Source organism: Apteryx rowi, unplaced genomic scaffold (genome assembly GCF_003343035.1).
Source record: "Apteryx rowi isolate R43461 unplaced genomic scaffold, aptRow1 scaffold_183, whole genome shotgun sequence".
NCBI classification, from domain to species: Eukaryota; Metazoa; Chordata; class Aves; order Apterygiformes; family Apterygidae; genus Apteryx; species Apteryx rowi.
This window is the reverse complement of record NW_020448119.1, coordinates 808,980-870,892: the sequence shown is the minus strand read 5'-3', so window position 1 is coordinate 870,892 and position 61,913 is coordinate 808,980. Positions and strand designations below refer to the sequence as shown.

Here is a 61,913-nt window from a genome sequence, read left to right as displayed (position 1 = left end):
CGGGCCGCCTGCCGCGGCCCCGCCGGGGCGAGCGGGCAGAAGCGCCCCGCTTCGCCTGCGGCGCGCTGGGGCTGCGCTTCGGGGCTGCTCGCTTCAAGCTCTGCCGGCGCGTAGAGGCGGCGGTTGCGTCTCGGGGCCTCCGCGCCCGCTGGGGCGGCGGTCTCGTGATCGCCCCTGCTGCCCGCCCGCTCGCTCCTCTGTTCGCGGCGATGCCGCTCTTCAAGCTGCCCGAGCAGTGTCCGGCGGACGCGGTGTCGTGGGGAGAAAATGAGTAATTAAATAAATCCTAGGCTCTCCGGGTCGGTGACCTATTTAATCTGTTTTAAGGACAAAGCTATAACTTGAATAGTACTGCCAAATTTAAACGTGGATCACTTATGCTAGACTTGTGTAATAGAGAAGATGTGAGTATTGTTTATTTCTATGGTGAGGTTTTTATCCTTATCTCTTTAAAAGCACTTCTGCTGAAGTCGAAAAAAGCCAAAACAGCCCGTGAAGCGTATTTGCTTTAAAGGAGTTGTAATTCTGATCCTACAGCTTTTCTACCAAATAGTGGGAGAAGGGCCCTCCAGGAAACAAGACTTTCTCATTATTAACGTACAAGTAGCTTGGTAAAGTACTGGTTCTAGAAAGAAATGTTCTTTTGTGCTTGTTTCTTGTATGATCTTTGTCAGGGAGGAAGAACATCAGGTAGATTTAATGACCAAATAAAGGTACTATGACTTTTGTATGCTATAAATTGGGCATATCTGAAACCCTCTACCCAGGGTTTTTATATAAATTTTTTTTTTATAAATCCTAAATGATTCTTTGGTCTCCAAGCAATTCAAATGCAATTTAAGAAAAGCTGCCAGAGTCCTTTCAGGCATAGCAGACTACTTCATGAAGTTCTTATAAAAACTTGACTATTAAAAAAACCCCAAACCCAAACTCTTAATATTTCTAATGTAATTTCTGTGCTTGTGTGGCTTTTTTTTTTCTCTCCTGACTTTTTTCCCCCAATTATGTAGTGCTGTTCTTCTCTGGGAGATAGTCAGTGTCTGAAGAATGGTTTATTGCCTCTTTTAATGCAATTGCTTGCTCCTCTACCTTCTTATGAACAAGTAGGAAGTAATATCTAAGCAATAGTCTCATTTTTACTGCTTGATTCCTGGAGATCATCTCCCAAGAATGAAAGTTACTACTGAGCACTTCCACCAGAGGAGCGTTGAGAAACATGCATGTGCCACAACATAAACCCCTATTAGGAATTTGAAGCAAGTTTTCTGGTGCTCGATAAATGTAACTGAGGTGGGAAGTGTGGTCTTTGTTGATACTGATTAGACTCTTTTCTCCCCGCTCTTTGTAGAGGAATGGCTCCTTGTCGGTACCAAACAAGGGCATCTTCTTCTTTACAGGATCAAGAAAGACATAGGTAAGTTGATTTTAAGAGTGGCACAAAAGTTGGTGGTATTTTTATTTCATGCACTTTAGAGGTTGTAGTGACATTAACACAAATATGTTTAATTGCTGATTTTTCCTGCTTAGAGTTTAATGAATATTATGTGGGATCTTTAGTGGAAATGTGCATATCATTTATCAGATGTATAAGAACCATCTATCAGATATGTAAGAAAGATGGCAAGTAATATCAGCCTATTTTCTGTCTTTAAATATGGTTTTATTAGGTCTTTGTACAATAAGTTAGTGTAATTTTTATGACTGCAATACTTGTAGATATACTTGGACAAAAGCAGTGCATTGTCCTAGTTGTCAGAGGTCTGATACTTGTTATCTGTTAATGAAAGACTGGATTAATAGATCAGTTAAAAAAATAAATAAATAAAAAGGTTTATTCATTCCCATCACAGGATGGGCGAGGGGGAGCCCTCCCAGCTATCTATGGTATATATACTCTTCTCCTTGCCTCTTGGACAGTCAGTCATAAATGTTCTTAGTCTATTCTGGAGATCCCACAAAGAGCACTATTATATTTTTAGATTTAGTTATAAGTAGCTTTCACTAAACAGATCTCTATTTCACATTATCTGCTGTTATGTAAAAACCCATGTTATTAAACGCACTAATGTAGTACTATGTGGGATAGCAAAAGAAAAAAAATGTGTTCCCAAGTGTATCAGCTTTTGGAAAGATGTTTATTTGTAGCTACTTGGGTTTTTGAGACTGAATTCAACTTGCTTCTTTACGAAACTTGTAGGTCATCTATTCCAATCAGAACGTGCTAGACCTGAGTTATTAGTGTTTTATCTCACATGGTAAATTTCTCCCCCTTTTTTGCATCAGTGCCAGGAGAGGTTATGTCATCAGAAAGTGTCTGTAAGTGTTTATCCCTAAACCTCCTTTTAAACCCTTGTGGTGCAGTGTCTATTCCTTGTCTACTTTGCAGTGATGTGTTCCCTAGCAATTTAAGTTGCTGACATTTGATTGGTGTAGATAAAGTCTTTTGGGTACCTTTGTATCTCTGGGTTTCAAAATATTTAAATAATAAATGTTGTAATCTAAAATCCCAGCAAGGCAAAAATCTTAACTGTTGACGAGGTCCTCAGATGGGTACAAGAAGTATAATTTAAATCTTTGCCTGGCTAGGTAGAAGACCACCTGATGCGTTTAGCTATTAAGTAAAAGATAGCACAGAGATATTGGAGTCTGGATATTAGAGTTCTGGTGTTAAATGACCGATTTTCATTTCATAACTCTCTGTGTTCTATTTAGTGTAAGATTTATTCAGTCATAAATTTAAGGGTAACTTCAGTTTACATATTCTCTCAAATCTTTTTGGTAGGTTGCAATAGGTTTGAAGTGACACTAGAGAAATCCAACAAGAACTTCTCAAAAAAGATTCAACAGGTAGGAAATACCAGCTTCTTGACATGGAGGAAGTTTTATTGTGTTTTCAGCCGAGAAATCTTGAAATGTCAAATATACTTCTAGAATCTGTGCTAGGTTTAACACAAATCTCCAAAGCTATAGATTCTTCTGGGGGTGGCACAGCCTGGTGGGTTAGTCCACTCTCTCTTCCTATAGCAGCAAGAAGTTTGGTTTGGTTGCTAAAGCAGAATGCTAAGAATTGGGACTTTATGATTGATTTCTGGATTTTATGGAAGTACTTTAGTTTGCAGTAAACCTCTAGCTGCTCTGACTGAGAATATTTGTAAAAATGATGGTAGTACTCACACCCACAGGCGGTGATATATTGTTTGACTCTTGGTTATACAACGTGAATGTAACTCCTGTTAGCTGAAATTTAGAACTAAAGTAACTTGCTATTTTCAGGCAGTCTTGTTACTGTTTCATTTTTTTGTGAACTTTAGCTCATTTATTATATTCATACTCGGGAAAGCACTCAAAAAAGATTATGCAGCCTCTTTCAGCAACACCCTGCACATCCTTTAGCTGTACATTTGTACATATCCCTTATTCCAAGCTTTCTTACAAACTTATGTTGCAAACTCTGTGTGCTAGCTTACAAAATTTGGGTATTGGTGAATGAGGTTACAATAGCTGGAGGGAAGCAGTGTATAGATAGCTGCCTTGCTGTTTTCGTTATTTTAAGAGTATGTAAGTTGTGGGGGGGTTTTTTTGTTAGACTATAATCAAGCCTCAGTTAGAGATTTGGCTTGTGAATGTAGTCTGATAGAACTCTTTCTTTCAGATTCATGTTGTTTCCCAGTTTAAAATTCTGGTGAGTCTGTTAGGTAAGTGAAAAAAATGTTCTAATATTTAGTGAACTCTTCTCGGTACAGTTACCTGGCTGAATGTAACAGCCCTTCCACACACCTGCATGGTGGTCTAGTTGTTGAAAAGTTATTGTCTAGGATTTAGGCATTTTGACTTTGCAGAGGAAGCATTATGCAGCATAGAGTGAGAGCAGCTTTGCTTGTCATAAACCAGCTTGGAGAACAAAGTATTAACACTATTGTGATTAAAAACTCACATATAGTTTATATGTGTGTGGGTATTTATGTATATACACACACTTACCCCCCCCAAACACCTGTGTGTGTGTTTGTGTGGGTGTGCACTGTATGATAGAGGATAAAACTTCTATTGTCGGAACTTGTTTGATGTGTGAAACCTGCTGTTGATGCATTACACCAATGTCGGCTTATATGTGGACGGCAATCTTTTACCATCTTGTGGAAGGTCTAAGTTTGCTTGACTCTGACTATATTTATTTAACCTTATGATCTTCCTATGTCTTTTTTTGCTTATGTTACTACTCCCTTCTTTATGATCTCCAAGTCCCAGCTCTTCAGACTCCAGCATGTGTAGATTGCTGCTGCCTGCATCCTCGTGCGTACAAAAACTTGACCACAGCACCCTCCGCTTGCAACTATTAACTTCCCACTAATTTCAGGAGCCAGTTCAAAATGGTCTTTGTTCATACAATCTTCCATTGTGAACTTGCTCTGCTCTGGTTTGCCTGCTGTCCCTTTCATTCCTACTTCCTCTGCTTGGTTAGCACCTGTTCTCAGTTCCTTCATGTAATTTTGCCAAAGCTGGTGTTAGTCTTCTCTTTGGTGTTTATCATCATGTATTCCTGTGTGTCAGCGCTCATTTTTTAGTTGTTGGAAAAAAATTCATTTTCCTTTCTTACATCTCTTAATTTCTCTTACAAGTTCTTTTTCTGTAAGCATAAACTGTGATAATTTGAATTAGCAATGAGCTCTACATGTGTTAAATATTGAACAATAATTGGAATTTTGTTTAAAACAGAGAATAACATTTATGTCCATGACCTGTTGACATTTCAACAAATCACTACAGTTTCCAAGGCAAAAGGTGCATCTCTCTTCACTTGTGATCTTCAGGTAAGAAGAGGAACACAATGGCATGGATACCCTTACTGCTTTGTAATAAGGATAAATTTTTTACGTTGCTGGGAAAAGTTGGTTTGTTAATTTAGTGTTATGTGCAAGCTACTTGGGCATTAGTACCTAGTTATGGATGTAGGAGCTTCAATTAAGGTAATAAACTTTAATATAGGCGTTTTAATTTTCTTCTTGTGCTCCGTAAGAGAGCTGCCTGTTAAGACTGTAGCCTTTCACCTTCTGATACAAAACTAAGGCATTTTTGTCCTGTGGTCTTTGTGAACTTTTATCCTGTGAACTTTGAAGGTCTCTTCTTTGAAGTGCTCTCTTCAATATAAAAGCAATTCTCTTTCCTTACATTGCCAGTGTATTAGTTCACCGTGATTCTCTTCTCCAAGCATCCCCATCACTGTGTTTATTACATCTTTGTTTTTGTTAAACTGTGTCAGCCCAGGGAATCTCTGGGCAACTATGGGTGATCCAGGCCACAGTTGCATAGGGTATAGCAATCCTCTTTTAATGTGCTGTGGTTTATAAAGTGACTCATTTCTATCCAAGTGAGTTTCTCAGCCTACCTATGTTATTCAGAAACCTTCTTCATGACCAGAAGAGATGGTTTAGTGTCTTTCCTCAGTACTTTGATATCTTCACCCCATGGGAGCTTAGTATTAAGTCTTTTTTAATAAGAATCTAGGCTTTCTAAGTTTTAAGACTAGTTATGTCTTTTAAAGCACACTTAAGTCCAGTCATTCCAAAATGCCTTATTGTTTGTTTATGGGCACTTGGATTTGCTGGTATTTCTTGCCAGGAAACTTTTCCAACAGGCCAGAATCTAAAACACAGCTATTAATGTTTTCATTCATCAGTATAACGCGTTCTTTGTGGTGTTTCATTTCCTTCCCTCTGCTATACTGCAAAGAGTTCAAGCTGTTTATCCTAGTCTTATGCGGAAAGCTCTCTGCCCAGCCCTGATTTTATCTTTGGTGTGTGTATATTTTTAGTGCTTTATAAACTCTTTTTTTTAATTTTCGTGGTGTCACAATCCCTGTCATCTAACCACAGTTGATTGTGAAGTACACCATCACCCTTCTCTCTTTGCTTCCTTATTTAGGAAAACCCCTTCTGGCATGGATGAATAAGGCTGCTCTTCAGCTGACAGCTTTGCTTCAGTCTGAAGATTCTTTTGGCCTTGTATCATCTTCTCGGCCTTCTGGTATTAATGTGTTTATGCCTGTGTGTTTTCACAGCATTCAGGTACAGGGGAAGAGGTGCTGAGAATGTGTGTGGCAGTACGGAAGAAGCTACAGCTTTATTTTTGGAAGGACAGAGAATTTCATGAACTACAGGTGAGTTGGACTGCTTCTATGGTCTAGTATACCTCACTCTGGACCACAGTTGCTCTTTATTCCTTGCTGTGGAGTCCCCATTACTCACTCAGAGGCATTGCTGGCTTTTAGTGCTGACTCCTGTTGGTTCTGCAGTGATTTAACAAAGCAACAGCAAATTAAGGTGAAAATGGATGATTGAAATAGCAAATAATGGCATTAATACAGTTTCATAAATTAAACCAAAAGCTATTCTATGTTCTAGTAACATTCCACTTGTAGTATGCTTGTAAGTCGGTGAAATGTGTTAACACAAACAGCCTCTATAAACATATGCTTAATGATAACACTATGGGAGTGGGTTGTCTTCTACCCAAAGGCTTCCAAGCATATCAGGATGTCAGAAGGTAGGTACTGACTACAAGCGCGGAGAACTGCGCTTCTGAATACCAGAATAATGATTTAAAAAAAATAAGAATAGTTTTTTACACATTTCTACTGGTTCATCTAAGCTGGTCTCTTAGGAAGTTATGCAGTTGATTCAGAGCACACCTTTCTCTTGTGAATGAATCTAGCCTTTAGTTCAATTCTGCCATTCATTGACCTGGAGAAGTTGGGTGGATATGCTGGGAAATATGGTGTCAAAACAGTGCTGCCTGTTACTCTGTGATGCCAGATCAGACTTCTCTCTGCTTTCTCCTGTAACAGCCATTTTTACTTGTTTTTCTGTTGTTTTTTCAGGGGGACTTCAGTGTACCTGATGTACCAAAGTCTATGGCCTGGTGTGAAAACTCCATCTGTGTTGGTTTCAAGAGGGACTATTATCTGATACGGGTAAGACTGAGGTTGGAGCAGGATGTGTAAGGAGACTTGGATCACAATAGATGCTATGTAGGCTGTTCTTATGCTCAAGGATTTAGTTGTGAGATGTGAAAAACAGTATCTTGTACTCTTGCTGTATGTGGTTTTGAAAAGGACAATTTTAAGCATCCTTTTAAACTGATTTTTTTGTCAGGAAGTGATTTTTCTCTTTATCACTGTTGAAACTGGTGTTTGAAACTATTGTAGAAAGAAAGACTTTGGAAAAGATATGTTTTGGTTCAGTAGCAGTCTGTGTAAGCTCAGTTTGCTTGTTACTTAATGTATTAAGAAAGGAGACATCTTTAAAAAGAAAAGACCAAGATTATCTTATTATTTGACAGACAGTGCAACTTAATCATTTTTTTTTCTTTTTTGGTCCCCTCGCAGAATTATCATGCTTTCAGTTAAAATTGTTTCATTTGGCAGCTATATTTGATATTTTTTCCTGCCTTTATAATTGGCTTTTGCCCATATTGTAAAATCCTAAGGTTACACAAAGAGGTGTTCAGACACTTTCACTGGTGTTGTTACTGTGCTGTGCATTTTAAATGCTTATATGAACTATGTGCTCAGCTACTGTCATAGTAATAGGTATACGCTACCTCAGGTACAGTAGGTAATATTAATGCTTTATTTCTGAAGGATGTATGAACAAGAGAAATGTGGATACCCAAAAACTTTCTTATTGTTAATCTTTAAAATTGCACTTGTCCTTTTAGCGATTAGTCTGAGTTGTGAACCCCTCTGCCATGCAGTGGGTTTTTTGACTTTCAGACATTTGGTCTTCTATGGTTCTGAAATACACATTATGTTGAACAATAGTGTTTTTTTTCCTTTATCCTTGTCCTAGGTGGATGGAAAAGGATCCATCAAAGAACTGTTTCCTACAGGCAAGCAGCTAGAACCATTGGTAGCCCCTGTAGCAGATGGAAAAGTTGCAGTTGGCCAAGATGATCTAACTGTAGTGCTAAATGAAGAAGGGACCTGTACCCAGAAATGTGCCTTGAACTGGACAGATATTCCTATAGCCATGGGTGAGAACGCACAGTAGTCTTTTCTTCAGCATGTCATATGACGATCACAATTGTATGTTACATTTCTGGTATTTAGAAACTAGCTGGGTTCCGAGTGTGACGATTCTTGGAGTATTCCAGGTTGTGCTTTCCAAGTGTGGAGAGTTGCATTTGTTTATTTCTATTTCTGTCACTCCTTTACTCCTGGTCTGCATGCCTCTCTCCTTTTCAGAAAGTAGGCATATTGCCTATCTTTATAAAGTGATAAGATTTGAAATATAAGGCAGTGTGTTAGAGCACCAGCTCTTCTGAGCAGCTGAATACTACAAAAATTTCATGTATTAAAAGATGAACAAAAAGCTTTGCGGTATTCTGTTAGCACATTGCTGTCAGTCTCGGGCATTGAGTTCCTTGATTAATAAGCAAAAAAAGAACACATTTGAAGGAAAAAAATTTTGAAGGATAACCCTTACTTTGAATTATGGCTCATTTCAAGGTATACTTGAGAAAGATTAACCTAAATTTTTGACCTGTTCCACAAACAGAACACCAGCCTCCCTACATTATTGCTGTTCTGCCAAGGTATGTGGAGATCCGCACTTTTGAACCTCGGTTGCTGGTACAGAGTATTGAGCTGCAGAGACCACGCTTCATCACCTCTGGAGGGTATTATGTAAAACTCATGATTACTTTTGTTGAGCTGTCTGGGTATGGTAGCACTTTGAAAAATTGTCTGTGAGAAAGGAACAGCTTTTCTGACTCCCTGGGCTTAAGAAGTAGCACTGAAGAAGTCCTTTGTCTTTTATGAGCAGAAGGGTAGGGTGTGGACCCGGAGGAGTAAATGACAGAGCTAAGGGTCCTTGGGCATTTTCAGTCACTGGAAATGTTTTCTTCTCCTTTCTGCTTTGCAGTATTGCTCAACTTCTCCTTGTAGCTGGTTGGTCAATATGTGTATTAACCAGCATTGTTTGTTTCAGATGGGGTATTGCTTCTTTCTCAGTGCTGGAAGGTGGTAGCTGACCTTTTGTCTTCTTTCCAGCACAAATATTATATATGTGGCAAGTAATCACTTTGTCTGGCGGCTTATTCCAGTCTCCATAGCAACGCAGATCCAACAACTTCTACAAGACAAGCAGTTTGAGTTGGCTTTGCAGTTGGCAGTGAGTATTTATCCTTTCAATTTGAGGTGGAATGCGCTTTTGCAGCAGTACAGAAGCACGCAAAAGGATGTCTGCCTACTGCTTGACTGTAGCTAGTCCAGAGAGTTTAACTTCCCTACTGTCAGCCTTGCACAAACTGACAAACTCTTTAGTGGGTTTTGACTCTTAAGTTTTTAGTTTTTTGTTGCCAGTTTTCCATATTGATCTATTGTGGTTTTAGGTTTTGGGATGTCCTCTCTTGTGCAAAGCGTTACCCCTCCCAGATATTTAATCAGTTGCCTTCTTGCATACTTGTAGTCAGTTGGACTTCCAAGTCTTCAGACAGCTTGTAAACAGTTTTACTTGGGGGTTGTATGTTTTTTGTTTTGTCAGATGACCAGGAGTGTTTGTAATAGTCTTCCATGTTATTCCTGAAACATAATCTTTTCTAAGATTATTTCTAAGATTCATAATCTGAATCAGTATGCTTAATTGTGTTGCTTGTACTGTTTTAGGATTTTAAGCTTCAGGATTTTTTCCCCCCAAATTTCCCTGGAATTTCACTAAGATGAATTCATTTCATTTTGCATTGCTAATATGAAAACACCTTAAAAGGCAAATCAGTAAAGATGTGCTGTTATGTAGTGAATATATAGATAATGGAAGGTAGCTTTTCAAACCTTTTGGGTTATGTCAGTAGTACAATGAACATAATATTTGAGAATCGACTTCTGACATGCTCGTTCTTGGCAGGTTATGCTTTTTGGAATATGACAAACTTCTGGATTTCTTAGTCTCCCCAAAAGACAATACTATTATTTCTCTAGAGTGTTTCATTCTCACTTATGAGGCCCAAGAGTGTTTCATGTTCATCAATTTGTGTTTGTGTAGGAAATGAAAGATGATTCAGACAGTGAGAAGCGACAACAAATTCATCACATTAAGAACCTCTTTGCCTTCAACCTCTTTTGCCAGAAGCGTTTTGATGAATCCATGCAAGTTTTTGCCAAGCTTGGTACAGGTAAATGCTTGGGCTGGCCTTGAGATACCTGGGTTAGGAGAGATGAAACAAAGTTCACAGGCTTTCTCTCTCTCTCTCTCTCTCTCCCTCCCTTTTAAGTTTTAAAATGCTGTTGCCTTTGGCAGACTGGCTCCCTGTGAATGAGAATAGCCTAGGCAGCTGTTTATTCTTTCTTTGTGAACCTGTTCATGGTACTTCACTTGAACTGACTGAAGTTAATTAGACTAAATCATGCATTTTCTCTTTGTGCAGAACACATTTCTGTTGTAGCCTATTCTGCAGTGTGGGTACCACGTACACAAACCCTTGACGTCTGAGGGTTTCAGCAGGGAACAAAAGCTTATGTGCAGCTTGGAATAAAAAATAAAGAACATCTGTAGATTTGTTAAGTCCTTGGACTCTGAGCAAAGCAAACTAAGGACCCTCAACCTGGTTTCCTGTTTGATGGACCAAGCTGCTGAAGCTAGGAAACTTATGTGGTTGTGGAAGTCAAAATAGACGCTGATGCTATTCCTCTGGTTCATAGCAGCTTATTGGACGACCACCAGAAGACTGGACTGTACCATAGAATAGTGCCTAATATTGACATGCTTTTATTGGTGACAATGCGTCATTTGTGCATTTGAAACTAGAACTATTAGTAATCTAAAATATGCAACCTACTTTTCTTGATGACACTTACTGTCATATTTACTTTTGAAAATTATGATGAAGAGAAGGACTGAGAGCTCAAAATACTTTGAATTTAAATTTGAGGATAGTAATTYTTGAATTTGCTTAAACTCCATGCAAATGAATGCTCATTTAGTTACAGGTGGCTGTTCAGTTCTGTCCTTGTCTTCTGTTTGAAAGCTCAGTAAATCTTCTCTTAAAACATTGCCTGTTCCTAGAAATCCTGTCCTACTGTCAGAGTTGCTAATGTTGGGACTCTGCAAAAAGAGCAATAAAAGGATTGTAATAATGGCTTGTCCTGCAGGTGTGACAGATGCACAGTTTGGAACTTGTTCTGCTTGGACTTTGAAACTGTCTTTCTCTTCCCTCTTCTGGCTTGTTTTACCTTTTTTTTCTGTGATAAGCAAGTTCTCTTATCTGGAACCTCACAGACATACAAGTTGACTACAAACAGCTCTGTTGAAAAGCTAACCTTGCTCAAAGGCTACATAAATTTAAGAGTTTGTAAAAGCAATGTCATGCACAGTTACTAATACTGGTTGTTTTTTTTTTGCTTAGATCCCACTCATGTGATGGGTCTGTACCCTGACCTCCTGCCCACAGATTACAGGAAACAGCTACAGTATCCCAACCCCCTGCCAGGGCTCTCTGGGGCAGAGCTGGAGAAGGCACATTTAGCTCTCATAGACTACCTAACTCAAGTGAGTGCTTCTACATCTGTTTTTAGAGCAGTGTTATTCAATTTTAACATACTCTGTTGGTTAATTTCACTGATGCACAGGAAGCAGTACACTTACTTCATCTCTGTCAGGCTAGCCTTAATAGCTTGTCTTCACAGTTGGAAACTCTATGGCAGCAGCTCCTGCAGGAGAACTAAAAGATGTGACATGTGCCAAAGAAATGGGGAGGACATCACGTGACAGTGAGGACTGGACAAAACTTACTCCTGGACCAAATCTGAATCTGAGTGCATTGTTTTATTTTTAGTAGCCCTCTGAAGAGGACTTGGGCTCTTATTCCTTTTGGTGACTGTTGTGGAAGGCACTCTATCTACGAGATAGTCCAAAAGCATGCATTAGAGAAAGCGGCACAGGATGTGGTGGGGTCCCATAACTTCTTGTCCTTTTTATTCTGTTACAACTGGCATCTGAGCTGTTTTGGTGTCCTTTTGACTTGACTAAAAGGAAGCTTGTGTCTGAAGTAGGGTTTGTTTTTGGGGTTTTTTTTGAGTGCACAGTAATTCAAAACTTAATTTATGTTTCAAATGTTTTAAATGTTCTGATTTCTTCAAAATATCTCTGTTCAGGTTAACCAAATTTTCTGCTACCTGTTTTCTCAAGGCTCTGGAAATCTTACAAAACTTATAAATCTGCAAAATAAATATGTATACCTGCATGTGGTTGGAAAGGTGATGTGTTCAGTATTTAGAAACAAACAAACAAAAATCTTGAAGAGTAAATTGGTAAAATAAGTTATTAAATTATTTTAATTTAGTCTTTTTTTCTTGGTGGATTGTATTTTCTGGGAATGGAATGGAGAAATCCATGGACTTTCTCTGTTAAAATTTCATTCAATGTCCTGCAGAAAAGAAGTCAGCTGGTAAAGAAGCTAAATGATTCTGACCATCAGTCCAGTACCTCACCCCTCATGGAAGGAACACCCACGATCAAATCCAAAAAGAAGTTGCTACAAATCATTGATACCACCCTGTTAAAGTGTTACCTCCACGTGAGTTTCTGCATGTCCTAGAGGCCTTTGCTTTATAACATGAACTTTATCAGAAGTTCAGGCTGAAAAACTTGAGGAGCAGGATAAGAAGCTACTTTAGAAGTTCTCATGAAACTGTTTCACTTTGGTCTAAAAATGATCTGTGAAACTTTGTGGTCTTAGCTAGTTTCCTCATTGGTCAGGAAGCAGTTTCACGGAACAAAGCAGGCATGTCCATTTTGGGTGGCTGCCTCTTGTCAAACCTTGCTGCCAAGGTTGTTTTCAAAGCTGGCCTCTATTCTGGAAGGGAATAGCTCTGTTGTTTTCTTCTGTCCCATCAAATAATGGAAGTGTACAGGACTTGCTCTAAGGTGTTAAATTGTCACTTCTTGTGCTATGAGACTTATACTTTTCTCTGGGTTTCAGTGAAAAGGGGGAGGGTCCCATGAGCTTAGATGCACATTAGACAAATGTTTGAATGCTCTCATTTTTGCTTGCAGACAAATGTAGCGCTGGTGGCACCATTGCTACGTCTGGAGAACAATCACTGCCATATTGAAGAGAGTGAGCATGTACTAAAGAAAGCACACAAATATAGTGAGCTGATAATACTGTATGAGAAGAAGGGCCTGCATGAGAAAGGTAGGTTTGGGGTTGGTGTGGGGAGAAGAGGAGGAATAGGCACATGCAGTCCTAGTCTGAGTTTTAACTTGTCTTGACTGAGCAGGCAGATTTCAGAAGGTGCTTTGTTTCTGGATCTTTCTCATGATTAAGTCTGTTTTTGTTCCTGTTACCTTTTTGGCTGTGTGTTTAAAACAAAACTTTTGTTCTCTGATGGCAGCAGAACAGGAAGAAATGTGCTTTTTTTGTGGTTCAAGAATTAACCTTTTTGTTTTTCTGAAAGCATTACAGGTACTAGTTGATCAGTCGAAGAAAGCCAACTCACCTTTGAAGGGTCATGAGAGGACAGTGCAATATCTGCAGCATTTGGGTAAGTGTGGAGTAGAGGCTGGTTAAAGCATTGTTCCTTTTCAAGATGTCTTTATTCTTCTGGGGCTTAGCAGTGTTGGCTTTTTTTGATTTGTTCAGTAACTGTCTGTAGACTGTTGGGCTAAAGGGTACCCTTGTCATCTAATATGGTTTCCTGCATAATGCAAGCCTTAAGCATTAGTTCAGGAGAGTCTTGTTCAAACTCGAGCATCTCTCCTTGGAAAACGCTCCTTATTTCTAATAAGAATTTCCATTGGTAGAGAATATACTATAGCATTTTATTTCATTCCAGTGATGATTTACCGTCACTGATGAAGGTCTAACTTTCAGGTTAGACTTTCCAGCTGAAATTTTAACTTCCAGTTGTTGAGCCTGGTGACTTTGCTGGAATGAAGAATGTTATATAAAATTTTCGTTTTCCGTGTATAGATAAATCTGGATTATGACATAACAGATTTAGTTGCTGTTTGCAGAATCACATCAGGAAACTGCTTGGCTGACTATTCATTGTGAACTCCCATGTCTTTGAGGGTTTGTTTTTTTGAGAATAGTCCCCTCCATTCAATAAAATATTTATTTCTAAATGCACAGTGCAATCACACTGCTAGTTTGGTAAACCGTGCACAGTAGTTTATGGGGGGAGTATCTTTGTTCATCTCCTAGTCTTATACTGTTGACAAAGCTTGATTTAATTTTTTTCTTTTTTAATTAATTTTTTTTTTTATTTTACTACTTTGAATTCCTGCTGGCTTCTGTTATCAACATGTTTCTTCAATGATAATTCATTACTTACACATGGCACAAACAGGGAAGATCTCAATGCCATTGTATCTCTTAGGCTTCTTATTCATTGTTGTCACTTGGTAATGTTCTTTGTGTCTTAGAGAAATCTAGACACAGTACTGCCTTACAAAACAAACTTCTGATTTTACTTAAAAACAAAACAAAAATAACCCTGTCACCTTGATTGATCTATGTTAGCTGTTCATTTGTCTTACCTGAGACTGGTGACACTTACAACCTATAATTATCCAAGTTGTCTGGAATGCTCTTCTGAAATCTTGGTATGTTGTTATGTTTCTTCAAATCTTCTGGAGTTTCTTGGTTATTCCAGGGCTTTCTGAAAAACAGCTTTGCTGTGTGTTTCTTGCTCAACTTCTTCAAAACTAATAACCTTTATTTGGGTCTGTTGACTTAAGGGTGATGAAATCTAGTTGACACAGCCAGCCCAACAACTTACTTGATGCTGAAATGGAATGTTTTACGCTACTGTCATTTACAGCCTGTTCTTCTCCCCTCCCCCCCCCCCAATAACTAGCAGATATGTAACACATCCTTTTTTCCTGTGTTGCCTGTTCCACCATGATTAGTTGATAAATGTCATTTCTGGGAGTTCCTTAATTAAGGTGATAAAAGCTTTTAATACTGCTAGGTTTTAACAATTTTTTACTCCTGCTCTCCCTTTGGTGAGGCTTCAGTAGTTCTCAATTTCTAATCTAAATCATAATTTATTTTTTTATTAATACAGAATGTCTTTTTAGTTGTTTTCATTTCTGTTCTAAGTGAAGTAATTCTTCTTTAGTCATCTCTTGTCTGTAGGTTTTTGGGTATGTAATGAAATGTTCTTAAGTAGTTCTCCAGTAATTAAATAAAGAGAATTTTCTCCAGGGCTGTAACTGTGGTCTCTTAAATCATCAAATATGCATTACTGCTTTGGATTTGACACTTGCTGTGCATTGACAAAGTAAACACTTCCTGTTTATTGCACCTAAGCAATTGCTAATTTTTAACTGTGTGATTGGCCATACCTGTCAAATTCAGTCTTTGTTCTTGTTTGTGTCGAACTTGCCACAGGGAGAATGGTGTATTTGACTGGGTGGTAAATAGTTTTCTGTATTACACTATTCCTTATCTGTTTCAAATAGTCTTATGTAGAACCTCTTCCTATTATATCTCACATTTGAACTAGGAATTTTTTGCTGAGAATGTTTAAAAGTTCAGTGTGTGCTTTAATTCTAGCAGCACAAAACACCCTTGTTGGTCACCTTCAGTGGAAATCCCCCTGCAGCTGAATGTCATGTGCTGAGGGAGCCTGTTGGTTTGTAATGCGGTGTGATGTGATGTTGGCCTTCTAGTATGCTGATCTATAAACTTTCATATAGTTACTTGATGAGTTCCTTCTTTTGTTCTGCCATCTTGAGGGTTTGAGTAGGTTATAGCTTTATGATTGGTGATTCAGTCATGATTTCAGCAAAGGCAACTAGAATTGATCAGTGCTTTAGAAAGGACCTATTTGGTCTCTCACTTGTTTATAAACGGTTAGATTTTTCTTTCTGTCCCTTGTTCTAAAGGGGACCTAACTCACATGAGTTGTCTTCTCCTTTATTTAAATATTCTCATTGAGTCTAGTACACTCTAGTTTAGTAGAAGATTGTTCCCCTGAAGTGGAAACTGTTCATACCATACAAGACAATTAAGGTTAAGACAATTGAGCTTGTTTTTTTATCGATTATCTAAATTCTGTGGCACTTGGTATTTGACTGAGTTAACGCTTATTCCTGTTTGAAATCATGTTTGCAAAGTAATGAAACTGAGGCTGTAGCCTGGAATGCATGATTTTTTTTTATTTTTTTTTCCAAAAAAAGTAAGTGAAGCTTCCTGTAAGTGAAGCTTTGCTGGTTCTGAAAGCATCTGCTTGTGCTGTGAGTAGGTAAATCTTTACAAATTTAACATTAACTGCTCCTTTTTGTTCCAGGCACAGAGAACTTGCATTTGGTATTCTCCTACTCCATCTGGGTGCTAAGAGATTTTCCAGAAGATGGGCTGAAGGTAAGTGTGGCTGGAACAGGTGCCTTGCTGTTGAGATTCTTAATTCAGTGTATGGAATGGGGAGAAACAGATAATAATCTGTAATATTCTATATAATCTGTAATTTTCAAAAAAAAAAATCTGTGAGAGTCCAGTTATTATTAAATTCAATGAAAGGTATAATTTGTATTGTCTGTATTCAGTACTGTGGTGTGCTTAGTGGTAGATGGAGGAAGACAGCCTTTCAATTTGTCTTCTGGTTTTCTGTTCATGGAATACATTAAATACTGTATCTACTGTCAAGACATACGAGGGTTCCTAGCTACCTATTGCAAGTTGATATTATTGATATCGCACTTTTTGCAGAAGAGGCTGATTGCATATTAATGACAAATGATAATTTGCCTTTCTTATTTTCCATTTCTTTGATTATAAAACTGACTACCTGTATTTGGGAGGGGGTGGACATTGTAAAAGAAAAGAAAAAATGTGTTGCCTAGGGCAACAGTGGGCCGGTTTGTTACTCCTTTTAGATGTGACATAGCTTCTAGGTGCCTAAATAAGCTGTTTGGATTTTTTCATACTTCATATACTTATTCTTTGGACTTATATGATGGTATGATGAGTTTCTGTGCCTCATAGAAAATATGCTATTTCACTTAGATTTAAAAAATTAATTGTTCCATAAATAAAATTTTGTTTGGCAGATATTTACAGAAGACCTCCCTGAAGTGGAAGCTTTGCCACGAGACAAAGTGCTTGGTTTCTTGATAGAAAACTTTAAGAGCTTGGCTATTCCTTATCTGGTAAGAACTCAATCTGTAATAGTGCATTACATTTGGTACAATGTGGTATGTGTAAGGCTTTGGTTCTCCTGGCATTGAAGCCTGATGTTGTTAAATAAATAAGAGGAAGCAGACTGAGACTCAAACATGAAATTCTAAAGTCAAGCTTGGTGAAAGGAAGAATGGAACTGTTGCTTGCTTGTAACAAATCACATTCCAGAGGAAGTATCTGTAACTGAACATAAACATGTATTTATAGGAACACATCATTCATGTCTGGGAAGAAACTGGTGCAGATTTTCACAACTGTCTCATCCAGCTGTACTGTGAGAAGGTGCAGGGCTTAATGAAAGAATATCTCAGTTCTTTCCCTGCAGGTATGCTCAGCCTTTTCTGGTGGGAAGACTAGGGGAATGGAACAGCACAGGGTAGGTTTTATGGCATAGTGCTGTAAGCCTTCACTGTTCGTATCCAGAAGATGATATCTCAAGCAATGAAGGAATTGAAACTACAAAAGTTATGGCTTTATAGGGAAGTCTAGTTTCTTGTCTTTCTAGAAATCTTGGGGGATCAAATGACACTTTATTCATGGTGGAATGGCAGCTACTGCTACCTGAATTCTGGGTATTAAGGGTAGGGAAGGGTCTTGAATAACTGTATCTGTTCTCTAGCCAGGCACTTAATAATGTGTTCTAGGGAGCTGTTGTAATTTAGCAGGTGCATCTGATTCTCAGCCCATACAACAGCTTTTGGTTCCTTCTCATAATGATCTATTTTTGTTATCTTCATCTGTGTAATACCCAAACTTAAGTTCCTTTTTCTTCCATATAGATAAAACACCAGTGCCTGCTGGGGAGGAAGGAGGAGACTTGGGAGAGTACAGGAAAAAGCTGCTGCTTTTTCTTGAGAAGTCTAGCTGTTATGAACCTGGTCGACTAATTAGTGACTTCCCCTTTGATGGTGAGTTCAGTTTCCATGGGCTAGCTGAAGCCTAATTGTTGCATTGTACAGCAAAAATTCCTAATTCATTACAGAATCGTGCTAACAAAAGACAGAAGATGAATAGATTTGAGATATGCCACTGGTGTGCACACTAAATCTGTTTTGACTGGCATGCCTGGGTCTTTCCCACTCTCTGCAGAATTCTTGTAACTGCTGGCCTAAGACCATGTGGTGTCTCCCATCACTCTTAAATGTTTGTCCTAACTTTCAGATGAGCCTAAATTGCTCAACAGATGTGAAATTTGTACTGTGACTAGTGTCAAACAGGCATCTAGTCACAGTGTAACTTAATTTATGCTCATACTGTAATTTGTAGTTCCTTCTGTTAGTCTGGAGCTTATGCTGTTATTTCTTTGTGTAGCTGTTGACTAATCCTTCATGTTGTCCCTAGGTCTCCTAGAAGAACGTGCTCTGCTCTTGGGTCATATGGGAAAGCATGAGCAAGCTCTCTTTATTTATGTTCATATTTTGAAGGACACCAAAATGGCTGAAAAGTAAGGGTCTCTCTATTTTTTCACAAGGCTTAGTTTGCTCACTGTCCTGTAGATAGGATGTGTAGTGAAATGTTGCTATGTTTAGAGCAAGAGCACTGTAAGCTTTTGTGATCCTCTGGGTTTCCACATTTCTTGATTTGGGCTCTTCCAGGTACATGTATTACAGATAATGATACAATCCCTTTGAGGCTGACCTTTCCATGATCTTCTGTCATTGTGCTTTAGTTTGGAGCAATTTGATTGTCACTAATATTCTTTGTTTCCACCCTGTCGCATAGGACTTTCCACTGGTCCTTAGCTTGAGAACTTGTGTGTGTTGTTTTGCTTGCCTTCTCTTTGAGAGGCATTCACTAGACCAGATATCAAGTTAAACTGCTTCAGTTAGCATGATCCTCTTTACTAAACACATGGCTCTTTGCTAGATGTATTGTGTCAGGGAACCTTCTGGGTGAATCTRAAAGTACTTGGGTGAGAATATAATTAACCAATACTGACAGGTGTATCTGAACAGTGTATCTGAACACTGTTCAACCTAGCTATTTTTGCAGATAGTTTCAGGAAATGCCTATTAGAGAACATTTAACCCTGGTATGCAGTGTACACTAGTGAACACCATTTTCTTGTGATTAGGGCATACTCTAAAGTAATTATAATTATGTATATATACATATATATTTTTGTGCTACGGTATGTTGATTGGAGACCAGCTCTTTCTCTGCAACTGAATTAAATTCAGTTTCTGTTCGAGCATTTTGTAAGTTGATTGGCAGTGGGAGACTTGCACAAAACCTCCCTTTTCTCAAAAACATTGTGATACAGAATGAACAGCATCATTTTGTTATGTGATCCTGTCTAACTGATCAGAATTGGATGTAAGGTCACCTAACTTGGTTGGCCTCAGCAATCTAAGCATTAACATGTTAATTTCTCTTGATTGAATCTCTGGGTTCCAAAACTTTCCCTGCAGTTCACTTGATTCTTCTCTGTTCTAGCTACTGCCATAAACATTATGACAGAAACAAAGATGGCAACAAAGATGTAAGTAGCTTTATCTTTGCAGTCCTCCTGATTTATGAGTACATATTAGTTGGACTGTTTGTGCCATGCTAGGGCGTTTAAAGTTTATGCTTTGTATAGATTTCTCAAAATTAGTGTAGGTGGACAGGAACCTATGTGTAAGCACTTGGAATTTAGGAATTAATAGCTTTCACTGATCTTTTTTTTTGGGGGGGGGGGGTTACTGTGTCACTGAAAGTGAGCATAAATTTTTGTAGCTAAAGTTCTGATGGTGTTCAAGAGAAGCTAAAATACTGTGGTGTTCTTATTCCATCTACATCCATAGAAAAACTAATGGTAAAAAACAGGGACGTGTTGGTTTCTAAAGATGATAAATGAGTTCAAATATGCATAGGAGGCGTGATTAAAAGGTACTGCTTTTATGGAAAAACTTTAGTGTAGAATGCAAGTCTTAAAAGACCTTGAACAGCTTTGGTATTTTTCTTTTTTGTTGTTTTAAGGTAAAAGCAGTTTAATTGAACAATTTAGAATTCTGAATGACAACCTACTAGTACCATCATCGTTTTCTACCAATACCATCAATTGTGGATGGATGTGATGGTTTCAGAATCTTTCCTTTATGTGAAACAGGTCTATCTGTCTCTGCTCCGGATGTATCTCTCCCCACCTAGTGTTCATTGCCTGGGGCCAATCAAGATGGAAGTGTTGGAGCCACAAGCCAATCTGCAGGCTGCTCTGCAGGTTTTGGAGCTACATCACAGCAAACTGGATACCACCAAGGTAAGGAGCACTTGTAAGAACTCAGTTTGTACTGTTGGTAGATACAAAGGGCATTGGAGTAGGCATGTGAACAGATTGTCACATTTAGCTTGATGTGACAATTTTTGTTCTCTATTCTTTTTTTCAATTTTTCCTGACCAAGTATGTTTTGCTCTAGGCAATAAACCTACTTCCAGCAAACACACAGATTAGTGAGATTCGAATCTTCCTAGAGAAAGTCCTTGAAGAAAACGCCCAGAAGAAAAGATTTAATCAAGTACTCAAGAATCTTCTCCATGCTGAGTTTCTGAGGGTAAGTACCCATCCCCTGTCACGTATTGAAACGGAATTTTAAAACTGATGGTCAACAGTTATATAACTTGTATCCTTTATACAGGATGTGCATCCTCTAGATGGTGCTGTAGTGCACCTGAAATTAGTAGATATGCACTAAGTAGACTGAAAATCCACTTTTCAGGAGATGGCAAGTGCATTTTAGTTTGGATAAGGCGTGTGCTTTTGCAGTGAATCTCTGGACTTGTGTTTCGGTGTGCATTGCAGCATAATCTCAGAGAGCATGGACTGTATTTATTTCAAATAAACTACACCAGATAATGCTGTTTGGTAGTTCAGTAGAACACGCCTTAATGGTTGAAGTGCCATAGTCTGTGGACCAGACTAGTCCAAAGTAAAACCCTGGAATACATATTGCGTCTTCAGTACCACGTGCTCTGCTTTGCAGACCTGCTTCTGTTGTGCTGTGCAACTTGCTAATGTAGATATAGCCAGTGAAAATTAAATGTTGAGACAGGTTTCAGTTTTACCAGACTAGAAAGGTAGCTGTGGTATGGCATTGCTTTTTGACCAATTTTTTTTTTTTTAATTCTCTTATAGGTCCAGGAGGAGCGGATCTTGCATCAGCAAGTGAAGTGCATTATTACAGAGGAGAAGGTGTGCACTGTATGTAAAAAGAAGATTGGTAACAGGTGAGAGCATATGCCTTAAGTCTGGGAAACAATCAAATATGAATCTGGTATACTTATGCAAATTAAGTGTTGCACAAATCGGGATGTATGTACTGACAGAGCAGCACTATGAAGGAGATGTTTGAGGAATGTTTGAATTAGAAATTATATCACTCAACTGGGTGGTTGGGAAAGCATCAAAGCTTCAGTCACTGAAGTTTATTTCAAGAGTTTCATCCTGCTTTCAACAAAACAAAATAAAACCCCTTCAGAAACTGTTAAGACTACTTGCTTCAAAGCTCTAGAAGGCAGAAAGTTGCTTCTAATCTTGTACTTGGAAAACTTTGTAAAAACACTGCCTAGTGGTCCTGCTTCTTTACATCATCTTTCTTAGTTCTAGTTAAGAATCGCAACCTGAGATTCATGTGTGATGGTTTTGTATATCTGATGGCCTTTTGGTTCTCTAGATGATTTACATTTTGTAGTCTAATAATCTTAGGACATCTAAAAGTAAACTGACTCGCTTGTTGTCTTGATGCCTATAACTTTTTTTTCTTCTGCCATCCCTAGTAAGTAACTACAGGCTTGAATAGTATGCAAATCTTTTATTTGCATTTTTTTCTTTCTCATTATTGAACTCCAATGAAATGTCACATAATTATTTTTTTCTTGTTGATATGAACCTTTCTGAGATCAGTAGCTTTCACAATGGTAGGGAATAGTTCTTTTTTCAATCTGTTTTAATGAACACAGGTCTGAATTACTGCTGTGCATATTCAAGTTTTTGCTGTTAGTGTATAGCATCAGAATTTGAATTTGTTTTGGATTGTCTAGGATTTTTCTAATGCTATGAAGTCCAGTAAGGCTTTGAAGGGCAACCATGTCAGTATGTCACAGTGTCTTTGAAGTTTATTACTAGCAACTTCCAAGTAAAATGTGCCCATAGAAATGAAAATACATGCACGCACGCATATGCATACATGCACATGCACACACTTACAAAAAGTGAATTATTTTGTCTGTTCTTTCAATAAAATATTCAGGCTGAAATTTAAACGGGAAAATGTTGCTTTTATTTAGGCATTTTTTTGGATTCTAACATTACTCAGATACTCTTGTTTAAAGAGGGTGAGCTGTTTATTTGCATTGAAAGTTGATTTTGTGTTCTGTTTTCTTTATAGTGCATTTGCCCGATACCCTAATGCAATAGTTGTGCATTATTTCTGCTCCAAAGAAGTCAACACGGTGGACACCTGACCTTGTTGCCAAGGTCAATAATTACAACATTCATATGAAATTCAGAAGTGAAGACTTAAGAAGCTGATGCCTCTGAGATTTTTGAGGCTTGTTGCTAGGTTGTCCTACACTGAGTAGAAGTCGCTTATATCTGTGGACTGATTATACTTACTGGCTGGCAATATTGACTTAGGAGGAAATGACTTTTTTTAAACCATATCATTATAGTGCTGGCAACTACATTGAATCTCTCAATACTCAGATGCAGATGAATGGAGACTGACCAGCAGTGAGCTTTTATTGCACTCCAGCCTTGCAAATGAGTTGTCAGACAACTGTAAGGTGTTCACCAGAAGTCAAGTTTTACTATAAACCTTTCCTTCTTTTAAGGTAAAAGTTTTGTGATTTGGCCTTGTATGTAAATAGTTCTAACATTCTTAAAAAAAGAAAAGCCCTTTAAAGTCTTTGCAGCTGTATCGGCATTACATGGAGATCACCAGGTGTTAGAGATGGAGAAGGCTACTGTGCCTATTTCTAGAATTAGTAAACTTAATTTTACCTTCATCCCAGTAAGGGGAATATCTAGATGCTGGCCAAAGGAACACTTTTATTGATGTTCAGTGTGTTATTACCTGATCTTCTGATAAACAGAAGTTCCACAGGAGGTAGCTAGGCAAACAGTAGGTTCCACTGGTAAGCATTAATTTTTTTCCCTCTTTACTTTAGTTTGACAGCTGTAAATAAAATTAACTTGCGTGCTGTTTGCACTGAATATGGTCACTCTTAGTATGAGTGGAAGCTTAAAGACTATTCTAAGAAGCAGCTTACATCTGTACTCATACTAAAAAGCAAAGAACCTGTAAGCAGCTTCCGAAGGGCCTGAAATAGCTGTTGCTTGAGCTTCTAGACAATATTTGAGATGTATGTGTATATAAAGTTCTTCAGTCTCTGGTTCACTTTCCATCATTGAAGTAAAATTCAGACTATTTCAATGTCTCTATTTTAAATGCTTTAGAACAACCCTGTTCTGCTCAGGCTGGTACTGTTCTTAAATTACACTTGGGCCAGAAGTCTTTAACTACAAAAACTGGATTGTAGCATACTCCTTATAGGCTGTAATATTTTTGTCTAATTTATTTTTTGAACAAACTGTAATCTATAGCAAATTGGTATTAGGGATATTAAAATGTTTAGCTGGTGCAAAAAGAATCTAACCAGCAGTAATGAAAGGCAGCAGTAGCAAATAGCCCAATAAACTGGATTTTGGACACCCAACATCCTCGCCTAGCAATACTTGCTCATAAATGTGTAATTATTAAGTAGTATGGAGCGCATGGCATGTAACTACCAGACACCACTTCTTAGATATCAAGTAAAGGAATAAAGCCTGTCTGTCTAAGGTGTAATGGGATCTCAGTAACTTCACAGGTTTACTTAGCCTTTGTTACATAGCACTTTTTAAGGAACAGGTCTGCTGTAGGCTGACAAGGGTCCACATTCACCTTTGTTACCAGCGGCAGATTCTGCAAATCTCAGATGTACAGTATGTTAGCTTTACCCCTTCAGTTAATATTTGCCCTGGATACTTGTGTGTGTTTTCCCTTTCCACATGTGTTTATATACATTGTTATATGCCATGCATTCTTATGGATTTTTTGGTCTAGTGTTTTGCTACTTCTGTGCTTGGATGTCTTGGGCAGTATTGCTACTGGTATCCTTCTGCAGAGGCTGGGTAGAGGGAATCTACGGTGTTACTGTTTTTAACCTTGTATTTCTTCTGTTTGAAGAAGAGAGCCTAAAAAACACTTGTATTCAATTTGCACATTCTGTATAGATCTTTATATACTAGTTTAGGTACAGAGGGAAAATGATTTGGGAGAGTTGTGTTTACAGATCATTGAAAGAAGGGTATTTATCAAGGCCCTATATTCTTTATATACAGATATAACAGTATTGCTCTGATTTTTACTTATCTTATGTTTAGTACTGTTAGTTGGATTTTTATTTATCTTCATTATCTGCTACCAGGAAAACTGTAGTCACATATGAGGATCTTCATTGTGCTCTTCTTTCACAGTTAAGATTGTGCCTTTGTTCACCTTCACTGCATACCTTTTGCAGAGATGTGGTTTGTCCTGTAACTTTTCTGTTTCTTATATATGTGGTTTGGATTTACTAACAATACAGCAGGTTTGTCTAAAGCAATATATTGTAATAAATATTGTGAACCAGTGTGTGTTTCAATGACTGTGCAGTTACACTACAGTACCTCAGAGAAGCTTGTGGTGTGTGTGTGTTCTTTTTTTTTTTAATATATTAATCCTCATATTTTCCTGGAAGTCAGAGACTTGATGCAGGGGTTTCCAGTATCCCCCCTGCTTTAATATATTAAATTCCAATGAGGCCGTGTCTTATGACAGCTGTTGTCACTTCTGAACTTTGTTTTTTAGAGCTACAAGTTTATAGTATGCTTGTGAAAGCTCCCAAAATCCTATTAACATTTTTGTATTGTTTCTTTGAATACTGCTTTTGAAAGTCTTGCACCATTAAATATGTATTTGCTAGACAACATTAAAATTACTGATCTCTCTCTTTTTCTTTCTTTTTTTTTTTTTTGAGGATGGCATAGTATTTCTGGAGTTGGGTTTTTTGTTCTGTTTTTTGGTTGGAGGTTTTTTGAGCTCTGTATGGTCAAATCAGGAAATATTTAGGTTTACAAGCTTACAACTGGGTGACTTGCAGGTCACAGAAGACTACACTAGGGTTGGAAATACAGATCTTCAGTTTTCCCATTTCTGTGGAATGGCAAGTAAAATCTGCCTGGAAGCAGAGTTTTTGTCTCCGTGTCAGACAATTGACTATACTGATACTTCTGGAGAAAACCAACCAACCAAAACTCCCTGAGCCTTGAGAGTATCCTTTGGAATCTTCATCTCCTCTAATTATGCAGATGCAAGTCGATGTGCCTCAGCTCTCTTTTCAGTGCTGTTAGTAGGAGCAAAACAGGTCTCCATTGCAATATCTATGCACATTGTTAAGTACTGTATAATATAGTTAGTGAGGTGTTGTTTGTTTATGCTCGTTAACAAAAATAATTAGATGAAAATTAGATACACATCTATCTTGACCTCTGTGGGGATATCAATCCAGGCAGAAATGAAGATACCAGATGTGAGGCCTCCTTCCTCACCTCATGTTTTGATGCCATTTTGTTTGCTTGTTTTCTTAGTCTGATAGAAAATGAGGAAAGCACGTAACAGCTTTTCAGATACTAAGGTGGCTGTCAGCAGTAGATAGCTTAAAACTAAGGACTCAGACACCAAGTCAATGTCTGTCAGAGAGCTTTCATTCTGTTTCACATCCTGGGCCTTATATCTTCTAGAGTCCTGTGAATGTGTGAACAGTTTGGTACTTGCCTGAAGAGAAAACGAATTAATTCAAAAATAAGCTCAGTTCCAAAATCTCATCTGTGGTACCTGGCAGGAGGCAGTCAGGAGCATTTCTGCTTAAGCATCAACATCTGAGGGTTATGAGCCTTGAGCCTGTATCTTCTTTTGGTGTAGTTTTTATGTTCTGCAGCAGCAGACCATGCTGCCCTAGGTCAGAGCCCTCTAGCTCTGAGGGCATATCATGGAGCCTTTGCTTGCCGCTATGCACTGTCTTTATCTCACCATGGCAAATGGCAATAAATGACTTCAGATTGGCCGTAGTGCCTGAAAACTGAACAGTTTGTGAAACCTTTGTGTTCTGAGATGCTGGTATGTCATGCTGGTGCAGGGTGTTTGCTTTGTACTTTGACCTCATAGTTCAAGAGGGTTGGTACAGCTGACTGGATTGCCTGCTCCTTCAGGTTTACCTCTTCCTTACCTTTAAGTGTGATAATACCTCTGATTGCTGACTGAGGATCCTAGGGAGGATCCCAGGAGGGATGCAGATAGGAGATTGGGATGTAAGGACTGTTACTTGAATATCTGTCTCTAATAGCCTGGACTCCTGGGATAGGCAGGAGTCTATCTTAACTTTAGGAAGCCTAACTTAATGTGCCTGAATGCCTGAAGATAGAGACTTCTCAGATGATCTACTTGTCTGTTCTATGATGAAGCTTTGACTAAGCCTAGTGAAGAGAAATATCAGTGTTACCTGAAGAATAATTGTATCCTGTAATTTTTTTTTCAATGAGCCTGTTGGCTTTAAGGGATTAGTTCAACAGTATTCTAGGATTTGTAAGAAATCTGAGGCTACTCCACTAGAAATGCTGAGAGGAAGCAGCATAAACTTTGGGATATTCTGGCTAGGTATAGTAATGGAGGTCTATTAGTCTGAGAGAGCTGATGGGCAATACCTTTTTCAGCTTCATGTACAAATTGCAGAGAGAAAGTAAGCCAAAAGATTGTGGTGTTTTTATTTGTAGTTGATACTGAAGTTGCTTGAGGTGCTTGTACAATGAGAGAACAAGATAGCAGGTACTTCTTAAATACAGACCAAAAGAAAAAAATCTTCAAAATTTTAGCTCTTCAGCTATGAGGAATATTCATTAGCAAGCCTCCAGATGAAGACAGTTGCTCAACTTGGAACAATTTTTTTTTCTTTAAATGGACAGCTTTCTCAATTGGTTGACTAACGGTACTAGGAAACCTGGATCTAGCTAATATCCCAGCAGTGAGTACCTTATTTATCTACTGTTCAGCTCCAGAGAAGAGCTTGAATGTGACAGTGGGGGAGCAATGTGGGCCAAGGCTAGGTTTGCCAGGCGCATAAGACGACTGTTTTCTCCAAATGGCACAAGAAAAAGCACATGTTGAGGGAGAGGAGAATTAAACTTTATTTTAGCAGTTTGTATACAAAGAACTTTGTTCAGAACCCTCTGAAATCCAAGCTTGAACTGGAACTGTTAGGTGTAATCTTAAAAAGCCTATGAAGTTATTGCTAGCTTATGACTTCATTGCAATGGATTGCTTTTCAAATTTTTATCAAGTTAAATGCCTCTTAATATATCCTGAGTTTCTGGGTTACTGTATGAACTGAGTTTTATTTCAGGAAAATTGGTTTGTAGAAGGAGACTTTTTTTAACCTGACTGTAAAACACAGATGATAACTGCTTTTCTATGATCCATTTGCAATGTTCTGTTGTTCACCTTTTCTTGTAGTAACTTTTTACATAAACATTTCTCTTTATTTGCTTCAGGAATCAGGAGAATAGAGGGATGAATCTTACTGATTTTAATGCTGAATTGCTTATGATAGTAATTCACATCGGGTGGATAACGAAATAGGATATTTTTATCTGAAAACTGAATTTCTGAGTTCTTTGCTATCCTCTGCTTCCAACAGAAGAGCCACTTAGAAGTAATGTACAATTGTTTTGCTCTGTTAGAAACTTGTTACTGAAAGTCCTTTGTCATTTCTCCAAAACACAGGGATCCCATCTCTGGTAGCTGAATTCTGTGTCATTCCTCCACTTCAAAGCTGCAAGAATTTGTTTATAAATTGCTAATTAGCTTTAATATGGATTCCATTCCAAAAGAGACTGAATTTTAGGGGAAGCATCCAATGGCGAGAGTTTTCTCTGAATATTTCCTGTCAATGTTGATGCTGATTCAACTCCTGCTATTTTTGCTACTTCTGAGAGCTGGTTTAGATGAGCTGCTAGATGCATGCTGTTTGACAGCATCAGCTGGACTGGTTTGAGTAGAACTGTCAGTGATAGACTGTTGTTACTCATAACCTGTTCCCAAAGGACTCCTAATGTTGCAAAGTACTGTCAAACTGCACACTAACACTGTTTACTTAATGCATGATCTGCTGACTATGAAGCGATTTTTAAGTACATGTTTTAAAGAGCTTTCAGTTTTCTTGAGAAAAGAAATACTGTCAATGTAAGATTCCTTTACTGAGATTCATTGGAAGAGGGCAGAGAACTTCAGGAGGAGGCAGGTAAGCCTGATCTAAACACGCTTGGGCACTCAAAAGATAAAATACAGGTTTTAAATACTGCTTGTAATAATCTGTTTAGAATGAATGTAATGTTAGTGTGAGCTAACATCATCAATGAGAATGATGTTAGCTCAGTGTATGCAGTTGTCTTAATTTTCCTATAAGTTACAATGGTTATCTATATTAGTTTAAATACAAAATAAACCATATCATTATAAATAAATCACACTTATGATTCTGTGAATTTGCTAATATAAATAAATCACACTTATGATTCTGTGAATTTGCTAATATAAATAAAACCTAATATGACTGTGTTCCACTTTCTGTGTAGTGGTGTGTGTAGAAATGGAAAGGAGTTGCTTTTTCAACTCAGTTTCCATCTTTGCCTTACTGTTTTAACAGAGAATGAACTTTATGTCAATTGCTGGCTGTTTTTAAAAATGGCATTATATTTGCTTTTCCCCTGCGCATTGACTGTAAGTATGAAAATCCAATAACTTTTACTGACCTGTTTGTGTTTTCCTAAGTGTCAGTTCCTACGTTTTTGTTGTTGTTTTCTTGAATTCTAATCTAGTGACTGACAGTAATGACAGGAAATGATTAATGAATGAGACTATGCTGAGAATGTGTCACATTCTTATGTCTGTCTGTGTTGGTGACATGCTATTGGACAGCTCTCATACGTTCTTTACCATTTTTCTAGTTGTTTCAACACGTTTTTTTTGGTCTGCTTGTTTAGTTTGTTCTTCAAAAAAAGCTGCAGACAACCCAATTGTCAGCAGCTGTTAACAAATTAATGACTTGCAGCAAACAATTTCCTTCTTAACTGTTTCTTCTAAAGCACAATAGACCCATAAAAATCTGCCCTATCCACTGTACAATTTTTCAAGAACATTTGGTGGAAAAATCAAGACTTCTACACAGAAATGAGAACAAAGGGGGATTTGGGCAGACTGTGCTAGCAGTGAGAGGTTAGAAGTGGTGCTGGGTCATTATTCCCTGAGGCATCTTAATACAGACTGGATCTGGTCTCTCTATTCAGGGCTCTCTGAAACTTACCCGAACAGCTACTGTCAATGACAAATTCGGCTTTGCCTCAGGCCTGCTTCTGTTCAGAAGTGTTCTTCTGTGGTACGCTGGAGCTCAGAAAGGGTGTGATATGGTCAAAGTCCTAATTCAGGTTGCTGGAGCCCTGGAAGAAAATCTGAACTCAGGGGTTTTGAGGTTGTGGCGTAATCACCGAGCAGCTCTTTCTCCTACCCAGGGCGTCCTTGCTCTGTACTGCTTGGCTGTCCTTACCTTTCACCAATATTTGCAAACCTGGCCAGTGAGGCTGTGAACGGGGCTGTTTGGCAAGCGCAGGCCACACCTCCGCTTCTCGCAGCTCAAGGCAGCCCGGCCCTGCGCAAAGCTTCAGCCGCAGCCTGGAATGAGCAGCCCGTCGTGACCRCCTGTCCGGGGGCTCTTTCAGTCCTCTCTACTCCTGTGTCGGGTTTTCTGCTGGCTGTTTTTCCCATGTTCCACGAGTTGCTGCGGGGCCGGGTGCCATGCAGGGTGCTGCCTCTTCTTGCCGCTGTGCTTTTCCAAAGGAAGGAGAGGAAGGAGACTGGCTTTTATCACCGGCGGGTAAGATGAATTGTAGCGCTTGCTTTGGGACAGCATTCCTTAGCCGCTCTGTTTGGCAGCACCTTCCTGTTACTGCACATGTGTAAAACCAGCCCTGTACCTTTGTGATAACTTATCAAAATGTTTCTCATGGTAGAAAAATTTTGGATAACAAAAATGCTAATGTAGATTCCAGGTTTTTATTTGAGTTGGAGCCTGTGTGAGAGAGAGTGCAGAGGAGGTCTGTTTCCTTAGGTTTTGGGGAACAGAATTAAACTAATAACTGAGTACTTTCTTGGGAGATGCCACCATAATGGCTTTTTTGTCAGTGGAAAAAAAATGGTGCTCGTGTATTCTTTCAGAATATCCTTGATTACCTTTCCTTTCCTTTTTGCTGTCTACCTTATCCCACAAGACTTTAAAGTATGGCAAAGATTAACTATGATTTAAACCCCTGTTTATAATGCAGTACAACCACAGTAGATAAGGTAGTTATAATGTCTTTGTCCTTCAACTGATTTGTAATCATTCTACTGTATAAGATGGTCTGGCCAATAACCTCGGTTTTGGATTGCGCTGAAGTGTTTGTGAAGGAGCCTTCACCTGGGAGATCTGATCTCACAGACCTCTGCCTGCCTGCCTCCCCTGCCCTATGTCTAGAACTTAAGATTGAGGTGACTGTTGAATGTCACAAGATGGCTTGCTGTTTGTATGCCACTGTGCCTTCCTGTTTGCTGGGATATCTTGTTGACTTTGGTTTATTTTTTATCTTTTATTTGGGAAGTCACAGCAGAAGAGAATATTGTTAGCCCACTGTGGTTTTCATTAAGCAGGAAGCAACTGGAATGTGATGTTTTCCCCTTGGGTGTTTTCTCCCTCACTTAAAAAAAAAAAAAAAAAAAAAAAAAAAAAAAAAAGCAAAAAACCCCCCAACAACGCTTTATTTAGAAAGCAAAGTGGTGCTGGCTTGTAGAAAGAAATTATGTATTGACTAATTAATAGCAGTAGAGCAAAGAGTGTGGGGAAGCAGATGATCCTCTTGACTTTGCTAGTGAATTCAATACGATTTAATTTTCCAAAGTTTAGCCTTAGTTTCACATGTGTAAAGGCAACAGAAACTGAGAGCCAAGCCAGTTGTCGCTGCTGTTGTGACCCTGAGCTGTTCACAGTACTTATGTATCACCTGACTGGTTGCAAGACTGGCCTGCAGACCATGGGGGTGCTGGGCAGGTTTCAAGTCTCCTTTCCTGACTGTGGGGAGGTTCCCAGGACAGGCAGGAGTTAGCTTTTTGGGTGTAAAAACAAGCTGTCGTGGCACTCTGGCTGAAATAGAGAGGAAGGGAATCATGGGCAGTATAGTTCATTTGGGAGCAGGAGCAAGTTGGGGGGAAATAAAGCTCTCTTCAATCTGACATTTCTTTCGCTGAGGTAGCCACTTTGCCTTACTACTCCCTCCCCCCATTGAGAACCTTTCTGTAATGAATTTGGTGCATTTGTGATGAGTCCTCTGCATCCACTGAGAGATGAGGGTGGATCCCAGCACTGACATCCCACTGTTTAAAGACAGATATTCTGGGTTATAGTAGAGAAAAGACTACAGGATCCTCTAACCTGCTATACAGTCCCTTGCTACTGCATCAACACCTTCAGCTTAGATGCAAGGTGCAGACAGTTGTTAGTGGGGCTGTGTGTGTAAGAACTCAGTCTCGTACACTCATTTAAGGATTTTAAGGCTTTTTTGCTTCAGATGCACTCTCCTGAGCTCTGGAGAAAGGGCATAAGAATCAGTAAACTGCAAAGTAGAAATTGGTTGCTTGCATCTGTCATGTGTACACCACAGACCACCAGCATATAGATAGAGCTGCTGTTCTACTAGGAATTTCCCATATGCGTTTCTTGCCTACCTTTCCCAGGTAGAGCACATCTGATATTCTCATGCTTCATTACTCTGCAAGTTCACCTTGTCATGTCTTACAACATTGCTATGCCTCAGCTAAAATATAACTAGAAAAGGCAGGAGGGAAGGCTCTGACATAATTGATAGCGCAGGCTTGGGAGCAAAGTGAAACATCTGTTGCATTACATGGTTCTTATGTTCACCACACCCAGATCATAATTTATACTCAGCTGTATAATGACTGGCTACAGATCACCTTTCGTTGGAGACTGTTGGAAAGGATTGTTTCCCACCTGCCGGCATGTGACTCCATGCTGAGGCATGGCGTGCGGCAAGAGGGATGTGCTGCCTGAAGGACAGAGCCTTCATGTCCTGTGCTTCCTCTGCTCACAGTGCCTGAATTTGAGGTGATTGCTTGGGGAAGGCTGACTTCATTAGCGAAGGATGCTTAGACAGTGGTGGGGGTATGATCGTATAGCTTCAGTTGTCGACAGCCTGGAGGGTTGCAGCACCCTTAGGCCATTGGTGCAAATAATCTTTGGAACTTGAATTTCCTTCTGTAGCCCATTTCAGGACTTGGGGAGGTAAAGGGGATGGGGACAGACTTTGCCTGAGAAACTAGTCTCAGTGATTGAAGAAAATAAAGGTGATAAGGAAAGATTTACAAAGGAAGAAAAATTAGCATCAGAGGAGCAGAGCTCAGGGTGAAATTAGGTACAAAAGCATGTTTTGCTCCCAGAAACAAACAGGAAGGGACATTTTCAACATGTTAATGTTGCAAATGAGCTCTTTAAGAGTAATGATAGTGTAACTTCAATTTGTCTGCACAGACTTAATGTGGCACCTGAGTGTGAGATCTCTTAATTAGCCTATGCATGTAATTTTTACCCAGAGGAATTCTTAACTTCATTCAGTGCTCAGGGTGGATGGCACTCACTTACTGTGAAGATGTGCAGTATAATATGTATGTCTTAGTTTTACTGTGCTGTTAAAACCTTGTTTTGCAAAGGCTAGTGAATGTCTTAATGTGTTAAGAAATGAAGAGAACTCCACAAGTATGTGACAGCTTTACCAATGTTGTGATCTGTCTTTATAATCCTGAAAATACATTTCCATTTATCAGGTAGGGACTGTTTGAGCAAAGTTCACTTTTTTTGTTGTTGCTGTTTTGTTTTTAAATCCTATTTAGTGGTATGTGGGGCCTGCTTTTTCATATAACATTTGGCACTATGCAGCATTCTGCATAAGTACAGATCCTATTGACTTCAATTGATTCTCAGTGAATATCTAGCATATCTGAAAATCAAATTTTGTGGTCTCGAGTCAACCTTGCAGAAAATGAGGAACATACAGTTAATGACCACTTATGAAAAGCATTTTTGAAAAGTGTTTTAAGAATCTAGCAGGTTTTTAGTTGGCCAGGACTGTGCCATAAATGATGGAGCAGAGGCAGGATCCCATTTGGTTCTAGTCTTACACAATATTCAGTCTCCAGTCTCTGCACTAAATACATTCTTCAAGCCGGTTTCTCTTGTGTCTTCCCCTGCCCTTCCCCTGCTGTCATGATCTTCTAGGATTCAGTCTTTTTTTTTCTTTTTTTTTTTTTTTTCCTCTGCATCAGGGCATTTAGATATTAATATTACCTTCCAAAAATACCATCCCAGAAGCTTTCAAGAACAAGGATTACATTTTGATCTATGCTGGTAAAACGGCACGCACAGTTACAGTGCTAATAACAGTAACAGTCCAGAAGGGATGTGAATTTAAGGATAAAATCTTTTCTTGCTCAAACAGCAATGCAGTATGTATTCCTACAAGAGAGTGGGCCTTTGATTTTTTTTTTTTTTTTTTCCTTCCCCCTCAGCTTTTAAACTGTGTGTACATCTTCAGATCATGCTACTAAGCTTCTTGGCACATCTGCTGTTGCGCGTATATGTGTCCTTGGCAGGTGCTCTTCAACTAACCAAGCCATGCTGAAAATTATTTGGAGTGACTTCAGTCTCTGTTTATCCCTCAGCAGCAGTGAGTTAATGAAGCAATTGAAAATTGATCTGTAATTAGAGGAAACACTAAATAATGGGCATTTTTTTTCTAAAGTCTGAAGAGTTAGCCTAAGACATCACTCATTGCTGTGCTGAAAGGGAATTAAGTTTCATTCTAGCCTCCCGTGCTCTTCCTCCAGGACATTGAAAGTACTGCTTTTATTCCAAAACTGGAAGTTATTTATAGGTTATTTTGGGCTGGTTGATCTGGTTCATTTCTCTGGACTGACACTAACATGGTTTTAGACAAAGTATTGCAGCTGAGTTGTGCTGAGTTTGTTCCTGTCTTTTCAGTGGGAGAAGCACCCTTACTACAACCTAACAGTGAAAGTTCTCCGAGCCAGAAACATCAAGGGTACAGATCTGTGTAAGTATTTAATCAAGGTGTTACAAAAACTGATATTTTGTTCAGTGAACACCTGCAACACAAGTACAGTAGTATTGTTACAGGAACTTCATAATCCTACRCACAGTATATTGCCTTTATTTATATCTACACAAAGGTTTCTCTTGTAAAGCATCATGTCTATTTTAAAGGCTTGACACGAGGCCAAGCCACAGATTAACTCTGTTACCTTTCAGAACAAGATCAGGTAAGTCCTGGAAACCTTTTACTTCCCTGCTCCTTTGCACGTCCTACTGTGACCCCCTCTGTGTTCCTTTGTCTGGATTCAGCGCTCTGGTCACAGTAACTTTCACCCTTGCTGCTGCTGAAACAGTCTTTCTGCAATTGGATGTAGCAACCTTCATTTCAATTCTAGCTTCTAAATGTTTATTTTCTCAATTAGTTATAGTCCTTTTTTCTCTTGTTTGCTATTTTGTTTACATCCTTGAGGCTTTTTAAAGAGGTAAGGTGGTTGAATGATTCCAAGAATAACTGTTCTTTATTCTTCATCTGTTTCTGATAGCATGGTGTATATTCCCTTCCTCTTTACACATCCATGATGAAAAAGCTGTTTGGGGCATTTGGCTTTTTAAAACTTATTTGAGATTTAAATTTTTCAGATTGAATACCATAAGGTAGTCTGCCTGCCTTAAATTTGTCTGCGGCATTCAGCATCAAACTATTTAAATCCCCTGCTGAAATGGTGAGAGCTAGACTCAAACTATAAAGAGAAGTCCTTTTTATGACCTATCTGTTCAACTGGAATGAAGAATGGCTCCCATACTTGCATTGTTAAAGGGGTCCTAACAGCAGGACATTTCTGGAGGAAGGAAAGAATCTCTTAGAATCAGTTGTTTGTGGGGGATAGCAACAGAGAAGACCCATCTCCCAGCCAAACTAGGTGAGAGTATGCAGTTATGTGAAAGAGGCTGAACTGTAGAATGTGGTCAGGTAACAGTTGTGGAGAGATCAAGAAATGGAATAGTGGTAAAGATGTTTAAGTTGGCTCCCTTTCTGTTAATAATACTGTATTAGATTCTTGGCACTGGAAGCAAAACTTTACAAATGAAAGAATTTAGGTAAAAGCTGTGTTTCTTGGGGTAAGTTCATGGCAAATTAACAGCAGAAAGTTCATAAGGGACCCTGTCAAAGGGACTGAATTGTGTGATGGCAAGGGAAGGATTTTGTTTTGGGCCTGATATCACCAGTAACCTTTTCTGAAAAGAGAAGTTCTTCCTTTTTGTACACTAGTCCCTTTTATGAAGGGCTTTATGCTTTGGATGAAACGGAAGAAAGAAATATCAATACGTAACAGTCAGTTTGCTGTTGTTTAAAGATATATTTGCTTCATTATTCTCCAAGCTTTTGTTCTCCAAGTTCAGCTTCAATTTTGAACATTTCTATGATGCAACAAGATCCAGGAAGTGAGGAGCTGATGGGAAAGAGCATGTTTAATTAGAGTAGTTCTGAGATCTATCTCTGTATTCTTTGCTGCAGTGTCCAAGGCAGACTGCTATGTGGAACTGAAACTGCCCACTGCGTCTCCAGTAGTATCACGAACTCAGGTTGTCGACAATTCGGATAACCCAGAATGGAATGAAACTTTCCAGTATCGAATCCATAGTGCTGTCAAGGTGAGGAGTCCATTTTGTGGAGCTGGTTGGGCTACATGTGCTTGTGTGTTGGTTTGCTCTTGATATTTCATTCAAAACCAAAGGATCTTTGTTACCCTCAACGACATTTTTTTTGTATCTAAGATGACTCACACAAAGCAGTGCCAGCAGTACCAAAAGCTCTGCCACACTTGTCCAATGATAACCACAACAGTTTGTAACTGCACACTCTTGCAAATCACAGCTAGAAGAATTTTCCATGAATGTCCTTGTGATGCAACTCAGGAAAGAGAAGAAGTTATGATGTTACTTGATAAAGTTTAAGAAATTTGCTTGACAATGGAAGCTACTATTTCAGGATTGCTTCTACTTCCACATTGTAGCTGTTGTCTTCTTGTAGTTGTACTTGCCCTAAGGTCCTACACAGTAGGTAGCATGAGCAGCTTAGTGAGAAAAGTAGGAACTAAGCAAATTCACATCCGCGTACCACTTAGCAAGATGTGACTGAATGAACTATCGGCTCCAATGATGGAGGAGAAAAGCAAAATACAAATTCCTAGGTTGAGAGACAGTACATGTGTCTGATGCTGTCTGAGCAGGATCTAATGAAGAAATGAAAGTTTTCAGATTGTCAGCATTTTTTCTCAGAGTGGACATTAGTGGCAGAGGTGAGGAAACTATAATTTAAAAGATTATTTTTAGCTTGGCACTGTTGTTTTAAATGACGATCTTTGCTTTGCAAAGAGGTGTTCATTAACAAGAAATTATTTCTCCCCACTGGAGTACCTTTCCATAATGATTTGGTGACAAAGGTGAAGTATTAACTGACTTGTTAGCAATTTTCTTACAATTTGTCCAAAATTTTGGAGCATACAAATCTTTTTTCTTCCCCTGCAGGCTCATGAGGCCTCAGTTTGGCTCCAGCTAGGAGGCTACATCAGCACAAGTCTAAGTTCAGTCTTGTCTCCTTGCGAGCTGGCTGCTGCAGGGCTGTTGAGTGCACTGTGTAGCTCCTGTCTATTTCCATTAGTTTCTGCTGGGCTTACCTGTGTGCAGAGGTGATGCTGAGCAGGAAGCGAGGCGTCGTGTCACATCCCACCCTGACTCATGCCGCTCTGGCCCAAATTGCTCTTCCTTCCTCAGGTGAATCTGTTCGTGGCTGAGCTGATGGAGGGTGTCCCATGCACATCAGCTGGGGCGGCTCTCTCGTTGGGGAGCTCAGAAAAATTTTTAGCTAAACGTTGCTTAGAGGCTTTGTGCTTAATTATACTGTAAGTCCTGCTGGAAGTAGTAAACCCTCTTTGGAGACAGGAAAGGGGAGAGGTAATAATTAATGTATAAGACTCCTATTGCTTACAACTATCAAGATTTTCTTTCATCACTATCTCTTACACGATGCTGTTTGTTTTCTGTTTGGTTTTAGAACATTCTGGAATTGACCCTTTATGACAAGGACGTCCTAGTTAGTGATGAGCTCACTTCCGTGGTCTTCGATGTAGGGGGTATGAAGCCAGGTCAGCCTCTGCTGCGCACCTTCAAGTTGAACCCTGAGGTTGGTCCAGGTCTCTTTCCCAAGTCAGCTCTGAGGAGCTGTAGCTCATCGTTACAGAAATCGGACAGCGCTTATAGTGAATCTCTTGCAATTGCAGTGATCTGGTGTCTCTTTGCAGCCACTTTAAAATTAGCCATATACGAGGAAGCTATTATTAGATGTTGTTCCTTAGTCCATTTGCTTGGGTCTTGTATAGCTAAGGTTGAATGGTGTTCAGGATCATATAGGCTGCCACTTCTGCAGGGGCAGTATAGTTGCTGAATGTCTGAATACCTCTTGCATGTGATCCTCTGTGTGGGATCCCATATCACTAGGAATTCAGACTTTTTATCTGCTTGGACTTCAGTGTAAACAGGAGACTGGAAAACTCTGATCTGGAATCATAAATTCTTCCTAACTAGGATAAGAGACTCTCACTTTGGATGTAGGAGTACTTATGTCGTTTAAGGCAAGGACATAAGTATCTGTTGATTGTCCTGACTAGCTTGTAGAAGCCAGAAGGGGAAAATGTTGCAACAGACAATGACGGCATATATGTGCTTACTGTCATCTGAGATTTTTCTAAAATCTCTAGTGATTTTGTGTTCCACAGTTTTTTGGATGCCCAGCTAAAGGAAACTTGGGATGACTGGTCTCTTTCAGAAGATGCTGAAACACCTTTAGAGGGGATTGGTTTTTTTGGCAGGCAAGAAGGGCGTAAACAAGGCTTAAAATGAAAGGCATTTGCAGTTAGCAGTCACTCTGGGGATTGTGGGTTTACTTGCTTATTTGATCATATCAGTTTGCAACAAAGGAGTCTATTGCTGCAAAGGTTACCTCTGTGTTTAAGTCAAAAGCCTAAGAGTAGCTTATCTTCTCTGAGCTACTATGTTCAGTCACATTTAAACTCTGATTTGTGTGGGTGACACTAGCATATATCAGCTACTCTTAGTCCCTGTGCGCCTGCTCATGGCCTTGCAGCAAGATAGCATGTTTTACCTAGCTAAAGTCATATCATGAGTCTGATCATCTAAGCCTGCCTCAGACACCCTGCTCCTGTAGGCCTGGATTAAAGGCGAACCAATGATGTGCTTTCTTGAGAAAGCTGTGCTGTTGGTGGGGTCAGAAGCAGACTAACTGGTATGCGATTAGAAGGGAGGTGTTAGTTACGCAGTGCTATAGGCAATTTAAATGGTTTGTGAGCATGGGAAGAGGCTTAGTGGTTTCTTCTTCCCACTAACTCTGTCCCTTTTCTGGAATGCTAAATGTGGCCCTTGATCAGTTACTGTGGAACTGGAACTGCAACTTCAGTAAGGAGAATTGCCCAAGTTAGCCTCTACTGAGTTATTTTAAAAGCTGTGTTATGTCTAGTACCAAGCATTTACTGTGAGCTATGGCTGGGGGAGAAGGATGGATTAAAGTCTGTATATGACAGAATAAAGGCTGCAATGAGCTAAGAGTGTAATCTGCTGAAATAACAAATGTGAGGAAGCATATAGCCTGCTGTAGAAGCTGCTCTCAGGTGGCACTGCAGTAGTGCTAGAGCCAGAAGAGTTTTTTTTTTCATTAGTGTAGTGATGGATCTGAGAGCCAACTCTTGCTTGTGTGTGCTTGTCGCCTTGAACACAGATGTGTCTGGTCAGATAAGAGATGACTGGGGTGATAGGAATGTTTAAGGAACAAAAAACCATGGCATAAATCTCAACCTTCAAATTTAACTGGATTTTTTGTAAAAGCAACAAAAGTCTTTATGATAAGTTTTTAATTGAAAAAAAGCTTAATATGTTGGAAGAACTTGTCATAATCATATTCGAGGTCAAAGATGACTTGTGTCCAACTTCTGTTTTTAAAGGCTAATGAAGAGCTGGATGTAGAGTTTTACTTGGAAAAATGGTGAGTGGTAATGAAGAGTTCGATGAACTTGTGCTCTGTGGATATGTTGTCTTAGCTACATTTTCTGTGCAGTGATAGTCTTGTCCATAAAAAAAGAAAAGGCTAATGCCTTACATCTTTCTGTGCCTTTTCTGAGTTGATTCACCAAAGGCTGATCGCAAATGTCCTTATAGCTAAAATCACTAAAATTTTGGAGTTCCTGAAAAAACACAGTTTTGCTTGTCTTTATGGGAATGACAGCACTGCAAAGGAGTGACTTTGACATTTTGGGATGAGCTGATTAGTTAGCGAAGGAAAACTTCCATAGTTAACCTTGCAGTGCAGCCACCTGAATACTTTTATGTATATGATAATCTGTCTAATCTCAGCTTTCCTCTAGAATATCAAAATAACTGAGATGGGGAGAATTTACAGCACATGCTTATAGTTGCAGAGAAATTTTTCCTTCAGTAGTGAATTTTTCACACTTTTCTGTGAAGGGAAATATACTTAGTGTCAGAGTCTAGCTTGCATAGATTTGCTCTCACACTGAGGACCTTCCTCTCCCACTTGTTATTCAGGCAGTTAGTTTGTAAAGTAGGATGAGGCAAATTAAAACCAAAACTGATTTGTATTAAATCTCTTCCTTTAACAGCTTGGATGCCCCTACCAAGGTACTGACCAACGGAGTCCTTGTGGTGAGTGCATGGGAATCAGATAATATATTGGAATTTACTCCTCAAGGCAGGTTTTTTAGTAACAAGGGGGCAGGAATCATTTAGGATTAATCTCCTAAATCCAGACATCTTGTTTCCTCTCTGACATCTAACTATTCTTGTATTTGATGGTTTAGAAGTTTCCTCAGTCTATGCAATTTGATGCCAATTCATAGGAAGGGTAACTTTTTTTAGTGGAGCATAAAGTGGCTGTTTAAAAGGATGCAGAAATTGTCTTTAGAAGGCTACTGAGTCCTGTGGAGTAGCCTGAGTTCTTTCACCTAGATGCTGGTCAGGTATTATCTACCTTCTTTTCTTAAAATCTGTTATTTCCAGGCTTTTCAGAGTGCCATTAGTAATGAGATTCAGTCTGCTTGGGAGTAGGTGATAACACTTGAGTCCTAAAGCAGGAGGCTGCTTCCTGAGTGATTTATCTATTGTTTTGGGAAAATATCAAGCTAAAAAATTGGTGCATTATATGTTAAAAGTACAGGTGCTGTTACCTGTCTTCCTTTCCAAAGGAGAGGGACTGCATTATTTCAGAACACTGTGGGGTTTTTTTGTTTTGTGAATGAAGGGTTTTTTGTTTTTGTTTTTTTTTTTTTGATTGATGTTTTCTAGTAAGGAAAGAGGGAAGGCGGGAAAAATTCCATCATTGTTGAAATATAGAGTTTAAACATTTTTCAGGAAAAATTGGTATTTTCATTTCGGTTAAATGCTTGCTATCCTAAAAATGTCAACATCTAAATGTCATGGCTTCATTTGTAACCTTTTTAAAGAATTAGAAAATACTCAGAATTAAAATGAAATGAAATCTTAAAAACTATCTTCCTCGGAACTGCACTTCTGCCTTCCACATTGTTCTTGTATGGAACAATTGTTCACGGTTTTGCTAGCTTAACTTCAAATCAAAGGGTTTGTGACAAGAACTAGTAACTGTTGGAGGCCTGATAAGTGGAAAAAAAAATCTGTGCTGATGTTCTAAATTTAAGTGTTGGAGCTTGCAACAGCACAGTTCTGCAGACTATTTCACAGGAGAGAGCCTCTTGTGTCATATTTCCCTCAGCAAATCAGTCTTATATTCAAGTAGTGGAGGAGTTTCATATCTTTGAGAGCAATTATGGCCAATTAAATCTCTCATCTCCTGCCCCAGAAGGAAGCTGATGACTGGTGTGAGAGACTAAACTGCATGAGGACATGGACAATTCAGGACAGGAAGTCATGGTAGAATTTATGAAGTGCTAGCTTGGATCTGAACAGGTTGTGAATAGGTGCACATGCAGTCATTAAAACAAAACCTTGCCAGAAAAAAACGAAGTGCTGAGACCTGTGAAGAACAGGTTGCAAAAAAATTAGTGTCTGGAATAGGAGGGTGCTTTTGAGTGTGAAACAAGAACAAATAATCCTTTCCTACTGAAACAAAACTTTCTGTTTATTTGAAAGAACACTTTTGTCAGTGAGTGAGGATTTTTTTTTTTTTTTTTTCCTGGCAGATTGCATTAGTAAACCTGATTCTACTATAGTAGATGGATTAAGTTTCAACAAAGAAGTGAACTCAAACCTCATAACCAGAGCTGGTTTCTTCTTTTCATAGGTTCATCCTTGCTTGTCTCTGCAGGGCACTGTCAACAGAGAGGAAAAATCAAAAGAGAAGCAGCAAGGTAGGGCTGCCCGCAGAATTTAAGGCAGGTCTGCTTTTCAGCATGTCTGTCCTTTGGGAGAGAGGGGAGACTCGATCCTCTGGTTATACAGTGCATTTTTATTTACTATCCACTAAACTGACTCTTTAATTTAACACAGCATTAAAAATTAAAGCCAAATAATATTGGGTCACTTCTACTGGGCACCACATGAGAGACTTCATAGAATCCCATGGTAGTTCGGGTTGGAAGGGACCTCTGAAGATCATCGGATCCAGTGCCTGGCTCGAGCAGGGTCAGCTAGAGCAGCTTGCTCAGAGCTGTCTCCAGTCAGGTTTTAAATATCTCTAATGATGGAGTCTCTACAACCTCTCTGGGCAACTTGTTCCAGTTCTCAACCACCCTCACAGTGAAGTGTTTTCTTATGTTCAAGTGGAATTTCCTGCTTTTCAGTTTGTGCCCATTGCCTCTCATCCTGTCGCTGGGCACCACCAAGAAGAGTATGGCCTTGTCCTCTTTAACACCCTCCCATTATATATTTGTAAATGTGGGAGCTTGGGAGTCTTTGCTTGTGTCTCAGCTATATTTCTAACCATAGTATCTGGTTTTCAACATTTATTTAAATATTTCCTGTGATCTAAACTTCTTAATCTAATGTCCACATTGTCACACAGGGAGCTGTGAGGTCAAGCTGTCTGTTCCAGGGGCGTATGAGAAACAGTTGTGTATTCCTTGGAGACCTGACAGTGAGCAGGATTATGGAACCTCATTTGTCTTTCATGTGGACAAAGAAATGCATCCAGAACTGCAAGTGGAGCTGGAGCAAACTATATCTGTCCTACAGGTTAGCAGCTATGCTGGCAGCTACTGAGTTGACAGTTCACTTCTGAATAAATCCACCCTGAAGCCAGTGCCTTTGGTCCATAAAAATGTCCTTAAACATAAATTGAGCAGACTTAAGTTCATCATAAGAACTCCAAGGACTTTTTCAAATGTCAGGGACATCAGTTTTTGGTATGTTATTCAAGTAGGTATGGATATCAAAAGCTTGCATTGGAAGCAGGTTTCTTGTTGAATACTGTAGGTATGTGGTGCTGAAGCAACTATCTGTTATTAAAGTTACTCATCACTTTCCAGATACTCCTTTTCAATTATACTTAATGCTGCCATGTTGTAACTTCTCAGGTCAAAATTTTCTAGGCTATAAGCCTGTTTCAAGCTGGTTTATTATTTTCTGGTTATGCATTAGGAATTTTTGTGCAAAGAGTGAAGTTTTTCTCTGTTACTGCTTAAAAATTTTTTTTTCTTATTTTAAAAATTGAATAAAAACATGGCAGACTTTTCTTTCCATCTTTTACATTGGGTAAGGAGGTGAACTTGGGTTAGACTTGTTCCTTCCCCAACCCTTTAAAATCTGTTCAGACTTGGGGATAAAAAATACCTGAATTTGCACATGCTCACTACATGGAGGTGTTGTCACTTTTAGCTGTTGGAATAGTCTATAACAAATCTTTTATATTAGACATTGGTAGAACACATACCTTAACGATAGGTTTATTTAGTGTTGTCCATCGCCTCAGTTTCTACTGGTACCTGTGTTGCATGGGTATCCCCTCAGAATGACTGAATATTTGCTGTGATGGCTTCTCCCAGTATGGCCAAACACCAAAAAAGAGAGCAAGGAAACTATTCGGTGCTGTCATTCATCCCCACAGGCAGTCAGGCAGCATGAAGGAAGATGCTGGTCTTGACTACAGTGGAGGTGACTATGGATAAGAGGGCACAAAAAGGAATATGGAATAGTAGCTTTGGAGTGGGATTGATTGGGCAGAGAGCATGAGCTGAAGAGCAGAAACCTGGACTTAAGTAAGCAAAAATTCAGAGATGGGCAAGTGAAAACAGTGCAGAAGTCAACTACAGAGACACGCTCAGGTGGCAAACCTTAGCCAAATAGATGCTTGGTAGCAAGGAAAGCAAATTGCTTCAAGAGCTGGTATAGAGCCCGAGGGTCTTCAGTCTGACCTTTGTTTTCTGGTCTGAGGGAGGAGAGAGACAGTGAAGTAGTAATGTTGCTTCCCTTGTGCCTAAATATTTGTTATTGCGCTGTCAGGGAGAGCATAATGGGCTTAGAGGAGTGTTTGGTCTGATCCTGCTGTTTTTGCCAGCAGGCAGCTGGCATATCTATGAGTAGTTCCTGGTTCTTATCCCTCTTCAGTGCTTGCTCTGAGAAAGGTGACAAGCTCTTGTTTATTTAAGGTGCTGCCTCCTCCCAAGGGGTGAGGTCTATGGTGGGTGTAAAGGCTCTGGCCCTGCTAGTGAGCTGTGCGGGTTTGAGTGTTTCCCTCTGACAAGAGTTTTTTAATATGCCTTTTTAACCTAGAAATTTGCATGCAGCACTATTTTAAGAGAATTTACTAGCCCAATGTGGCTACAAGATTTCCTGATGATAAACTTTCATTTGCTCTGCTTGTAAATATGATGGTGGGTTTTTTTTGATTTATTTTCATGCTCATATTTGTCCGTAGGGCTGTTATCTCATTTCCTACTTTGTGGATATTTAGCACTGTGCCTTACTGGTATCTTTTCCAAATCCTGCTCTGAAGACAGAATATTAGTTTCCTTGTGGGCTCTTTGACACACATCACTACAACTATTTTGGGAGGAACACTTCATATTGGGATACAAAAATTTTTGTGTGTGGCAGACACACGTGCACACATATGCACACAAATATATAAGTATAAATATATACATACATTTGTGTGTGTATATGTATAAAACCCAGCTGTTTGAGCTTTGATAAAGCGATGGAAATAATCGCAGCAAAGATCTAGCAAGCAGAGAGCAGGAATGGGGTGCAAGATCTCTGAAAGTCTTAGACTGTTTTTGGAAAAGGTTTAGTTATAATGATCATCATGATGTGACTTTTTTAATCATATGACAGAAAACTGAGATGACATTTTACATTTTTATTAGGATGGTGTGAACCTTGATATTGAAAAACATGCTACAGTTCTGGGACTGGGGACTGTACCGGTTAATTCCCTTCCTATTGGACAAAAAGTTGACAGAATTATTTCTCTGGGAGAGGTAACGTCAACATTCTGCATATGTTTTAACATGCTTGGGATAATTATTTTCCCTCCACTGCCTGTAGGCATTTGGAAAGTTAAGCTGTATATCATTTTTAGGAGTGCTGTCTTCTTGGAGATCTAGAATGAAACACTGAAATTATTCGGTGCAGTTCTTTAAAAATATTGTTTTAATGGTTGGGTCTTGAAAAATAAGTATAATATTTACCACTTTCCAAAGCAAATGGTCAGGAAGTGAAAGAAAAATATCAAAGAAGGGGAGAAGCAAGAAACTTGCAGAAATAAATATTTTCACCTTGCTTTTTGGGTGCATATTTATTCACTGTTTTGGCTCTTGAAAATATGTCTGAAATAGATGGAAAGGAAGGGCATTCCACAGATGTAGTTTTGTGGGTGAGTGCTATTTTGTTTAGTATGTGGTGACAATGTTGATGATGTAGCTTCTGATTAGGAGTTTCACCTGTCAAGTTACTGTTGATTACAAGATTTGTTCTTTCTTTTCCCAGGGACGAAGTTTGGATATGAGTTTGAAAGCTGAAGAGACGTGAGTGAGAAGCTCTAAGACCTCTAAAAATGAGGAAAGACCTTTACTCTTGTAGTGAAGGAGCTGTATGACTATCCCCGGTGTTCTAGGGAGCTCCATTGTCTCAGTCCCTGTCTTCTGGGATTGATCTAAAAACAAAATCTCCTTGGATATTTTTCTTGTGATTTTTACTTTGAAGATAACACTTATTGGATTGGTGTCAATCCTACTGAAATCTGAACAAACTTTCTGTGTTCCAAATACCTAAACCTAAGAAATGGGTAGCTGCTGCTGATGACATTAAGTGGCTTTATAGATGCAAATAGTTCCCACAATATGCGTAGCGCTGTGCTAAAAAGTAAGAAAGGGCAGCTCAGTGTGAAGAGTTTGAATTATGAAATGGAGGAGGGTGAAAGAAGGGAATGCAAAGAACAGAATAGCACAGAAAAGCAAGCAGTTGGCTAATGAGCTGATAGGGTCACTGTATATATAGTGATTAACTGAAGATCCTGCTCCACTTCCACAAATCTGTAGCAAGTTTGTTTATCTGCTGTCCCCCTGCCCTTTAAATATGGAAACTCCTGTTTTAAAGTTACTCTCCCCTCACTTCTCCCCACTTCTCCCATCCTGTTTAACACAGTGATCTCAATTGCTCCTCATACAGTCCTCTTTCTTCACTTACTGAGAATCTTTTTCTCCTTTCTGGAAAATTCCTGAAGCTTAACTTGAATGACTGACACAAACTTGCATTTAGATATTAAAGAAGAGACGATAGGGAGGTATTTCATTTTTAATTCCAAATGCTGTTGTTACTCATTGCTAGTGTATGTCTAACAGTTTGATCCAGTGATTAAGTTCAGTGTGTGGAATGTGTGTTCACAGCAACTGCTTTTCCCTGGAAGTTACAAATCCTTCAGAAATCTGTAATTTTTTTTCCCCTTTTAATTTCTATTTCAGTACTTGGGATCTTGATATACGCCTGGGTTTTGATCTCTGTAAAGAGGAGAGAGAATTTTTAGACAGAAGGAAGAAAATAGTTTCTGAGGCACTGAAGAAGGCACTTAACTTAAAAGAATCCCCTGGGAAAGATGAGGTATTGAGCACAGTACTTTAGAGAGACTTGCAAAATCCTTTGGTTGTTAATTAGTTAAACATTTTAGATTTCTTTGCATGTAACCAAAAGAACTTTTCTTAGGCGTGAAACATACTCAGCATGGCCTGAGAGAGAAGCCTGCAGCATATTGGTTCTGGAGTGTCAAGTCTTATTATATTTCTTAAATTTTGAGCATCTTGGATTTTTTGGAACAAAAAATTGAAAATTCAGGATGTATGTTTGTACTTTCCTTAGCTGAGCTCCTGTATCTGGGGCTTTGAATCATGAAGGTGAAGTTGCTTTCAAAATGGTTTAATTGAAGCTCATTCCACAGGAACAGCATCCTAGTTGCTTATCTGAGGACATTGCATTGTACTTAGGTAGCCTGATACCTTGCCCTGTGATCTTTAGGTGCTGTTGTTTTGAGAATGGTTACTTTTTTTTCTTTTTTGGTTCAAATCAGTGTACTGTATGCCACACAATTAAATGTGCATGATAACACATGTAACAATTTCAGTAAGGACCTTTCCTGTGATATTGCTGCTGTATTATAATAAGCAACATATTTCAGTGAAAACATAGTGAAATGAGTGCTGCTTAGGATCAAACCTGAGATTATGTGGAATGGGGATAGAAATAGGTATTTTACCTCTTATTTATATAAGAATGAGTCTTAAAGAGGATTAGTTCTGTAATTTCTTGGCAAATTAGAAGTCCTCGATTGTGATTCCTGTGTTTACTGCCTGCAGGTTCCAGTCATGGCAGTACTGGGGTCTGGAGGTGGGATGAGAGCACTGACATCGTTCTACGGCAGTCTAGCAGGGCTTCAGCAGCTGGGCCTTTTGGATGCTGCAATATATCTGTGTGGCGTTTCTGGCTCTACTTGGTAAGCTGCATACAATGTTGATTCCAGAAACTTATAAGTGAATACACTAGTGTTGATACAAAAATATGGTCAAAACTGCATTTGTGCCATCTATAGACAGACAGTGAAGTTAAGTGTTTTACCAGTTCTCACCTGAGAGTTCTGATGAGGATCCTAGCGTCTAAAAGACATTGATTACCACTTCTTACCCATACAGCTGTTGGCTAAGTTTATGGATCTGGTGCTTTTGCAAGCCTGGCAATTGAATTCCTGGAACTTATTACATGAATAAAGCTGCTGTGTGCTCCCTCAGAACTGACTTCAAACACATTCCCCATTTCCTTGCTGTTTCCAGGGAGATAACCAAGGTGATGCAAGTCACTGGAAACAAGTTTGTGCAGACACTTGTGTCACTGCCTTCCAAAATGTTGCATGCAGCTGAATGGAGGAATAGCACCAGCTTGCCCCTTGGGTAGGCTGGAGCAATGTGCTGAAATGCCAGACATGGCCGGAACATTTCAGCAGCTCAGTTTTCAGAGTGCGTGGTTGAAATCATCCTTCGTATAGAAATACATCGTTTTTGTGAAGTGATGTCACTGAGGAGCTGTGCAACCTGACAGTGTAATCCTCACTTCTGGAGCTTTGCCTGTTAATCTAACTCCTATGTATGTAGCATTCTTCTGCTAACCTCATGATCTGGCCATCCCTTTTGATTCAAAGCCACACTTTCAAACAAATTTAGTCAGCTGTTTATCAGGACAGCAAGCCTCCAAACTAGTGCTTCTCATTTAAGTAGACCTTTGTTCTGATGGAGGCTGTAGCCTCCATCACTATGTGCAGTAGCATCCTTGTTATCTGCTTGCCTTTCATGGTTATTGTGACCTAGAGTTAACTAATATTTATGAATCAGTTCATATGAGGTATCATATGATGTTTGGAGCATCCTTGAAAGGTAGGCTTGCAACCAAGATGAGGCTGTCTTATAGGTCTCAGGCTTTCCCCCATATTTTAGAATTCAGAGATCCATTGTTATAGTCCCTGTTTTCTCTGCAGTGTTTTGTCTTGGAGCCAGACTTCTCAAGGTTTTAGTTCAGTGCTGCAGAAGCTAACAGTATCTAGCTAGAATTCGGTGCTTACACAGATGTTATTACTGACGGTCTTAATGTAATATTTTCAGGTGTCTATCTACATTGTATCAAGACCCTGACTGGTCACAGAAGGACCTTCAAGATGCAATCAGCAGAGCTCAAGATACTGTGTCCAGCGGCAAAGGAGGGGCGTTTTCTCCTGAACGACTGAAATACTATTTCCAGGAGCTGAATGCAATGGAGAGTAGTGGACGGAAAGTTTCCTTCACAGATTTGTGGGGCCTGATTGTGGAGTATTTCCTACAACAGAAGGTAAAGGAGTTCACATTTGGATGAGTGCTGCTGTTTGTCTTCCAGGTGGGAGCTCTGCATACCCACATGTTGTGTGTCAAGAAATTAAACAATCTCCAGCTTTGTGAACTGTTCTAGAATAGGAGGTGTTACTGAATATGTAATGAGTTCTCACCTCTTTTGGCCTCAGGTTTCCCAACACCCTTCTTTAGGAAAGCATTTTGAAGTCTTCTAGAAAAGTGCTGTTTGGGGAAAAAAAAAAAATCTAAGTGTTTATTTTGAATGACTGTTGTTAAAAATGAATAACTTTTGTGTTGGGCGGGTTAAGCCTGAGAAAATGAAGATGTTGGTTTTGTAAAACTGTATTGCTGTTATGCTAGTTGAAATCAGTAATTACAGTTAGAGAAGTAACTAGCTAGTTAATAACATCTGACACTCTAAATATACAACTGCAGAAATATTCCAGCAGAACCTAACCATCTGCATGGACAGAGGGAGGAAAGGGGACTTTGAATTAGCAGCATTGTTACAGTCAGAGATGCTAAGAAGAGCTTCAGAATATCGGAGTATAGGGACCCCATTTGTCTGACTTAGTGTGCTTTTCCTTCTTCACTGTAACCAGGAAGACCCATCAAAGCTGTCTGATCAGCAAGAAGCAGTGAAATGGGCCCAGAACCCCTATCCCATCTATGCAGCTGTCAATGTGAGACCCAATATTAGTAGTGGTGACTTTGCAGGTATGAACATGGCAGGCTTATTTTTGTTTGTTTAAAATGCATTAAATTCCATTCACCTATGCAGTTCCTGTCCCCTTTTGTTGAAACACGCTACTCAATTAACAGGTAGCTGACAACAGGAAAGTTGGCTCAAGCGGCAGTTGGTTAGCACAAAAGCAATCGGATACAGATTGGAGTGTTAGTATCTTGATCTGCAAAAGCTTTCATCATGGCTGTAAGACTGAGGCATGAGTTTTAACTCAGCCACTCCACATGCTTTGCTTGAAAGTGTCTGAAACTTTCAGGTGCTGAGAGGGAAGATCCCTATAATAAATCTTTGTGTGAGTCAGAGGATTAAAGTGCTTGGTCATTAGTTGACCTGCTTTAAACAGTTAGGATCTTACTTTTGTAGTCTCAGATATTTGATTTGTGTAGGATTCAGGTAAAATGATGCATTGGTAACCTTGCAGCAAGTGTCATCAAAATTGTGCTATGTAACAGTCTGGGTTCTTGCTGGTTGTACAACTGCGGTACAAAATGAAGGCCCCTGTTCCAAGACACTTGAAATCTTAAGTATGAGGCAACAAGTGATAATAGATATAGTGAGATGGGAACACAAACTCTTATGTCCATCTGTGTACCACTATTGGTCTTTTTTCTTTCTTTTGTTTTGGAGGGTGTGCATGTATGTGCAAGGAACAAGAATTTTAAGGCAGAACTTGGAATACAGTGAATTTGATTAGTAAATGTTTGTGGAAAGCTTTCAAGCATGAGGTGACATTTCAATAAGCAAATAATGGAGCCTGACACAATGGGTCAAGTGAAATGTAAAGTCAATACTGTAACAGTTGTTGAGAGATAAGTAGCATGATGAAAGGCTGTGAGAGTGAAGTAGCTTTTGTTTGATGTGATGGAAAAGGGAGCCGTCAGAATGGTTTAAAGTGGGGGTGAAATAACCTGCTTATTTTTGCTTTCACAAAGTCTGGATGGAGCAAGATAGGACTTTTTTCCTAAGAGTCAAGAAAAAAGCAGGTTGTATCAAATCAATGAAAGCCTGGACAAAAGTTTTTATTAATGATGAATAAGACAGGGGCTCTTTGAGAAGAGTGGCAGGAAAATCCATAGTGATGTTGAAAAGTGGAGACTCTCCTTTTTGTCAGCCTTGTGTGAAGAGAAATTGCACAAGTGTTCTCACTTACATGTACTCTGAGACAAATAAAGCTGCACTGATCTGTTGGCTCATTCTTAGAATGGTGTGAGTTCACTCCCTATGAAGTTGGGTTTCGCAAATACGGAGCCTTTGTCCGAACAGAAGACTTTGACAGTGAGTTCTTCATGGGACAACTCATCCAAAAACGTCCAGAGCCCAGGATTTGTTTTCTACAAGGTATGATTTTACAGTGGTGAATAAGAGGGGGAAATGGAAAGGAGTAACGCTGCTTTTGGGATTCATTAAGTTAAACCCCTGCATTTTTGTCCCTTCTTAAAGAATTTGAAGGGGGAAAAAATGCCAAACCTTTCTCTAAAGGTTAAGGTGCGATTTTATAGTATTATAGACTGATGTTCTTAAGTCTGCAAGCAGACTTTATTAAAGTCTAGTCCTTACTGGTGTACAGAAGCCCAATGAATGTGACTAGATTAACTCCAAAAACTAGTGCTTATGTTTTTATTATTGTTTGCCAGAGACTGAACAGTCAGCCCAACTTGTGCATCATCCCATTCCATTTAGTTATAGTGGTGCTCACAGGGCTGAGGCTGTCCACTCTAGCATGCTGCTTCATTGCATTAAGATCTTTACTCTTTCTTCTCTGCTGTCTGAAGTTTTTTCAATGGTGATTTCTGCTTGACAGAAAATGTCTTACCTTTTGTTAGCCTTATCTTTGTGTATTGGTAAAAAGGCTGCTTAAGATTCCTGGGAAAGAATACTTTATAGGACCTGAACAGAAAGAAATCTTAAGAGTGTCAGTTTAATGTTCAGTGTTAAGCTGAGACCAGTTGGATGTTGCTGAACAGGACATATGTGTCAATTTGAGATCCTTCCCCTCAATTAAAATGAAATTCTTACAGYGATAAATTACAGTACATCAAAATCAAGAGGAAAAAACGTATCAGGGAAGACTATTACTTTCTTCAGAGTCCAAGCAAATCATCCTGTGCCTCAAAAACTCTCTGCTTGAGGTAGTGGTGTTTTTAGCCAAGGTTGACCTCAGAATGATGCTTATGGTCTTTTGGTACTTACCTAAGTACTTTTCTGTAAGTGTGCTATTGTTGCCATGTTAGGCATTAGTCTCTATGGCAGTCTAAAACTAGTGCCGTGGTGTGCCCGAGTAACAAATCAATTCAAACATAATATGCCCTTTACCATGTTAGTGCAACAAGTAAGGCAAAATCTGGTTTGATGCTAGAGATGCTGCTGTTAGTGGGAGTGGTTGTCTAGGTCTCAGTATTAAGCTGGTCTCTCCAACTTGCCTTAGTTGCTCATATGCAGGAGGACTATGGAGAGTCCTTATTTGAAGCATCTTCCTTGCATGTGCCTACAGGCAGTGATGATCTACATATAAAGATGCTATTTTATTAGAATCAGTCAGGCATATGAAGACTATAAATTTTTTGTTTGTTTTTTCTTATTAGATGGTATACACAAATACTGGTGTACAAAAAGGATTTTCTCTCTGTGACTTTAGGGCACAATAGCAATTTGCTTAATGCTGGAGTTCTTCAGCCTTCTGCTGCAGGTTCAGAAGCCCTTTGGGCCCTGCAAGGGCTCCTAAAACTTTCTACTGCTTCAGTCAGGCATTTCCATGTGGCTGAAATACAGAACCTTTCCCATTTTGCTCTTGCTTGGAGTCCCTAATGGATACCTTGCTGATCACTTATCTCAGAATATTTGTATAGGATACTGTGTACTAAATCTTCTCTTCTAGCTCCCTACATCTCTCTGCCCAATCCACTCCTGATGATGCTTGTCATACAAACTTCTGCTTTAGGTCTTGCCATTCCGTTGCTCTCTTTCCCTTGCTGATAGAAGAACTTACCTTTTGTAGGTATATATGCATTAGATTATTGCATCAGAATTTGTCACATGACCCACTCAGTGTATAAACTCAAACATCACCTGATAGAATAGCAATGATAAAGGGGCGGCCCTCTCCTGTGACAAATGGCAGCTGAGTTACAGGGCTTGTAGCTACACTGATTGTGTCAAGCCTTTTGAGAATTAAATTATTCTGTATTTCTCCTGCAGGAATGTGGGGCAGTGCCTTTGCTGCAAGCTTGGATGATATCTGCCTGAAAGTGGTTGGTATAGGACTGGGCTTTCTAGATTCTTTCAAAGATGTCATCAAAGTTGTAGGTAAGAACCTCCTTTAAGTAGCTGGATTTTCTAAAACTTTGTTTTTAGAATGATCATGTAATATGGCATCAAAATGTGCTGCGTAGTTTTCAAGACTAGCATAAAGAATCATTTTAGACAGATCCCTCTTGTGCCATGTATCATTCTTTTCCATCACACACATAGTGAGGAGAGTAATTATCACTGTTCAATACACTTCCTCTTCCTCTTTTTTTCATTTTGTATCTGACCTTGATGGCTATAAACTTGGGCTAGTTCTGGGAGTTATGTTTTGAGCATATAAACTGCAGTTCTGGGGTCTTCCTCATGAAAAAAGAAAGAAGAGAAGCTGGGCTGCTAATCAGGAGGTGGAAAATAGGGTTTCAGTTCCCTTGTTCGGACTGAATTTTGTAATCTTGGATGTCAGTTTTTGTTCTTGATTTGTGTGGTGCCTCACTAGCAGTGAAAGGGAAACGTCCGAAAGGCTGCGAGTTGCTCAGATGCATGGTTCTCACCTCAGAGTAAGTAGTGGGGTGAGAGGTATTTTTTTCCCCCCTCTCTCCTTTTGCAGCCTTACTTCCCCCTCCCCCCCTTCTGATATTGTAACTTTAAATGCTGCTGTAAGGAGAGTTGATGACTACTGTCTTTTTATGAAACAGAAGCGATGCTGTCATGTGGTTACAGGAGTTTCATTGTGTGCGTTTGGAATTAATATGGACAATGATTTATGGGTAATGCTATTCATTTTAAATAGGGCACATAAATTATCCAACTATAGAATGTGCAACTGTTTTAAATTTCATTATAATACCTTTTTATAATGTCCAAATTATTAGAGGAAGAATTCAGCCATAGGTCAACTGATTGAACTTGTGAGTGGGGAGGAATCTGTTTAAAATGCTGGAGTTGAAAGTGCTGGAGATGAATAATCATTTGCAATGTATTCTGCCTCCTTCCTTGGCTTCTACAGATGATTGTCGAAGATTCCATTTTCGAGACCCAACACGGCTGAAAACTCGCCTGGTCATACCTGGGGGTCCCTTGTTGCAAATTTTCCAGGATTTCTTCACATCCCGGGTCACATGTGGAGAAACCTTCAACTTCATGCAGGGATTGTATCTTCATAAAGATTATGTCAATGTCAAGAAGTTTGTAGCTTGGAGAGGTAACTGAGTCTGTTTCTGGGATATATAATAATGTTAATATTCTGTAACAGGCAGTGTTGCAGAACATGTATAAGCTTGTCTTTGTTCTACTGAAGTCAGTAAATTTACTCCTTTTTACACCATAGCACAGAATTTTATCCGCTACATATCTTCTATCATATGGGGCAATCTCATCAGATTTTATAGGTCTGTTTTCCACTTTGCTTTCTGAATAACCAAAGATCAAAGTATATGTTGGCATATTCGTTTTCCTATAGCCCCAGCATAGGGTTCATCTGCTCCTTATAAGTAGAGGTATGTAATGAAGCACTGTAGTTACTTGTGTTACTTGGAGTGTCTTCCAGGCACTCATCTGGATGCATTTCCCAACCAGCTGACCCCCATGGAAGAGAGCTTGTTTTTGGTGGATGGTGGTTTTTCTATCAATTCTCCGTTTCCTTTGGTTCTTCAGCCAGAAAGGGATGTGGATGTCATCTTGTCATTCAACTTTTCCTGGGAAGCTCCGTTTGAGGTGAGAGACATAGCTGGAGATTGTTATATGAGGATAAAAGCACAGAATCATACTCATAATGGCAGCAGATCAGTTGTGATGATGAGTACACAAATACTCTAGTGAAAGAGTGTCTTAAAATAAACCCGTATGTCTTTAAAATATTTCTATGCTTTCTACTGTGAATATCATATGAGGAGATTGAAAGTGAGAACTGTAATTGGCTTCTGAAGTAAAAGTTTTGAATCTTAACTAGATCATGTTACCTAAAATAAGAATCTTTGTTTAGCTCATTAGATCCTTGTAACATAACTGTACGCTTCTAATTTAAAAGTGGCTTTTGATAATTTTCTTTATGCAAGCAAGTTATTTCTTGTAAATACAAGTGTTTATTTTTAAGTGCAGATAAGTCATGCTCGATGTGTTTAGAGAAGCAAAACATGTTTCAGCTGCAAACTGCTGATATTTGATAACAGTATTCCTCAGTTTTACTCTTGATTCTTCTCCTGTGTCACTAACCAAAGAAGTAGAGTTTTTTGTCTTGAAGTTAGATTTATGCTGTTTTTTGTGTGAAAGAATTTCTTTCCTTTTGAGGATTGTCGTTAGGCAAGCTTAGAGGTGTTGCTGATAGTCTATTAAAAGGATTTTTGTTTAATAACAGGTTTTAGAGCTGACTCAGAAATACTGCAAGGAGCGGGAAATTCCTTTTCCAAAAATCGAATTGAGTGATGAAGATGAAAAGAAGCCAAAAGAGTGTTACATGTTTGTAGATGATAAGAATCCAAAGGCTCCCATTGTGCTTCATTTCCCATTGGTGAATGACACCTTCCAGAAGTACAAAGCTCCAGGTAAGGGAACTGTTTTGTGAAAGTGCTATTGTTAAAATCTTTTGGGTATGTTGACTGGGGAAATTTTGAGTAGACTCAGTGTTTCTCATGTCCTCCTCCTTAGTGTTCCCCTGTAAATTATTAAATTGTTACTTTCATTTAAGACAGATCATCCTCCACCGTTTTTTGGGAACAAGGAGTAGGAGAAGAGGTGGGAAATTAAAAAATTTAAGAGCTGGAAGAATCAAAATAGGCAATATTTTGCTTCCTTCTGAACCTATTTCTGCCCTGAGAGTTGGCTTTGTTACTTCTAATTGTCCTAAGTGTAGGAGAACACTATAAATTGGAGATTAATTCGTAAGTTGATCAGTTTACTGAATATAAATAAGCCAATAAGCAGCAAAGCCCTGGGGGACCCACATGTATGCCAGATCACATAACTCAATACTAAGGGGCCTGTGCCCTTGTAGTGTAAGGTCAAGCGATAAGGAAAACAATCCTTGCTTCAGTTAACATGATTAATATAGATGTAAGGTCCACCTCTATCTATCAGACAAGAATACTGTATTGGAGCATAGAGTCCCATGCTGGGAGAAAACAGCATCCTGAAGAAAACCTTTGGAACACATAGACAAGCACATGCAGGACTGTTCCAGGCAGGTGAGATGTAAGGTATGCTGTTGGTAACTGTATTAATACTGCAGTGATTGTCAGGTTCTTGACTCCCTTTTCTTGTTGATGATGAGAAATTTTCAACTGGTGGGTTTAATATGGCTCAAGACAGTGAGTTCTATAATAGCAACAAGCAAAAGTGCTTATAGCAAATGACTTTAATAGTGAGCTTTCAACAGTGATAGTTACAATTAAGTGGCAGGGTGCTAAAAGCATGAGTTAGCATGTTTTAAAGAGTGTATACTAACCTCTTCAAGTCTGCTGAACTCAGGGTGGCAAAGTATCTTTTAGTGTAGGACAGCACTTCTAGGAAGAACTCAGCTTTGTATTTCCTATTTTGAGCATGGTTATCATGGATGCTCTGAATGATTTATCACACTGAAAATGTTCTTTAAGCTTCAACACACAGGACTAGTGGAAGCAGAAAGGGTAATAACACTTTAGCTTCAGTTTTCAAGCACTTTGGAACCTGAAGGAACTGAAATCTCAGAAGAGGAGCTGCAGGGAAACAGTTGAGGTTCAAGAGTTAGCTGTGATATCCTCCTTGCAGAATTCAACTTCAATGGCAGTCTGTCAGAGTTGTTCTTTTTTTTTTTAATATTTTTTTTTATTGCTACAGGAGTTAAACGTGAGTCAGAAGATGAGAAATCCTTTGGCGACTTTGTCATTGAGACAAAGGATTCTCCTTACCGTACGCTAAATTTCACCTATGAGCCATATGATTTCAGCAGGTTGGTGGAAGTGAATCGCTACAATGTATTGAACAGCAAGGACATTCTCTTCAAAACCCTAAATCTGGCTCTGAAAAGGAGAAAGCAGAAAAAGTCTCCAACACGAGTGGCTTCCTAGCTGAGGATCCAGACAGGCTGCAGTGTACCAGAGCTGTGTGATTCAGGACAGAATGCTGAAAACTAATAACTGGAAACTGTCTTCTGGGAAGCTGTATGCATGTGACACTGAAAATTCACTCCAAATAAGAGATGCTCTTGCAAAAACCTAAGGGATAACAGGGCAGCACTGATTGTTACTATGTTTGAAAAAATAGGGGAGAGGGGGGAATGATCTAGCCCAGTATCTCATCTTACAGTGGCTGATACCAGATGGCTAGGGAGCACTATGCAAGCGTCTGGAGATAATCTCCCAAGCTCCAGTCATCAGTGAATGAAGGACCTCTTTTGTCAAAAATGGTGGTGGTGGTTGAGAAACACTGATTTCTTCCATAGCTTTGTCTGTCTTGCTTTTTGAACCTCCATGACAATTTACATTATTAACCATTTGCTTTTGGTGAAATAGTAGTTCCCTTTTTTCATATGTAGCAACTAAAGACATGTCAAGGGATAACTGCTGCTTCCTACAACTTGGTCATCACAAGCTGATGAAATTTAAAAAAAATGCTACAAGTCTCATGCTTTTTTCATTTTCTGTGTAAGAGAAAGGGAGAGTCCTTGGAAGAATCTGAATTAGATATTCTTTTCCTTGTATTTAGGCTTGCAATTCAGCCAGATCCTTGTTCAAGGAATTTTTTTTCTGTTTGAGTCCATGTGTTTTAGAAACACCTATGTTCAAGATAGGTATACCTTATAAATGTAAATGAATAAAATGTCAGATGCTGCTATGTTGTGGGATGGAATTTACCTCACTTTGCAGACAGCTTGGAGAAAAGGACTGTGTTGTACAGTTGGAAAATACCTAATAGATGTAAGGGCTTTTTTCTTTTTTTTTTCTTTCTTTTTTTTTTTGAGGTGGTGAACAGGCACTGTTTACATATGTAACCTCAACATAGAGCTGAATGTACTTATTTTGTATTTGAAAATCTAAGAGAGGAAGTTTGTCTCTTTTCAAAATGATGTAAGGGCTTATGAACAGGTACAGTTCCTGAATGGAAATTTACTGTATTTCTCTTAATAAAAAATAATTTTGATAATGTGCTTTTTACAATTTTTCTCACTTACACTTGTCTTGATATTTTTCCCTATTTTTAATCAAAGGTAAGCAAAAAAAAAAAAAAATCATTGTAATACTATAGTGCATAGTTTATTTTATTAGAACTCAGAAGTCAGTATGAGTGATATGTGGGAAAGTGACTTACTAAATTCATCTCAGACTGGTGCAGCACAGCAGTAAAACAGTCATCTCTTTGTTGTGAGACTGCCCTGTTTTGAGGAAGTGTGGCTCAAATATATTTGCTTAAAAGAAAAAAATCTGAATTTTTAGATGTATTTCAAAGAGTGACTTCTGGGTGGTTAAATTCCTAGATATCCATTTATGTCCTTAGCATTTCTTTCCTTCAGCTGAAATAGGAGAAACAGCAACTTAATGTTATCATTTTTCTTTATATTTGGTGCTGGATACCTATTTCCTTTGGATTTGGATATGTTTCATACTTGCTTTTAGCAATATTTTAAAGCATGAAAAGATTGGATTTGTTTTAGTTTTTCCATGTAGGTTTTTCAAGTATTCTAGCTTCAGCCTTCTTTCAGCCTGCAATCATGCTGGGCCTTTGCATGTGTGTAGTGTGATGGGCAATTTGCTTTGTTCCTCCTGAATTGTTGCTTTTCCTTCCAAAGTGGATCTAAATTGAACTGCATGGTTTGATTACTTGCAGATTCTCACTTAAGTTTCTTTCCTGATAGGAAATGCTTGAATACTATGGAGATATAGGTATTTAGATACTGCCTAATAGCTGGGAAGATGGAATGTGTTTTTCCCAAACTGGGCCTATTCAAATTTGCTAGACACATACAGTGGAGTCTTTTAGGACTCCAGCTTCCCTGTAAGTTCTTCTACACTAGCAGTGCTTCTCTCTTGGAACAGGTAAGAGGCCTTAATCATTTTGGTTTGCTAAACTGGTGTGTAAGTAGCCACCACAGTAAGAATTGACTGTGTTGAGATAGTGCGCTCAGCTAATGCCATAGTCCTCGTGTTTCATACCCTTTTGTAATCTGAACTAGCCATGCAGTGTTTTTTCCTTGGTATCAAACACTTGCTTATTTGTAAAAGAAAACTTGGGAGAATATCCCAGTGTCATTGGCAATATCTTCCAAAACTGTAATTTATTATTTGAAAAATCTATAGAAAGAGATTTATCATGTGTTGAGTAACACATGAAAGGTACTTAATGCTGATGCATCTCTATTCTATTTATGATAGGTCTTGTGTTCGCATGTCCAGGTGTTAAAGATTACACTTGGGTAGTTGGAAGATTATCTCATATAATCTTTAAGTTATGTGAAAGTACGGAGACTGACTGAAGACTCCAGTTAGAGGCTCTTCACAAGATTGTGTCTGTGTGGGAGGAGCCCATAAAGGGCAAATGTGTCTGCCTGGCACCTTCTGTTCAGTTACTTACAGTTAAAGAGCTCATCATATTATGACTCGAGGGAATTTCTCAGCAGGTCAAAATTTTTTTTGGTCACTCTTCTATGAGCACAGGACACGAATCATTTCTTAGAAGTGTCATGGAGTTTTATTTTTACCAAATTTCCTACTCTTGCCAGGACATAGAACGTGGTGATGTCCTTGGTCTAGTCTCTGGTATGTTGTGATTGTGGCTTTTGATCTTTATTGCAGGCTAAGTTTATCATGGGGCTCTGGGGAACGTTTGTGGCCCTGGTTTGTGGTGGCTTTGAGGAATGGAAGTTCCTGTAGCCTTTTTGGATTATTCTATAATTTCTTGCAGCTGGTGGATTTGCTAAGCCATGCATCCCTTCCGGTCCTTTTGTTTGATGTAACACAGGGTCAATTGAAATATATATATTATTTTTTAATGAATTTAGTCTTTCCTGAAAAGCTGCTTATGGACAAATTACTGTACTTTTTTTAATATATGTGCATATATATATATGTATAAAATTGTATAGTGTGTGTGTGTATGTACATGCATAATGTCAGATTGCTGGGCAATGGAGGAAAAAACCTCAAGTATCTTATCTGATTCAGCAGCCTTAATGAAAGGAACTTGGAGCATTTGAATAGCCTTATCTTCAGGCTAACTCTGTGAAATGATTCATGTTTCCTCTTTCTACTTTAGGGAGAAAGTATGCAGAGGCTGGAATTGCTGTTGCCACCTGTTATCCCACGAGTGTTACCTGGACTCCTTTCAATTTCTCTTATCCCTCCTCTTTTCTGTCTCTTGGACTGTCTCAAATTTCATGAGTTCTTTTGGACAAAAACTATTTTGTGTGTGGTACCTAGTAGGGCCATGCGTGGCCTATGTTGGTGCAACTGCAGTGTTAATACTGAATAGAGCTAATAATTTAATGACTGATTTACTTTAATTCATATGATTAGACTGCGGTAGAGCTGGGTATTGGATCCTGATCTTGGTGGCTCCATCTTTTTCTCTATGAACAGCCATTCACATTAACTTTCAACCTTTCTCCTTCCTTTTCAAATCTCTATATCTAAACCGCGCTGGAAGAAAAACCCAGCCGCCCAGCGGCTGCGTGAGGAGCCCGGGCCCCCGGCGGGTGCCGGGCCGGGGCGGCACCGCGCTCCTCCCGCAGAGCCGTCACTGGCCGCTGCGTCGGCTCCAACGGACGCCTGCGGCCGTTGGCCCGGGGCTCCCGCTGCCTTCCCTCGAGGGGCGGCAGCCTCCTGCCRGGAAACTGCCAAATCCAGTGCTTTGCTCCAAAGCCTGGCTGGCTGCCTAGAGCTGCCGTTGTTCAGGCTCGCAGTTGCGGTCCGGCTGGGTAAGGCTCCCGTGCGGAGTGGGTCTGGGTGGGACGGGGTCGGCCATGGGAGCAGCACGTAGGGCTGGGAAAGACTTGTGTCACCGTGCAGTGGTCGAGGGGGTACCAGCTGCACTGTGGGAATCAACCAAAGACACTAAAGGAAGCTGAGAAGTTGAAAGGTCCTAAATAACAACAGAGAGGGTATTTTTACAGGACTTTGTATTTGTCCTGTGGCAGATCACTGGGGTAATTCCAATTCTTCATGAAAATTCAGAGTGAACTTGTCTTTACAATCTGTGGAAATGATAAGCCTTTAAATGAACTTAGATTTACAGACCAAGGTAGCTTAATTTATGTGCAAGACTAATGGCTCTTCAGAACAGCTTTTTCCTTTAAGTAAAATAAATTTTTGTAACCTTACATAAAATAATTCATTTCTAAAGTATGGAGAACAAGCAAGGGAATAAAGTAATAGAATAATACATATTGCTGTGATAACAAGCAAAGCATGGCAGGAAGTTAGTACTTAAGGGTGGAGCCTTAAACTATTGCTTATTCTGTAGGAAACTGCAAGTGATGATTTGCAAAGTAGTAGGGCTTGACACCCATTCCTAGAGTAATGAGTTTCTCAAGGGTGAGGGAGGAATGAAGCAGTGATCCAGTCTGAAATGTCCGATGATGAGTTAGTGCATATGGCTCATTTAATTTCTCCTCACATTCCTTAAGTGTTCTGATAAACTTTTATCAATACATTCTTTATGGGCTCTATTATGATAGTATCCAAACACATTATAATCAGAAATGTATTTTTCTTCATAATGTTACTGTCTGCTGGTGAGATGCTGAGATCCATGTTTTGTAAATGAGGAAAAGTCCCAAAGAGTACAGCTACAATACACACCATGCAGCCTCAAGCCCACATGGCAAAGTGTTGCTTGTATCCAGGAAACAGCATGTTTGTCTCAGTGTAATGCCACACAGGGCTAGTTAGCTGTGAATGTAAACAGCTGAAAGCAAAGAGAAAAGTAAATCCTGAAACATCATCAGGGAGAATATCAAGTTGTGAGTTGAGAATTAAGGCATTAGGCAGCTGACATACAAAGCTGACATACAGAGGTATACATATTGAAGTGCCTCAAGATTCTTGCTTTTTTTCTTAAATGAGGTGCTAGCAAAATGAGGTCTCTGTGCTGCATAATATCAACTATCACTCTAGTTTTTAGGTGACAGGCTTGGGACAATA

General features: G+C 39.2%; 2 protein-coding genes across 10 annotated transcripts; both read left to right on the top strand.

Annotated features, from left to right (window-relative positions):
* Nucleotides 1-1,351: 1,351 nt before the first annotated feature.
* On the top strand, nt 1,352-24,883 carry VPS39 (VPS39, HOPS complex subunit). Of its 4 annotated transcripts, XM_026061585.1 has the most exons (25): nt 1,377-1,414; nt 2,284-2,316; nt 2,783-2,847; nt 3,653-3,695; nt 4,717-4,811; nt 6,059-6,157; nt 6,878-6,970; nt 7,848-8,031; nt 8,556-8,676; nt 9,050-9,170; nt 10,041-10,170; nt 11,401-11,543; nt 12,427-12,570; nt 13,050-13,191; nt 13,454-13,540; nt 16,295-16,368; nt 17,055-17,153; nt 17,392-17,509; nt 17,964-18,092; nt 18,526-18,628; nt 19,621-19,666; nt 20,276-20,425; nt 20,583-20,717; nt 21,299-21,390; nt 22,551-24,837. In XM_026061585.1, the coding sequence occupies exons 2-25, from the start codon at nt 2,298-2,300 to the stop codon at nt 22,624-22,626; spliced, it is 2,508 nt and encodes an 835-aa protein (XP_025917370.1). In that variant the 5' UTR covers nt 1,377-1,414; nt 2,284-2,297; the 3' UTR covers nt 22,627-24,837. The 4 variants fall into 4 exon arrangements, 3 of the variants coding, with proteins under 3 accessions (XP_025917372.1, XP_025917370.1, XP_025917371.1); XR_003252811.1 differs by lacking the exon at nt 19,621-19,666 and having other exon boundaries at nt 1,371-1,414; nt 22,551-24,883; XM_026061586.1 differs by lacking the exons at nt 1,377-1,414; nt 2,284-2,316 and having other exon boundaries at nt 2,813-2,847; nt 3,653-3,682; nt 22,551-24,883.
* LOC112964020 (cytosolic phospholipase A2 zeta-like) lies at nt 22,924-57,924 on the top strand. Of its 6 annotated transcripts, none has more exons than XM_026061590.1 (22): nt 22,924-22,995; nt 28,023-28,539; nt 28,945-29,018; nt 34,381-34,453; nt 35,969-36,105; nt 37,508-37,636; nt 39,468-39,508; nt 40,143-40,161; nt 41,798-41,864; nt 42,518-42,687; nt 44,820-44,933; nt 45,442-45,479; nt 46,416-46,551; nt 47,301-47,437; nt 48,594-48,816; nt 49,418-49,532; nt 50,761-50,898; nt 52,756-52,863; nt 53,813-54,007; nt 54,353-54,519; nt 55,160-55,346; nt 56,617-57,924. In XM_026061590.1, exons 3-22 carry the CDS (start codon nt 28,983-28,985, stop codon nt 56,844-56,846), a joined length of 2,460 nt encoding a protein of 819 aa, XP_025917375.1. In that variant the 5' UTR covers nt 22,924-22,995; nt 28,023-28,539; nt 28,945-28,982; the 3' UTR covers nt 56,847-57,924. The 6 variants fall into 6 exon arrangements, with proteins under 6 accessions (XP_025917375.1, XP_025917373.1, XP_025917374.1 ...); XM_026061588.1 differs by having other exon boundaries at nt 40,143-40,185; XM_026061589.1 differs by lacking the exon at nt 22,924-22,995 and adding an exon at nt 25,399-25,518 and having other exon boundaries at nt 28,513-28,539; nt 40,143-40,185.
* Nucleotides 57,925-61,913: the final 3,989 nt, after the last annotated feature.

Bases quoted from the DNA above. Each gene is read 5' to 3' on its own strand.
- VPS39 (XM_026061585.1), top strand. The intron at 8,677-9,049 runs GTATTATGTAAA...TCTTCTTTCCAG, and splicing joins CGCTTCATCACCTCTGGAGG to CACAAATATTATATATGTGG. The intron at 19,667-20,275 runs GTAAGTAGCTTT...TATGTGAAACAG, and splicing joins ACAAAGATGGCAACAAAGAT to GTCTATCTGTCTCTGCTCCG.
- LOC112964020 (XM_026061588.1), top strand. From the start codon at position 28,983: ATGGCATTATATTTGCTTTTCCCCTGCGCATTGACT. The intron at 34,454-35,968 runs GTAAGTATTTAA...TCTTTGCTGCAG, and splicing joins CATCAAGGGTACAGATCTGT to TGTCCAAGGCAGACTGCTAT. The intron at 54,520-55,159 runs GTGAGAGACATA...GTTTAATAACAG, and splicing joins CCTGGGAAGCTCCGTTTGAG to GTTTTAGAGCTGACTCAGAA.